Source organism: Hirundo rustica, chromosome 4 (assembly GCF_015227805.2).
Source record: "Hirundo rustica isolate bHirRus1 chromosome 4, bHirRus1.pri.v3, whole genome shotgun sequence".
Lineage (NCBI taxonomy): Eukaryota > Metazoa > Chordata > Aves > Passeriformes > Hirundinidae > Hirundo > Hirundo rustica.
In genome coordinates this window covers 35,773,764-35,840,579 of record NC_053453.1, presented here as the reverse complement: position 1 = coordinate 35,840,579, position 66,816 = coordinate 35,773,764, and the positions used below count along the sequence as shown (strand labels likewise).

Sequence of the window (66,816 nt, the reverse complement as noted above, 5' to 3'; positions counted from 1 at the left end):
TTCCCTTACTGTATTTTCAGCATTCAAACTTGTAATTGGTTGGCTGAGGCCCCTATTTTGGGGCTATCATGTTACTAACTGCCTTATTTCAGAGCTAATGTCAATACAACAAAAGACGCTTTATAACCCACCCTGACAGATGTTACAGACATGAGCAAAAACTAAGATCCTCCAAACATGACAGTTGCTCCAATACCAGAAAATCCAAGGTTTGGACAAAGGAAAATGTGAATTTTATGAGGTTGTTTTTGCCAAAGCCTGGGTGAAGGACAGCAGAGCAGAGCTTTCTTCCCCAAGGGGTAGAGCTGTTGCTCCAGAAGCTAGCCGCTCCCTTGCCAGTCCCAGGCAGAGACAGGCTCTGGTGCAGGATTTGTCACGTGCAGCCCTGGCTCCCCAGTTATGTGACCTTGGACCTGTTTGCAGCAGGGGGAAGCAGGGCTTCACTAGGCAGGAGAACTCTTCAGGAAACTTAACACCTTCCCAGCACCCCAGCAAGGCAAATTGCCAGGCAGAGAACAGCTTCAGCCTGCAGCCCCACGGCATGTCACCGGGCCCAGCGTCCCTTAGCAGCGGGATTTCTGTGCACGATTCCCTCTTCACCTCTTTGCATGCCTTCATAGCCCCAATGAAAACATCAAACCATCTGTCAGGGAAGTATTTCACTGGCAGAAGGCACACACTCTGTTGGGCTCTGTTTCTTGTATGCAGTTGTATCCTCTGTTGCTTGCTCACTGCTTTGCAGATACAAACAAAAATTTATCACAATCTGGTCATATAACTGCCCTTATAATATATGTCAAAATGCTTCTGAAAGCCATCACGGGTGAAAAATGTTTCTCGACTGATCTATACAGTACCTTATTTTTCTGAAAGCAGAATATGAAACTAGAGAGTAATTTGCACAATTCGTATTACTCTATGTATTTACCATATGTCAGCAGTTAGATAGGAGAACACAGTAATAGCAATTTTTTTGCCTGTATTGGTAAAGAGGAATTTAGCTTAGGTATTTAAGGCAAAAAGAAGTTCTTTCAAGCAAGGTCTGTCCTGGAATATATTTTTTTGTTTGTTTTAAAGAGGAGGTTACTAGTTAGAATTAGGAGTTGTGTTTAGCAAAGTTCTATGCAAATATTACATAAACAGATAGAAATATATTCCAGACTTCTAGTATCAGTAATACTGAAAGCACAGAATAGATGAAGGTTGTTTTGGTTTTTTGGTGAACAGGTTTCATGACAAAATATGAAAGAAAACTTTTTGATGACCTTAAGTCTCCCCACCTGAAATACTGGGTCCCATTTGTCTGGTTCGGAAATTTGGCATCAAAGGCACGAAAAGAGGGAAGAATTCGAGACAGTGTGGATCTGCAGACACTGATGAATGTAAGTAGAAAAAAGAAATCTACAAAAAACTAATCTGAAATTGCTTTTCACTTACATAATTTGTTTTATTTAGTATGCACAGATCTCCTGTGTTATCTAAATGACCTTACTCAGGATTTATCCCACTACCCTTTGTGTAGCAATGTACACTTAAACACACACACAGAGCAGTGTTCACTGAGATTCTTTTTAGTATGACTAAGAAGGTATTGAAAGAAGCAAAAAATTGATGAGTAAAAAATTATTGTAACTTCACTCTAAATTCATACTTGTTCCATTGCTAAAAATATGAGAAATGAGAATAATTTGGTGTTTTGAAGATTTTATTATCAACTTCAGAGAAGATAATATCCCTGAATATTTCATTAAGTGGTAAAATATACTTTTTACGATATATTATATTTTCTTTCATGTATCACTAGACTGTGAGTAAGATAGAAACAGAAGATGAATTGTGAAGAAATACAAAGTATACTAGGCACTCCAGCTTCATAAACCATGTCAACATTCAAATGGGGTGCTGGATACAGTTATAGTATCAATTTATATATCCTATACTTTCTTTTCTCCCTGTCCTTTTAGATGTGCAAAAGTAAACTACAAATTCAGATTTGTATCCCATGCAATTTTATTTTGTTGTGGTTTCTTGCTGGTTGTTTGTTTGTTTTTTTCTCCCCTTTTAGGAGATGAATAAGTACCGGTCTTGGTGTAGTCTTTTGTTTGGTTATGACTGGGTTGGAATTCCACTGGTCTATACTCAGGTACTCAGCTATTATCCTGTTGAAAATTCAAAGCATAATTTCCATAAAAGGGGAGTTGGTACCAAACATTCATAGTATAAAACATTCATAGTCCTGACCAGAGTGTCTGAGATATTGAGCACTGGTTCGCTCACGCAGGATCATGGAGGCCTGGCTAACTATTAAAGATATATTTAATGCAGAGCTGTTTTGAAAATCTTGCATAATTTGGAAGGGGAGGGGGGGGGAAGCACTGAAATGTTTTTCCGTTTCCTGAGTGTTCTTCCTGGCCATAATTATTCCTGTGGCCTCTGTATTTGAAATACTTCCTACAGACTTACAAATTATATTGCAAAAGGTATAAAAAGGCCTTTGGGTCTAGGTTGCCTTATGCATAAGATTGTATTAATTCATTATTTCAATGAAGTTCTGTTCTTTGCAGGTTGTTACTCTCGCAGTCTATACCTTTTTCTTTGCCTGCCTGATAGGGCGTCAATTTTTGGATACTGACCAAGGGTACCAGGGACATGACTTGGATATTTACATTCCTATCTTCACACTGCTGCAGTTCTTCTTCTACGCAGGATGGCTCAAGGTAAACTGGCTTTCTGGGCAGGCGATGGGGGACCCCCCTGAGAGGCTGGTCAAGGTGTCAGATCTGTGACACACCTGTAAAATAACCAATGAATACTAAAGTTCCACCAGAGGAGAATTCAGCCTGAAGTGTTCCGTGGTCATATAGAACTTATCATACAATACATTTTTAATTCCACCTGACAGACCATATGGTAAGAAAGGGTCATGAATCTGAAGGAGCCCATTTTAATAGCGCCAATACAGCCACAACTCCCCAAGGGAGTATTACTCCCACAGGGTCTCAGGACTTGAACTATAAAGTGACAGAAAAGAGATTAAAAAAACCTTTGTCCCACTGCATTCTGCAATGGGGAACTATGGCTGCAGACCTGGCATCAGCTGAAAGGGACTGATTGATACTTTCTTCTCATGATCAAAGCTGGTAGTATCTGCTGTTACCCTCATCAGACGCAGGCAATTAAAGGTCCCCAGTTCCACAGGGCTGTGAAAGAGTGACAGACAACATTGGCTAGAACTCTTCTGCATAAAAATGTTTGTCAAAAAGAAGAGCTATAGAGGAATTAGATGCTGCCCATCAGCCTGTTGATGACTGCTAGGCTAACGTATCACAGTCAATCTGATAGTTGAGTAATTAAGCCACATATCTCAAGGTGGTTCTTTCCTGTGCAACAGACTAACTGGAAAAAAGTTTCATTGGGGTCCATCTGCATTAGATTTCATTTTGTGTTTATTAATCATGGCTGGAAATATATAGACGTAACTTTTCTGCTGGAATACAAATGGAACAAAGTTGGACAGTTTTAGAGACACCTTCCCACAGCCAGCTCCAAAGGGCAGAGTAGAGAAGGCAGTACACCAAGCTGGCAGATGTAAGGAAAAGTAAAGTGCGTGCAGGACAAGCTCTTCTAGTGTCCTAGGAAATGAGGGGGGAAAGGATTTTGCCTCATATGGACCAGCCTGGATGGGAGCAGGAGAGAGAGGAAGGGAGGCTGGTATGGTGAAGGTATCAACTTCTCCTGGAAAAAAGTGAGGTTTTATTTCTAGGCAGTGTATTCCTGTTATATAGAGGGTTAAAAACAGTGATCTGTCCCTCTTGACCTCCTGCTGGTGCTCCTGAGGGGAAATGGGTTTTCCTTCTTCAGCACCCAAGGATGTTTATAGCATCTCTACCAGTCAGATTAAGAGCTCCCAGACAACTCCTGGCTGTGGCAGGTATGAGATGCCACTGTAACTGAAAAATCTTCGGCATAAGGAAGTGAAAGGAAGGAGATGAAGTTTTTAAAAGTTAATTTAATATCAGTAGTGTTTCCTCAGACTAGAGGTTCATCCAAACATTCAGTGCCCTGAGGTGGGATATTTTTTTTTGAGGGTTACAGCCAGTTTCCTGCTGAGTGTGTTGGACTTTGGCTGCCAGGCAGCAAAAACTGACTTCCAGTAACATGGCAATTCCTCAGAAATAATGTGCAAACTGAGCTCATTCCTTGGCCTCAAGCCTGGTCTGTTATACTTATAATACAGGGCCAAAGTTTCCCATTACATGAGACACTTCTAAATCCCCATTTTCATTACAGGGACAGATTAACTGTCCAAATACAGAGTTTAGTTGTCCAGCACTACATTCCTTTCTGGAGAATAAAGTAATGTCTCATTTGCCAGGACCAGGTCAGCCAAAATGAAAGCCACCACTACTGTCTGCTCTGTCCCAGTCTTCACTTTTTTAAGGTCATGTGTTTTTTAGGTTTTATGGTGGGTTTTTGAGTGGTGGTCCACTGGTTTACACAAAGCTGGTCCATGTCTTCCCTGGAGAGCCACAACACAGACTGTGTTTTAATACCATTTAATACCATATGAAGGAGTGTGAGCAGAGGTGATCCCTGTCTCCTTTCATTGCTCCCACCTTACAGGGGTTTTTGTAGTGTTAATCTACTCAGCAGTTCTTTTGTTGTGTGCCAATGCTGGCCTGGGAAGTGGTGGCCTTGGAGAGTCAGCAAGTGCTTTACCGAAAAATATCCAGAGAGCAACCACATTACAGCTATATTTATATATTTATATTTAGATCATAGCTGTCCATAGTGAGGTTAACGAACAGGACTGTTTAATCATACAATTGCTTTACCCATATCCACATTAAACCAAGGACTTGACTGCTGCTCCTGTGCATGGCCCTGGTGATCACAAGTCTTGGAAGGATTATCAAGAATGTGATCAGCTTCAAAACCAGGGCTTAAAAAGATAAACAGAAGGAGAAAAGAATGGAGGGGAGAGGATATTTAACATCAGTGTACCAAGAAACTAGAAAATATAGAAGCAGTCTGAATTTCCTAATTTTTTTTTTTTTTTAATTTTTCTATTTAATCTTTTTTTTTTTTTTTTTTTTTTTTTTCCCTACATCAGCAGCCATGTGCTTACCCTCCACACAATGTACTTTAGTGATCATGGGGGTGGGGGACAGTCTCTTGGGGTTTTTTCACTGGATATGGGGAGCCAGAGAGGGTTCCCTTTTCAGACAAGTTCCGAGAATAAGGTACCTCACCACAAATGTGTCTGAGCTCACTGTCTGATTGTGTCCTCCACAGGATGAGCTTCTGCCCTGCAATTTCAACCACTTCAGGTACAGAAACCCAAGCCAGCAGGCTGAATTAAAGAACAAATTCAGATTCTGTCTCTGGGATTGGGCTAGCATGATGCACAGAATTCACTTGAGTCAAGTTTTTTTGTAGGTTGCTTTCCCTCAAAAGCCTTGGAAGGTTGCCATTGGGGTTAATGCTGATAAAGAAGCAGGGGCAGAAGCCTGAGGTGGAGAGCTGAGTTCTGCTCCCTCCAGCAGACTTCAGCTGCAAGGCTTGGGAATACTGACCCCATGGGCTCGTGGACTATTGCAGACAACAGGGCAATACCAGGGCCTCCAGCTGATAAACCATTCATTTAAATGAGCCAAAGACAACAGTAAGGAAAGTTAATGGTTATTGGATGTGACAATTACCTTGGCCCAGACATGTCTCAGTTCCCAGTAGGCCAGCACTGACAGTGATGACTGACAGCACCAGCGAGGCACAGAGATATGAATCCATAGTGAAAGCAAGCTGTTCCTTCGCTAGGCTGGCAGAACCATCACGCAGGAGCTCAAGCTATGATTGCAAGTGACAGGTAGAGAAAGAGAGAAAAATCCAATCCTACTTTCTCTGCAGCAGTAGAATTGACATGGCATGCCAACCTCTCTTCACTATCTCGTTTTCTTTCCAGGTCGCTGAGCAACTCATTAATCCGTTTGGAGAAGATGATGATGATTTTGAAACTAACTGGTGCATCGATAGAAATTTACAGGTTGCTGTTGTTATTTCTTATTCCAGCTTTACTCTACCATAGGTCATCATTAAATCTAACACTATGTCCTATATTGAGGAATAAATCAGGGCAACAAGGCCAGCAAAACATATTCTTTCCCTGAAGGATTACCTGTGGCTGTGATGCACAGTTTGTTTTCACAAGCTAATTCATGTTGATTTTGGTATTTGGCATTTACAATGCCTGACTAAACATGCAATCAGCTGACCTTAAATTATAAGACTACTCTATGCTTAGAAAACTTGTAATGTAGGTCAGTCCTGCAAAATCCAAAAGTCATTCCCACATAGATAAGAACGTATTTTGCTAATCTAAATGTCTCGAGATTAAAATTTTGCATATGAACCTTCCTTTAAAAAGAAAGGCAGCAAAACTAGTAAAGAGACCAAGCAGAGCCCTGAATTAACAATCAGGGCCAGTACCATGATTCATATTCGGATGCTGTCACCCACGGCAGTATCTGTGGTCAGCACAGGAGCCAGTGTCCCCAGTCACAGGGGCTGTGGGATGACAAGGGTACAGGTTTATTCCAGTTACCCCTGATTCCCAAAGAGCCCTGGCTCTTGTGCTGTGCAGGAGCTCGGAGACATGAGGGTCCCACAGCACCTGCTGCTCCCCTTGCATAGAGACAAGCACAGGGCTGGCTGGGCTGCTGTTGGGCTCCACTTCAGCAAAGCAGAGCCCAGGAGTTAGGGGGAGCAAGGGCCAAATAAACCACCAAATTAAGCAAAGTAATCAGAGTAAGCCATGCAGGTATGTGCAAGAATGGGAAAGAACTTCACACTGACAAAGATGCTCTCTGGCTCAGCAGCACCATGTCGGGATACTAATGCTCCTGTGCCCTAGAGCTTGTTGTGTAAAATTTATCAGAAGGATGTTCACATAGTTGATTCGGAATGTCTTAAAGTGGCAATGAGACCTATCAGAGAGATTCTTGACCTCTAAACATTTTAAGGAGCACGTATGTAATACTTTACAGAGACTTTCCACAGCACATGATGGATCACATTTAACTCATTATACATGTGGGAAGGACTTCAATCTGGCACAAATATTTTTGCAGTACAGAAGATTCAAGTTATGATAAAATTTATGCTTTCATGAGTACAGGCAGATATAGGGGGTTTGTTTTACAATACTGAGTCTCTTCCTAATGCCCAGGCCATCATACACAGCTTATGTTAAAAGTTTTCTGAAAGAAATGTTTACCCAGGGGGTATAAAGTAAACTATTTAATATACTCCACTATGTTGAAAGTGACATGATTTATGCAAAAAAATTTTAAGGTTTCACTTCTGGCGGTGGATGAGATGCACATGAACTTGCCAAGGATGGAGAAAGATATTTACTGGAATGACACCTCTGCCCGGCCACCCTACACAAAAGCAGCTGCTGATTACTGTATTCCTTCATTTCTTGGATCAACTATTGAAATGGGGTGAGTGGCACAAAGGGTCCTTAATGCTATCAGGAAGATCACCACCCCAAGAGTCTGCATTGATTGGCAATCAGTGCAGGATGCAGGCTCTGACGATACTCGAAGCAGAGAAGATGGAAATGGAAAAAGAAATTAGGAGGGAGTGGACAGGCTGGTGTTGGTGAGAGGATGTCTCCAGTGGTCCACGTGTTCATCCAAGTTGTGCACACATATCTTAAATTGTATCATCAATAAATAGAGCATGTTTGCAGGGAGGGTTTGTTGATAGCCTCTGAACACATTTGTTGATAGTCTCTGAGCACAAGATGATACCTGAGGACAGTGACTGACTTTTCCTAATAATACTTGCTTTGCTACAGCTTCTTCATGCATCCCCAATTAGCAAAACAGCTATTCCTTTGTTCATTTAGTAGCAGACGACAGTTGAAATCAGTCCATATTTTTGTGAAGATCAACAAGAAATCATCTTTAATGTTATGACTTTTCATTGACAAATAATCTTGGTAGGGAAGTTGAAATGGTCAGATTTTGTGAAGGTACTAAGAGGATTTATTTGCAGAGATCAACAAAGAACAATGGTTGTGAAGAACAGAGGGGATGGGATTGCCCCCTGTTGTCAGGATCTATATGAGAAATCAGTGACAGGCCAGTTAGCTTAGAAGCTGTTAGTTTAAATACTTGTGACATGCTGTAATATAGACAGGCCAATAAATGTAAATACCCTAATGCCTGAAAAAATACCAGGCAAGTAGATGTTCTCATCTGAAAACCTTTTTTAAAACTTAACAGAAGCCGATTTTTAACTTTAGAAACCATCTCAAGATAGTTGCAATTTTCCCATCATTTTCCACCTTTATCAAAATAAAAATGTCTTCAACTTTTTTGCTTCATTTGACCTCAAAATTGTGGATTTCTCATTTTTGTTCCTCTTATTTTTTCATTTTTGCATGCATTCTACTACAAAGGACAATGATTTATATGAGTTCCTTTTATCACACACTGCCTTTTCAGAAGTTATTTCCTTCTGGAAAAAGCTATACAATGGCAAAAATAAAAAAGTAAAGAAGAAAGTTTAAAAAGCAAAGAAGAAAAATTCATAGAATATAGTTTATTTTAAGGTAATTTCTAGGGGGAAAAGGTGGCAAAGAAGAAACATCATTAAGCCTGCAAACAATTTTTTAATAAGAAGTACTTCACACAAAAAATTAAGGAAGGAGTGAATGAAAAGTAGCTCCCTGATAGCTCCTGTGGAATGCAAACAGCTCTGATGTGTTGACTTTTTATTAATTATCTTCTCATCTGAACAGCTTCTCTGCTCATATCTCTAAAAATAATGATAGTTACTACACAAACTTCAAAAACAAGCTCTAAAAAGTCTTCCAAGCCCAAAGCAAATATATAAAACTTGATCCCAAATCCAAAGTTTTCTCCAGTCACCTCAAGCTTACATCTGGAAGAGGTTGCCCAAAGAGGTGGTAGATGTCCAGTCCTATCAACATTCAAGGCCAGGTTGGATGGGGCAATGAGCAACCTGACCTAGTTGAAGGTGCCCTGCTCATCGCAGGGAGGTTGGATTAGACACCTCTGAAAGTCCCTTCCAACATAAACCATTCTATGATCTTCACAAATGCTGGATGAAGTTCCTCTGTCCCTCCAGGTTAGTGTTCCCTGCTTGTGCTCCTTGCCTCAGATTTGGCCCAAGCCCCTTTGACATTCTTGTCCTTAGGACAGGTAAATGGGCCAGTTTTTCTTGTCCAGACTGCACTGAGTCTGTGACATGTATGGAATCCACTAGCATATGCAGCAATAGTTTTTCTCATGAAGCACCAAGGCTGTGCAGGAGAAGAGTACCAGGTACAGGTGAGACCTTCAGACACACTGTCATGCCCCAGAAGTAAGTGGGATTTGGCCATCTGAGTAATTTCAACATTTTTTTAAAATTGTTGTCCTCTATTTCCAGCAGTTGCTTTTTCACTGCTGCTATTTTTGCCTGAAGGATTCACCTGAAAAAGTAACCACAGTGCTGAATAGGGTTCCTTTCTCCCCTTTCCCTCCCCCTGAGCACAAGCCTAACCATGTGGAGCTGCCTCAGAAGGCAGCAGCTCAAATATGAAATGGTGCCAGATGCCTGGTTGGATGCCCTCTCAACCCGGTCCTTCGGAGAAGAGACGTCTGGATGTGGAAAATTCTCTGTATGATCTGGCTGATTCAAAGGCACAGACACACTTTCCTGGCACCCTCACCCTTTACTTCTTTCTCTTTAGGGACACACTAGGGCCTTGGTCTTGGGTCTTATGTCTGAGACAGGGGGATAAATGTGCATAGAGATCCAATGCTTCCTCCATTGAAGTGACATCTGGCTTTATTTGGCAGGCTGGCTGATACCGAATTTCTTTATGGGGAAGAGTGGCCTTGGGAAGAGGAGAAACGCCAGAGACAGTATTCAGTTTTGAGACGAGTCAAGAGGTTTCTCAGCGTCCATGAGGGTCCTTCATACCCAACTCACCAGCGCTACAGTCGGCAGACGAGTGAGAACTCAGTGTTTTTCCCAGCAGATGAAAAGGGGCACATCAGACGGCTACAGGAAATGCACACAAGAGGGAGGCACTCTACCTCAAGCTTCAAGAAGAAATACGAAGGAGTTACCAGAAGTAACAGGCTTCATGGCAGCCGAGAGCTAGGACCCATAACAGAAACCTCAAGGAATGAGGTGACCAAGGAGTTTGGTGACAGTGACACCTCATCTGAGACAACCAGGCCAGTTCCTGAGGTCATCATTTCTGAAGCCCAAGAGATTGAACCTGATGTGCTGGACAAACCAGACCTGCCAACAGAGCGCTCTGCAAGCGTGCCAGAAGAGAAGCTCCAAAGGATCCTAGCTGAGGCAAATATGGCTCTTCTGAACCAACACTTTTTCCCCCCAGAAATGACTCCATACCTCTCAAGTTCAGAGGTGCATCAGTCACTTCCTAGTATGATAGGAGAGCCCAAACATGAGCCCCAGGTTAGTAACATAGCTGGTCTCATAACAGATCATGAGAGAAACCTTCAGCGATGGAGTTTACCAAGCTTCCATAGTCCCAGTACAGCATCAAATGCTGATGCTGCACCACCTTCAACAGATTCTGGGACAACTTCACAGCCAAGGACATTCAGTGATAGAGAAAGTGTTACTTCTGCTTCTGCTCCACAAACATTTGAGATGCAGGACTTATGGGAAAATCTGGACAGTAAAGAAACAGCCATAGTAGAATTTTCTAATGAGAGTGAAAGAAAACTTTGACCATTCTTCATCTGGGTTTGACTGAACTTCTTGTGTTCTCTTGAACGTGGTTCTCACACAAATTTGCTGAAAGTGCAGAAGGGCAGACTCCATATTCAGAGAATTCATGTACAAGATCCAACAGAGGATTTGGACACCTAAATAGGAGGCATTGTGGTGACATAGTTTAAGCCACTTGGTCACTGACTTGAAATCTGTTACCCTGTGGGAAATATATTTACAGGGAGAATTGAGAGCCTCCATATGTATATGGCAGTGAGGTGTGTAGACAACTAGAGGAAACACTAAGGTTATCAGAAGAGTGGGTATGGTTCTGTCCACTTTGGATATACATTGAACTCTGCTGCCTTTGTCTGCTCCATCAGCATAAGGTCCATGACATCCCTGTAAGATCTACCAGCAGCTTTGGTTTCTACTCAAGTGCCTCAAAGGCAAGATGTGGGCTCAATTCCTTACTCAGCCTGGAAAGATTCAGCCTACCATCTCCCACTGCCTGGAGGAACACTTGACAAAGCAGGCACCTCATTTGTGTAGGACAGTATTCTGCCCCACTCGTGATGAAGCTATGCCACTAAAGAGTAGAAAAATTAAAAGGATTAAATGTTATATTTAATTTTAAACAATGGAAGGTGCAAAACAGCTGATGAGCTGGGCATGGGATGTCTGAGCCCTGAAGCATATATGTGGCAAATCCAGTGACAGTTTATTGTAAAATGAAGCTCCCTGATGGCTTCCCTTGTGATGACAGGGCTGCAGCACTCTCTCAAGAGGTGATGGAGCTGCAGCTGCAACTGAGCTTAGGGCTCCACTCTTGTGGAGATCTGGATATCTTCAGCTGGAAGTGTACAGGCTGTAGTCATCCCAGGCAGACAACAAAATGGCCCATGACTTCTACGAAAACTGTTCTCCACTTCCTAAACCTCTCCCCCATTCCCATGCTGCCTGGATGTACCACACACATTCTTAATTAACCCAAACCTAAGTCAGCATTAGGTGGCTCCTGCTACTGCAGAGATGACCAAGCCACCTCCCTAAACCGGCTGATAGTGACCTGGCCTTTCAGCTGTCGCTCCTGCAAGAAGTCTCAAAGTAGGACAGGAAAGCAGCCATAGCTCCTTGGGTTTAGATCTCACCCATGTTAACAAAAGTGCAGTCTGGAGCATGCTGCCAGCATTCTCCCATCAGTGAGTATCCAAGTAGACAAGGGAGAGACAAGGTAGCTCAGGGACTGAGAGAACAGAGAGAGAGGGGAACTGAAAGTTATGGGTCTGCAACAACCAGCAAAAGCAGTATGGACTGCATGGATAGCAAGTCCTCCCGGCTTTCTTATTCAGAAGGTTGCACTTCAAAACACAAACCAGCCTCTCTGCCATGGTAATTGGTAACACCAGTGGCTCCTGAGAGAATTTAGAACTCCCTGAACCTGGGAAGGGAGTGAACAGACCTGCCTGCTCCTGCTCCTACAGCCAACAACTTAGTTGAGGAGCCCTTCTACCTGGTATCATGTACAGCAGGACTCTATCTCATCTGGGTAGGCTTTGAACAAAAGTCAACTGGTCTCCCCACTTCTTCCAGCTTTATTTCAGTCTGGAAATTGGCTCCTGTTGCTGTATATTAGGCACAGTCTGTGTTCAGGTCTGTGTTCGGGTTTGACCAACAAAATAAGAAACTCTGCGGAGTGAAATTATACAGAAATGAACAATGCCTTAGCCTAGCAGTCCAATTTTCTGAATGGCCCTTATGCAACTTCTGGAAGCATTCCCTTTTTCCTCCTGATTCCCTCTTTCTTGTAGCTGAAGCCACACTTTTCAATTTAGTTCAATGATTCTCAATCTAATTTCATCTGCAATTGTCAAGAAATTTGATTTACTAATGAGCTTAATTTACACAAATGGCTAATTTTAAGTATAAACAATATGTTTTAAGGACAGCCAGACAGCTCCAGTCACACAGCTAAAAACAAAGTAAAAGTAACTGCTGCTTTAGCACTTTTGTTAAAGCCAGGAGAGCAGTACAAATTTCTGGGGAGTTTGGCCATATGCTTCCCAGCTATGCATGTCCAGGAAGAGTTTTCAGCAGCTGTGAAGGAAGCCTGGCCCATTATCTACCTCTCTCCTCATAGCACATAAGCTTGAGGAACTGCGCTTCATGCTTGTCTTGGTTTGGAAGACAGATATCTGCTAGGGAGGGGCGGGGCCTCTCTGGGAATGGGGAATTCCAATCCCCTCCCTCCGAATTATTATAATTTAGAAAATTAAAGGAGCTTTTCAGGCAGAGGTATTGGGGAAGGAATAACAGTTCTTTACTAGTAAATATAGCAAGGCAAACAAACAACAACAACTACAGCATTAATAATAAACAGAACCAGGAACCTCGAGGGGCTTTGTTTCACAAGCCCGGTGCAGTCTGATCTCTTGGGACCCCGAGAGCACCAAGCTGGAGCGGTGGAAGCTCCCGGGCTGGTGGCTGGAGCAGCAGGATGTCCCGGCAGGCAGGGGGGTGTCCCGGCAGGCAGAGGGGTGTCCCGGCAGGCAGGGGGGTGTCCCGGCAGGCAGGGGGGTGTCCCGGCAGGCAGGGGGTGTCCCGGCAGGCAGGGGGGTGTCCCGGCAGGCAGAGGGGTGTCCCGGCAGGCAGAGGGGTGTCCCGGCAGGCAGGGGGGTGTCCCGGCAGGCAGAGGGGTGTCCCGGCAGGCAGAGGGGTGTCCCGGCAGGCAGGGGGGTGTCCCGGCAGGCAGGGGGTGTCCCGGCAGGCAGAGGGGTGTCCCGGCAGGCAGAGGGGTGTCCCGGCAGGCAGAGGGGTGTCCCGGAAGGCAGGGGGGTGTCCCGGCAGGCAGGGGGGTGTCCCGGCAGGCAGGGGGGTGCGGGGCTACAGCGGAGCACAAAGAGCAGTGATGGAGAAGCCGCGATGGCCGGCTCCAGCAGGGCGGGCGAAGGGGCTCAGAATTCCTGGGCACACGGGCAGATGATGGTAGAATTCCCAGGACCGGACTTTCTGTTGACAGCGGACTCCTCCCGCAGCAAGCAGCAGCCTGGCCGTCCCCTCCAATGCCCAGAGCAAGAAGAGCCCCCAGCTCCCCCAGCCCTGGCCTTTTCCTGCCCCAAAACTCGTGTGATCTTCCCCCTTCTGACTTTTGGCCACGTCTTTTGTGTGGGTCAAGCACCCTCTTATCAGTACTTAGTCTCTTAGCAACTTATGGGGAAAAATTCTATAGGGAAAAAAAAAAAAAAAAAAGGAACAAACCTAATCCCCAACAATGTTGTAAGGGAATTTAGGCCAGAAATTAGAGATGACTCTCAAAGCGTCCACCACAAACCTGAGCTGAGAGTCCAGTCCCACCATACCTCCTCCCTCTAATCCTTCACACAGTTTCCACCAGGGCTTAAGGTATTGGACCAAAGTGCTCTTTACCCCCAGCCCAGACATCAACTTGTTCCATCCCAGCCCTGCTAAGCATGAAAAGCCTTCCCAGCCTCTCATCATCCAGTTATGCTCATCTTCTTCTCAGTCTAGGATGCACGCTGCTGCTTTCCACCAGGACATGATACATCTAATCAGCAATGATTTTACTACCTCCCCCAGTCACTCTGCCAGCACTCCCTGGTCCTACAGCTGTGTCCATTGTTTGATGAAGACTAAGGGTGGCTACCCAGCAGCCATTCGGTAGGCAACAGCTTCAGTTAAGCCCCACAGAGGTGTCTATTACACATGTAGGTGCACGATAAATTAGGAATTACAGCTCTGAAGTCACGCAATGCAATCTGTAATACACAGCCAGCATTTCACACAGTGGACCAGCTCCAGATTAGCTACAGTATTCTGTTCCTTGCTTCTGAAGAAGCCAGTGCTAGGATGAGTTACCAGAAAAATTTAGTCTCCTCATTTAGTCTGTTATCTCACTTTGGCAAATATCAGTGTACTCTTATTTGTATTAAATTACCTTTTGGGATTATGGGCTCTCTTAGGCACTTCTCTCAGTAAACCATCTGCCTTAGCATGGTAAATGGAGTATTTTACCAAACCCAACAACCTACAATTCATGTTCACAGGTATAAGCAATGTTGAATTATTGCATGAATAAAGGCACTTTGAGAAACACCATTGTCCTGGTAGTACTGAACTCTCAAGAAGCACTTCTGGCAAGGGTTTGACCTATCATGCAAATCAGCTTGATGTCTACCAGGAACAGCAAGGCACTTACAGAAGCTGGCAAAGTTGGACAAGGATAGAAAAGGGCCAGGATAGACAAGTAGGTCAGAGCAGCAGTTTGCTCCCATCAGATGGTGTTAATATTCAGCAAGATCAGATATATCAGAACAAAGAGAGGGCTAGTTCCTGCGCATGCTGCCTGACTTTCCATCTGTTTCTAGGATGTGTTCACATTCTGTGCTGGAATTCATAGAGCCAGGATGTCAGTGCTGGGACTGACTGGCTGTGGGGACATGTCCCAACACCCTTAAAATCTTCTGTTGTAAATAACAGATCTCTGACTGCAACCTCATATTTGAGGAACATATACATATTTTATATATAATGAAAATGTACCAGAGTGTTAAGTATGCTGGATAGTAGAGAAAACAAAAATACTCTGCTGCTGCTAAATGAGGGACGGGGCTTTAGAGATGTTTGTTTGTCTTGGTTCATGACCAAACAAATTACATTTTCTAGACAAATAAGATAGCTCATGGTCAATCCATTCTTTAAGAGTGGCATGGACAAAGGGGATTCAAGGCCAGATTGGCCTGAAATACACGGTAATTTCACACAGCTCAGTCTTGTCTGCAGAAAGAGACAGCTGGCAGCAGAGTCTCCTTTGCTAGAGGTTGATAGCCCAGATGCCAAATGCATAACACAATGTGGCTGCAAATAGAGTCATGAAAACAGGCACCAGGGAGAAGGATAATTTCATACTGGAAGGCAAGATCAGTATTTCAGACATAACTACAGGAAAACTGTCCTGTTTTTGTAATACTTACTGAGTCTTACAACTGAAAACATAAAATAAAAGGGGCTGTTATTGTGATACCACCAAGGCCAGCAAAGGATATTGCCTTTGGTCTGTGCCAGGCACATCCAAACAGACAGCAGCAGTGAATGCCTGGGGGCCACCAACCTGTGTCCCAGCAATGCCACTTATGGGGCCAGTCTCCACCTCCCCATGGCTCTGCCCTGCTGGGGAGGTGCCCAGTGCACATGGCTGGGACTGCAGACATTTTTTGGCTTTAGGAAGATACAAGCAGCCCCAACATGCCAACACATGACTTTTTTTCCTCCAGGACAGAGAGCGACCTGAATTTTCAATTGTTGTTCCACCCTCAACTCCCCTTCCTCCCAGCACTCGAACCACTGTAAAGAAACATAAAGTGCAACTGAGACAGCACTAAGATCAAAGCAGATTTTGTTTGGTTAAGTTTTATTCATGTGTATGGGGACAGTATCAGTTTTAGCAATCCAAATAAATACTCCAATGGGCAGAATTTAGGTGAATCTTTTGACAAATCAGCGCAGCTACCTGTGGCTGTTTCATCTGAAACTCCTGCCACTGCTGACAAGAAGTGGCTGAGCAGGGGGAAGTAGATGTGTAGTGCTGGTGCATGGTCCCATAACTCATCTGAAGTGGTATCCCTCTGCACAGGCTGCAGTCTGGGTTTTCTAATGTGAATAGATGCTGCTCCAGCTGTTCACACTACTGAGGGGGAGAGAAGTCAGGTGCTAAAAGCAGCGTCTGACCTCAGGCACGGACATCAAATGCCAAGACCCAAAAAAGGAGAATTATCAAGGGATAATGAATCCCAGGGAAAAGCAGGTTTGAAAGCTGGAATAAGGAGCAGGAAATCGTGCAAGGAACAATAGTCAAAATTAGTGGCCACACAGGCATCAGTCAAATTCCCTTTTATATAAGCTGGTTGGAGCAAGCTAATTTAAAGAGAATTTCCATGGCACTCAGGAAACAATGTTGAACAAAACCCAAACCATGGAAAATAATGATGGAAGAAAAGCTGTAGGAAATGAGGTGGAAACTAGCACACAAGAAAAAAAAAAGGATAGTCAGACCAGGCAGGACTAGGATTAGTTTTCCCCACAAATAGCTGCTATCTTTTCAGCCTGGCATAAGTCAGCATTTTTATTCTTCCTGATCTTTTTGCAAATCTGAGTGCTGAGCTGCCGTGCTGCTTTATCCTGAGAGCTGTAGTGTCCATGAATTACTCAGGAAAAATTGTTTCTCTGTTGTAAACACATAGATATTTAACTAAACTATATCATCTGGGACAAGGATCACTGCAAAGTCCTTTGAACTTGGAGGGGGACAACAAAATGCACATGTGGGTCCCGAGTTTCAGTAAAAGCTGCTCTTCACACGTGTTGAAGATCATGACCTTAACTTAAGACAGAATAAATGCTATTAGGCTCAGTAGTAATCCTTCCTGTGAACAGCTTTTGCAAATCCCACTCTGTCATTCCCACGGTCAAAAATACAGTAAAATGCAGACATGAAGATGTCTCCTAAAATCCAGAGCGAGCCAGTGCGAGTGGGGATGTCGAGAGACTGAAAGCCGCTCATGCAGAAGGTTTGGTCATCAATAGACTCCTGGAAGGGAAAGCACATGTCCCTGCAGCAGCCTGCTCCATCCCCAGCTCAGGGAGTGAGGAACAGGGAGCGGGGAAGCAGCAGATACGCACCTTTATGATGTACTGCTCTGCTCTCAGCTTGTATTCGCGGTGTCCGATCGTGAAGCTTATGTGAGGCAAGCTTGACAATCTTCTGCAGTCTACAAGAAACTGGACACAGTGCTCTGACTGAGATGGGGTCGCTTTGTCTTTCTTTAAATATTGTTCTTTGAATTCAAGGATTTTGGAGTAGGTAACAGTGAGTTTACTACCGAGAAACAGCATCAGGCTGACTTACCGCCTAACACTGCCCTCAGCTTTCCCATACTCCAACAAACCAGCCCAGCAGCCCAGACCACTGCACCCTAGGGACCCAGGGCTGATGAAAATCCTTGCAAGTCCCAAAAGAAAGGAGGTGAAGGGGCTCTGATACCCTCCCTATGCAACTTAAAGGCTGAACTAAGTGTGTGAGCCCCAGTGAGCCTACATCAGCAAGGGCTGCTGAAGGAAAAGTTATCCAATGCTCTGGCCTTGACAGGGCAGAGAGAGTCACAGAGGGAGTACCCCATGGGTGCACTTCACCCCAGGTCCTCCCATAATACCATCACTTTAAGGAAAAAAATGCTCGTGAGGAATACAGCACTTTATGCTTATACTTTGCCCTGGAGTGGGATTTAAAGAGTAGAAGGCATGGTCATTAATGTCCATAAATAATATATTCAGTTACAGTAACAGAGAAGGTAATTTCCTGGCCTTTCTAGTTATTTCATGAAACAACTGGCGTGTGAAATGGCACTGCAGAGTGCTCCAAGTCCCAGAGGAATCTTTGTTGTAAACTCTAGTGTTTTAAGTCATTGTTTTACAGGCTTCCTAGAACGAAGAATCTGCTTTTTGCTGTTTTCCAATTTATTTTATGAAAACATAACCCTACATCTTGTGTACACTTACCAACTGTCATGAAATTAGAACAAAACAAAACAAAACAAACAAACAAACAAACAAAAACAAAACAAAACAAAACAAAACAAAACAAAAAAAAAATCCACAAACCATGGGATACAGAGGACGAGGGTACAAAAAGCCAGTAAAATTATTTGTAGGATACAAAAAGCGAGCTATAATTCTTTGACATAGCTATTACAGAATAGGGCATCCAGAACAAATCAATCCTTGCTGAAAAGAGATAAAGGTATAAAAGTTCTGGTAGAATCTGGGATGGATACACTCACTTATACTGGGATAAATTTGAGCCAATATGCACAGTCTGTCTATGATTGCTAAAAATCAGTCATAGAAAGTCTTATTTTCAGAATGCTTTTTTGCAAAATCTGAGATGCCGGATGAATGCTCTTAGGCCAGCACTGGTGTAAATGAACCTGCTCAACAATGACCTATTCTTTGTTTCTATTAGTCTAGTATCAGTACATTGGAAATACATATTTTATCTATGTTCATTAGCATGAACCATTATAAATCAAATTGCTATCAGAGTATACTTTTTGGCATGTATCTAAAAACTTGAACAGAGACAGAATCAAGATTAAAGGTTTGATTGATAAAGAATCAGGAGCCTCAGGAGTTACACTGCAAGTCCTCCTCTTATAAATGAAAGTGGATTAAGAGTCCACTATTGTCTTTTCTCTTTGTCCAGTGCACTGGGCACTTGCACCACTTTTAATTTTCTTCCAAGCGTAGTTTTGGGTCAGGATCAAGACAAATTAAGATTAGCTCAGTTAGTTAAAACATGGTGGTGCTAATAACACCATGGTTGTGGGTTTGATCCCTGTACAGGCCATTCACCTGAGAGTTGGACTTGATGATCCTTGTGGGTCCCTTCCAATTCATTTCACAGAATATTCTGTGAAATGCAAAGTTAAAAGCCACACACAGCAGCTTTCCTTGAGCACTGGAGCTGTGGCAACCTGCTGGTGACCTCTGGGAGCCAGCAAAGGGCCAGCAATAGGCACCGTAGAAAAAAACTGCTCTTTCCCTGGAGGCAGGGACAGGAAGTAGTGGTGAAGTGTCAGCAAGGGAGATGCAGGAGACAGCAGCAGGGAAGAAAGGAAAACCAGCAAAGGGTCAGAGGAGTAAGGTTCAGGAGGAAGAGTAAGAGCCAGCAAGCCTTGTCCTGTGCCCTGTGACTCATCTGCAAGGAGCTAGCATTGTGAGTGACACTGATGTGCATCTCTCCCAGGAGCTCTGGCAGGATACCAACTGCTCCACTGCAAGCTGACAGTGAGAAGTCCTGTCAGTGAAGCCACTGTGGGGCTGTCATTAAAATACCATTCCCTTTCCATCTGATGCTGACATAGCTGGCAATCAGCACCAAATCCCTCCTGGCTTGGGAGAGCCAATAGCTAGAGCTGAGGACATAAAAAATCCTCTGAGCTTCTGAAAGAAAATTATCTCTCATGCAGAGTACAGATCAATTCCTCAAACAGATGTCCCCATTATTTCCTTACGCACCAGCATAGAAGATGAAGTGAACATTTGGGAAGAGGGCTGGGACAAGGCATATAGGTCAAAAGCAGCTTGGCTCAGAGCTTAGTATTGTCCTGGAAACAAGGCTTTCACTGGCACCTGTCTAAGCAATCATTTCTGTTATTTTCCAGCTCTTTGCATCATATACCAGTTTCTCCTCCTCTCTAGCTGTTTTCTGGCTGTACAGATTTTTACCTCCCCAGTATTTGATGGACTTGCCCCAATATATTCCTGCAGCCGCCTGATTTGTGAAGAGGGGCCGGTGATAAGAGAAGTGCCTGAGTCAACGATGGCTTCGCAGCCATGGGAGCAAAATGCCACCCGGCCCTGGATCTTTATACTGCAATTGAAAAACAAAACAAACAATCAAACAAACAAAAAAATGTAGCTTTAACCAAATGGCATACACATCGTGACTGAAACACCATGTTATTGCTAGCTAAAGTACCAGAGTACTGACTGAAGTTAATCCCAGGCAACAAGAGACAGGAAATGGCCTCAAGTTGCACCAGGGTAGATTTAGATTGGATATTAGGAAAAATTTCTTCACGGAAAGTGTTGTAAAGCATTGGAACAAGCTGCCCAGGGAAGTGGTAGGATCACCATCCTTGGAAGTGTTCAAAAGATGTGTGAATGTGGCACTTGAGGACGTGGTTTAGTGACGTACTTGGTAGTGCTGCTGAATTGACATGTGCATTCAATGATCTTAAAGATGTTTTCCAGCTGTAATGATTCTAAAACTAGCTGCCAAGCTTTGCTAAAGACAAGAATGTCTGTGGACCCATTTTTCTTTCTCGAGACTCCTACAACTCTAATCATGTGCTTCCTGATGATGAATTTGTCCTCACCCCCAGGTATGTGTTATCATCAATTTAGGCAGTGTGCTAGAGGTGGGACAAAGGAACACTGGCTACTTTGACCAAAGTTAGCAGCACAGATGAAAGCAGGAATCAGAGCTGGATTCTATGCCTGGGCACCTTAATCTCTTAACTGAACATCAAGTCCATCAAGACTCATCTTGAATACTGGTGCATCATATTAAAACATACTAACACGCTCTATCAGAAAACAGTTACCCACGTCACAGCAGATTTAGAGAACTAACAAATCCCGATCCCATCCTGGTGAACTCCTCTTTGAGGGGCATGGGGGGTAAAACACTGCAGTTGAGTCCTCCTATACCTATGCCACCAGGTATTTCTGTCTCTGAGGTTTACCTAGGGAGGTGAATGCCACCAGGTTTTTCATACATAAATACATACTTGTTCATGTGTATTTGCCAGTAGCTTTTCTCAGTGACTGGGACCCAGTGGATTGAACCTTTGTAGAGAGAATGGTCTATTCCCCCCAGAATCAACTCACCACCATTCTCGGTGTCATCTCCTCTGAAAGCACAAAACAGTTTAACACAGACATGAGAGTGTGCCAGCAGGCACCAATGAATTTACATTTAAAAAGCAAAAGTCAAATCACAGCCCTTTCTAAATTCAGATATGGATGGCTGAAAGGGACTATTACTGAATTATCACTGTATATGTTCCAACTCAGGCCCTCCAAACAACCTCTGAGAAGACCTACTGTAGACACCAAGGTAGGCATCAGGAGCAGGCTGAACCACTTGCTACTCTCAGCTCAGAAGAAACACAAGAGGAGTAGGCGGAGTTGCAGATAGGTCCAGATTAGGGAACAGAATTTTCCTCAAATGTGGCTATTTGGGTGTAGCACAGCACTTCTCCTCATCTGCATGGGCCAGAGAGAAACTTCTGGCAACAGACATCGTGAGTCTGAGCTGGGAACTTTTATTTATAACCAGCTCCAACAGGAATAAACCTCTGTCAAAAAAGTCATGGTCCTCCCCATAACATTTGTTCTTTTCATGCCATAATCTTCAATGTCAAATTGGAAACAAAAACCAACACAAAGGATCAAAAAAAAAAAGGGGGAAATTTCTCTCTAGGGTTGAAGATTTATAAAGATGCACAGTTGTTTCTATTGACAATTAAAATAGATTTACTTCTTTTTTAGCAGTGTCATTTTAAGGACAGACCTTTTCAGATAGAAGGAGAAGATTGGCTCCTCTACCAGATGCTGGTTCATGATGCTGTCAAACACAGGCAGAGCATTGCCCACTGCTAAGGAGGGGTAGCCTAAGCCCAGTACACCATCAAAGTGGGCAAGAACAAAAGTCGTTCCTGGCTCAAAGACCGACTCGCCGAAGTCCTGTCCCTTGATGGAGATGTTACTTATCTGTTTGGTTAAAAAAAAAAAGGCAACAAACAACCAAGCAAAGAAAAACCACAAGTGAAAGTAATGACACCACCAATAACAAGAAATTAGCCATATTTCTGATCTACATCAGAGGATTAATTCAGTTTATAAAGCCTGGCTATCTTCGTATGACTTGCATCAACATAGCATGTGCCCATTTGGCAGGTGGGCAGCACTGATTCCTTAGAATGTCTTAATTATGTGGCTGCTTCTTCATAAGCCCAGAAGAGGATCCAAGAAGACAAGCAGAAAAATAAAATCTGAGGCATTTGTGTTGGTAGCCCAGTGCAGGAGCAGAACCCACACCTCTCAGCACTCAGCTTGGTGGGACCTCATCCTGCCCTTGCCTAAACCAGGCAAGGTTTTCCAAGGCAAGGCCAGTATCTGAACTGCCCTGAAAACAGCTGATGTGGAGGCTGACACCCATTTTAGGTGGACACTCACCTGCAGTGTGTCTTTGCCAGCAATGCCCAGAAGCTGTCCTGAGCCATACTGCAGGGAGAAGGCTTCCCCTCCATGCTCGTATGAATCTGACTTGAAGGACTTAAATTTCTGGTGCACCCCTATACAAAAACAAAAACAAAACACAAACAAACAAACAAAACAAAACAAAACAAAAAAACCACAAAAAACCCCCAAAAAACAAAAAAAAAAACAAAAAAAACAAAACAAAAAAAAAAGAAAAAAACCCACAAACCACCAACCAACCAACAACAACAACAAAGATCTCTACACTGAGGGGAGGTCCTGGCAATCCACCCACTCCCCAATGCAGAACGAGATGAGATGCAGGAGAGCCAGATTTTTGCTTCTCTCAAGAGAGTGTTGAAGAAGTACTGCGGGCACCTCAGTTCCTCTGCAGACACCCCAGTTTCTCTGTACCTGAGAGGTAATTTTGTATTTTGGAGAAAAATTAGAATGAGACTGGGCATTTCCACCTCTGTTGGTAGGTCTCCCAGATCTATTTTCATGCCTTTTACCCCATGGTGCAGAGGGACTCGGGGCTGCAGCCGGTGCCTGCCCTGGCTGCAGAGTGACATGAGGGACAGAGAAGCAAACTGGGGAGAGGAGAGCAGCCCTAATGGATGCTCCAAACCCTCCCTTTGCAGATCCCTGCTGCAGGCAAGCTTCTTGGGAAAGGAAAACTGGGCAAGATCTCTGGACCCAAGAGAAGCATCAGGGAGAACAACATTTCTTACTGCAGGCCTCGCTGATGCAATAAGCGGACGGGACCCAGAAGTTGGAGGAGCCGGTGTCAAACACCACGGTGAACCTCTGGGGCGGTGTCCCGACGCTCACAACGCCGTAGTACTGTGCCTGTGAGAGGAACAATCCGCTCAGCCCCGGGCAGCCTCCAGCCAGCTGTTCCTGAGGAAGGGGCCTGATCGGGAGCGCCACACAACTGCTCCCTTAGGGGCTTCCCCGCAATTCCATTTAAATGTAAATGCACACCACGAGAAGAGTTCTGGTTCCACGAGTGCCTTCAAGCAGCAGGTTTTACTCCAGCTAAATGAACAACAGTGTGGCACTTTTATAACCTTTTAAGCAAATATTCAATTGGGTTCCCCATGGAGTCAACAAACCCTCTTGCAGTGGCTTCAGAGGTGGCAAGGTCATCCTCAAGATGAAACTCTCACGTGACCACACAGACTTATAGGCTCTTCCTTACCGATGTCCAAAGGAAATTAGTGTTGCAAAGTCAGCACGACCTGCCTCTGCCAGCCTCAGAGGGCTCTGAGCAGTGGCACAAACACTGTCTTATGTGGCTGCCCTTTTTCCTTTGTAATTAGCGGCTATTAGAGCGAGTCAAAAAGTATCTTGTTGCACAAACCGTTCCTGATGTACTGGACAAAGTTCATCCAGCAGATGAAGAAACCACTGACCATCCCTGGATACCAATTGAGGCTGAGATAATCTGTGAACACATGAATGCTGGAGTGAAGTGCTTATCCACATCCCACATACAAGTGTCTAAGTGCTCCTATCTGGCCCTGGAAGAGCACTTCAGCATTAAGAGACCTATTTTTAGGAAGAGGCATTTCTGGAATTCAGCCACAGATAGAAAAGCAATAACTACTGCCAAACTTTTTTCAGCAATACAAGTATTTGAATATGTACCTTCAAGTGCATACTTGTTTATTAATACACTGACGTTTCTGGCCCCAGAATATACAGTCTGAATGAGATAATCTTGAAAAGGCCAGCAAGCGTGCCGTTTAAGAGAATATCCAACTATACAGTAGGATTCTATTTCTTCCTGCATTAAACAAACCTAAGGGATGTTCATTAAAACAAAAACAAAACAAACAAACAAACAAATATAGAACCAGAAAACCCATGTACGCACTGCAATAAAACCATTCCTGGTGCTACCTGAATATGCTGGGGAAGTGAGTTTTGCTTTGTTGAGATTTTCATGTATCCCTCTTTGAAGTAAGCTTTAAAGTGGGTTGAAATGTTTCAGGGTCCTTTGTTCTTCCTCACATACTTATTTCTTTATGGCCCTCAAGTGTCAGTAAGTTCTTGCTGAATGAATTTGGCCTTCCCTTTGATTACATTCCCTGTTCAGACAAAGGCTTCACAACATTTCTGCAGCTTAGCTTCCCTTGCGATAAGCATAGCAGAAAAACCAAATAAAACAGAAAACGAAGACCATCCAAATGGACAAAATTCTAAAACCAGGAAAGACAGTTTGCCAGATGGTAAACCTGCTGACTTGTCTGTCTCAGATCCAGTGAAATTAATATTTTTCCTTTTTCAGTTTACATAGTAAATCCTCCCAGGTCAGTCTCCAATATTTAATGCATATTAAACTCCAGAGATAAAAGCCGAAAATTAAAAACTCTACTTAAATCTCTGTCATCACTGATTTATGACTCCACCTGATCAAATAAATGAGATTTGGAGGATTTTTCTATAACACAGAAGCATCCAAGTGTCTGGTAAATAGAATATGACTAAATGAAGTAATCAGATTCTGCTAAGAAAAACCCTATCGTTCGCCAAGACTGATACAGGCAATCTTCCCATATTTCTTTGGGGACCCAACCAAGTCCAATACAGATCTATACAAAAATAAAACTTGTCACAGGACTACCACTACTACTCTGCATCAGCTTTCTACTCAGATCCTATCCTAGATCTAGACATGCTTTATTTTGCAGATTGCGACCTGGTTTTTAATGATCTAATATTTATAGCATAAATCAACAAGACATCACAAGCCCTATAATTTCATTGACAGACTAGATTTGAAACATGCTGGGAAGAAAAACCTGCCTTCAGTACAATGATGAGTCCTAATGATTGCATTATCAAAACTGTACTTACATTCATGTAGTCATACAGCCTTTCTGAAGCAGTTCCTACTGATAAAGCAATATCTGCAGGGAAACAATGCAGATACCTCCGGGCAAAAACATCAGGGTGGTGATTCCTCCAAAATTCCTCTAATTCTCCCTTTTCCTTCAGCTGTTTCTTGATAGATTTGAATTGAATCAAGGGGATTCTATGCAAATAAAATAAACACACAAAAAAACCCTCATTTTCCTTTCTAGAACTGTCATATACTCCATTTTGTTGGTTTTTTCTAAGTTTCTTTTTTGAGACCTCAAATAGCAACAAGCACAGATCACCCCATGAAGCCAGCTGAGATGCGTGCCAATGAAGCCAGACATGTTTTCTTACCGTTCCACAGCCACGATGAACGGGATGTAAACCACAGCCAACAGTATCGCCCTCATGGCTCCAAGCGGTTCAGAGTCTAATGACACCCCTTTGCTCAGAAGTCCCTTTTTTATGGCCTGTTGTCAGCTGAGGGCAGCTCGTCAGGTCAATCAATCGCAGGAGGTCAGTGCTTTGGCAGAAAACTGATTAATTTACTCTCAGAGTAACCGCTGGTTTGTGCAAATAGTGGTGCCCAGTGGAGCTAGTCAGACCAACAGACCAAACAGACATTTAACTAACAATCCTTAATGTCTTTTACATAAATATAATACATGGGATGAGCTTGGCTCCTGCTAGCATGAGAAAGAGGAAGCAGTCGAAGGACTTGCTGCTTTTCAAGCTTGCTTTAGTGAGATGTTGCTCAGAAGTATTCAATGCAGAGAAAGAGGACATAATATACAACCATTTCTGTTTTGCATGGAGACGTTTCACCAGGGCTGAACAGTTATTTGGTGGGCTTGTGTCAAGTCACCCTGGAACAGTTGAAGTTTAATTCCCTATTTATGAGAGAGCTCCAGTCTAAACATAAATGTGACTGCCACCCCATAAAATGGATCTTCAAAGTAAAAAACACAACACTACAATACTGCAACATACAGTAAAAAACAGCAAAAATTTTCCACCCATTTCAGCAAGACATTTGGAAGAGCTGTCTTGGATTTGTTATCCTGCAAGTTTCCTGAGGTTAGTGGCTCCCACCCCTGCCTGACACTTGGGTTCAAGTCAAGCCTGCGGAGAAATAACGGTGTCAAAAAGAGGCTGATTTGGCAGAGCACAACCCCCAACCCATCAGCTGCCCAGGAGGAAGCTGAGCGCTGAGTCTGCAGTTTACTTACAAGACTTTTTGAATCTTTCCTCTGCTCGAGAAAGAGCAGTAAGCAACCACATACTGCAGCCTAGCATATATTAAAGCTAACTTTGAATAATCAGCCATTTTTTTGTTCAAAAGGCTATGGTAGGATGCCAGGAAAAGAGCAAACACATTTTGTTACTCGCAACACATCATGTATTTAAAATAAACTGCTCACTGTGCAAAGGTGAACTGGAACTAAGTAATTCTCCTGAAAGAGAGCAGATGAGCAACAGCACAGAGAGGAGTGAATGTCAAAGGACATGGAGGAGGCAGGAGTTGTCATCTTCTGCTCCAGCAGCAAAGAAAAAACAGCAGAAAAACCTGAACATACAGCATTTGTGAGCCAAGAAGGGGTCTAAATGCCTGTCACAGAGTTTAAATAAATACAAAGCAAACAAAAATTTCTCCTTTAAGTCACTTCCCTTGCTATGTCAGACTGATTGAGGAGGGGCATGAGAGCCTTAAAATCAGTAAGTTTAGAGCTCTATTTATTAGCTCCCCTGGATCTTGAAATAGGCAGTTTGCTTTTTCCAACATACCTCCAAAATTGTAAGTGCTAATAAAACTCAGCAAAGGCTGAGCCTGGTGTCATCACACAGCTGTGGGCAGAGCTTTGGATCTGAAAAAGCACCAGCCTCTCATTATATCTTGTCTCAAAAAATAATAGAATCTCAAAAATGTATCTTTTATATTGATTTCTATTTTTTATTATAATTTTTTTCAGATATCTGAGTAATATTTCCCATTTCTCCTGGACTCAGAAGTTTTACACAAGTTATCAGCAAACGGTCACATTTTCTATCCCAGTCATCCCAGCCACCGAGCTGCAAGAAAGTGTGCTGGAAATGGGAATGGTGAGCAAAGATGTAGCCATTTGAGAAATTCTAGAAAGCAAAGGCATTTCTCAAGGAGCCCCCACCTGTCACCTGATGCACAGCAGAGCAGATGTCATGCCCTTGAGTAGGGCACTGTCGCTTTGACAAGAGCAAGACGGTGTCTGTGCTGAGTGCCTTTATCACTTGAACTTTTCCTCAAATGCTACAAATGCTTCTGGGAAGTCATTAATGTTCGTATTGGAGGGCACCACAGTAACTTTGAAGATATGAAGTGGCTTTCAAAACACTACCTGGGTCTACTGTGAGGACTGCCTTTGCCTTAGTGCCCCCACTGAGTGTCTGATTCTCAGAAAGAATGTGATTGTTCATTTTATTGCAAGTGTAGTCCTTTATTAATCTACACACAAAGGTTATTCTTTCCCAAATTCTTGGATCTCACACAATGTTCCAAGCAGACATTAATTTAGCTAACAGAGATACAAAATGCAGCAACAAAAGGTCATTGTGACCTTTTTTGATAAGCTGGAGTAATGATTAAACTGCAGAGGATCCCTAAGAAATAGTTAAAAGTTGCAACTTAAAAGTTCCATTAAGGAGAAATAATTCAAGTAGAAAAAAAAAATATATATATATCCATATCTGTATCTGCAGACATGAGGTACTTCACAAAGTTATTTGTCTACATATGGATTATTGAGAAATATATGCCTAAATTATATCATTAATATATTCTTAGCTATGCTCTTATGTTATGATTAGTAGGTGATCTGAAAAATTTTGTCTAAAATATGAGGCTTTGCTGTGGATGTATATGCATTATTATTTATGCCAAATACATCTGGTTTGCCACACCTGTAGCCTACAATGCCTTAAGGGGAGGGACCCTAGCCTTCAGAAGGCGCCACAATTGTTTAGAAATGAAAAACAAATACAACCACCTGCTGACACATTCCCCACAGTGGTCCTCTGACAGAGCACAGAGTATCAAAGCAGTAAAGAAGTGTCTAAAATGTCTTGCTCATGCAGTGCAAACTGGCTTCTTGCTTCTGGGATGCAATGCAGAGCACATCCCACCATCAGAGAGGGAACTTTCCGGCCCTCTATTCCACAGCATGACCACAGATGACTGTGACATTGTCTTTGTTCTCCAGGCTTGATACTTTGCCCAGCTACTCCATCCAAAACCTATTTTATGGCACTCAGGTCTCAGCACTCACTGTTCTCTGTCCAGCTGCAATACTGTTTCCCAGGTGTCCTCTCTATTGTTCTCCTCCATACATTTCATAGCATCACTGCTGCATGGCACAGTCACTCATCTTGTGGGGAAAAGGCTTGTAAAACATTCTATAGCCTATACCAAATTGACAGAGCTAAGAGCTGCTTTACATTTGAAAGCAAGTGACAGTAGGGAGCACTGTATAACTAGATTTGACCAGAAATCCAGAGGCCACCTTAAGTGGTGCCTTTTTCTCAATTTTCTGTTTGCTCTGCCTTTTGGGGTTTTTTTGTTTTTTGGCTCTCAGTAGTCATGGATTTTGGTAGAACAGCACCTAATACCCCCCAAACAAATGTAGATTGTTCAAAGAAAGTATTATGCCTAAACTACAGTAAGTATGGAAAATTAGAATGCAATGAGCTGTAGATATCAAAGCAAAGATCCAGGTACTGAAAAGGTTATTTTACCTTAAAACACTCTGCCAGCTTTCATAATCGAAGTTCATGGTAGAGCCATGGCCAACACACAGGCAGAACAATCACAGAATGGTTTGGGTTGGAAGGAATCTTAAAGATCATGTAGTTCCAAACACCCTGCCCTGGATAGGGACACATATGAGTCCCCAGGAAAGCTTGAAACAGTAGCAGCTCAACACGTCAAACTATGCAGAGGTTCTTACACACAGGAATGCTACTAGAAATTAGGACTGATAGCAAAATGGGTCTTGATGAGAGGAGAACAGTTTACACTGTCACATTTAAATAGCCGTAACTTTTCAAAACTGGACTTATTCTACTCATAGCAAGTGAGAATCTTGATGGAATTAAACCCATGGGAGTTTCTTGACAGGTTTTGGTACAGACATGGGAACTGCAGTAGCACAGTTGGAAGGCGGATGGAGAACAATCTTGGCAATTTGTGATAGCAGATTACACTGGGATTCAGACAAGGAGTAAAACATAATAAAATGAAAAAGGCCCTACAGACAAGAAGTAAAACATAATGAAAAAGGCCCTACACAGTCAAGAGTGCCAGAGGCTATAACAAATACCATTAAATTAGGAACATAAACAGTAGAACCGCTCAAGATAGTAGTTTGCCAAGGATTTGTGTTAAAGCTTTAAGATAAGTGCTGGGTGGCATGTTACATTCTGAAATCCAAGTATTTGGCACCTTTCAAAATACATCCCTGAAAGTGTCACTCGTCTTGAAAGTCAGTCAAGTCTTGACAGGTATTTTAAACAACAATTTGATTATATCTGACATTTCTGCTGCAAGTTTCATGAAAGTTAAACATCTGAGCTTAAAATTTTGGTCTGCTGTGGTGTTTACTTTCCCAAGCCCATCCTTGTTGCCTGCATTGGCTACACATACAGCATAGCTGCAGCAAGAGGTGAGAAGCTGGGGCATTGGAGTGACCCTACTTTTGTTAAGGGCAAAATCAGAGAACATTTACAGTGTGCAAGAAGGAATGTTTTCAGGGGGAGGGTGGGGGGGTGACCAAGTGGGAGTGTGGGTGAGGGAGGGAGACCTGGGCCCTGAGTCGCCCTGTATAATCCCCGTCACCAAACACTCATTCAGTTATCAGAAACATTTCAGAGCCCTTGAGATTAATGGCTGGTGCCATGTAAACAGAGCCTTATATTGGGAAGAATGAGTTACCAACAGGCCAGTGTGCAGCAGAAGACCAAGGCAGGCTCCCGTCCCTCGCAGTCCCAGCCATCCAAAACCAAAATCCCAAGATGGGCAACAGTCTGAAAACCATACTTGCTTTTGTGCCCTCTAACAAGTGCCAGAAGTACCTTCTAGAAGACCTAGAAGAAATGCCAGTGGATAAAATGGTCGATCTGAGTGGCAGACAGATGAGGCGGCTGCCTGTGCACATTTGCTCTTTTAGGGAACTGGTTAAGCTGTACCTGAGTGACAACAACCTGAACCATCTGCCCCCTGAGCTGGAGCAGCTGCAAAACCTGCAGATTTTGGCACTGGACTTCAACAACTTCAAAGCACTGCCCCTTGTTGTGTGCACACTGAAGCAGCTGTGCATCCTCTACCTGGGCAACAACAAGCTCTGCAGCCTGCCCCTCGAGCTCCGACTCCTGCAGAACCTCAAGACCCTCTGGATCGAGTCCAACTGCCTGCAGTACCTGCCCGAAGTGGTGTGCGAGCTCAGCCTGCTCAAGACCCTGCATGCCGGCTCCAACGCCCTGCGCACCCTCCCTCCCCAGCTGCAGTGTCTGCAGGAGCTGCGCACCATCTGGCTGTCAGGAAACCTGCTGTCCGAGTTCCCTCCCGTGCTCCTGGACATGCCCTTCCTGGAGGTGATCGACGTGGATCGCAATTCCATCCAGCTCTTCCCCAGCCTTGCTCACCTGCCCGGCCTGAAGCTGGTGATCTATGACCACAACCCCTGCAGGAATGCACCCAAAGTGGCCAAAGGGGTGCGCAGGGTGGGCAGATGGTCAGAGGAGACCCCCGAGCCCCGCAAGCGATCGGGGGCGGTGATAGAAATCACGCTCGACAAGAAACCACTGCTACCTCCTGCCGCCAAGTCCGAGCCAGAAGCCGAGCCCTGCTGAGGCTCAACTGCCCCTTTTGGCCAAGGTGGCAGCGCACTCCCACCGCTGCCCAACCTCTACCTCTCCCTTGCTTGCTGGTGTCCAGGGAGCACCACACCTCCTGGCAGACATCAGGAGAACGTGCACCAGCTTGGAGATAATGTGACAGCAAAATCCTTGTAGAGAGAGAGAGAGCACTGTCTTTGTGCAGCACCCGGCACTCTCTCTCAAATAGACTTCTTCCCTCTTCCGCTCCTCCCGGACCACACACAGTTAAGAGAGATGAACTCAGTCTAGATGTTTGCCATGGGTAGATTGCATGGAGCACATACGGACTTGCTGCTCCTCACCCATAGGCTCACTCTTCTCCCTTCCACCTGGCTGAGGCATCCCAGCTCAGCTGGAAGCCACTGTTCAAGGTGATCACAGCGGAGACCCACAGCTTTAAAGCAACCCACAGCACTGGTCTCAAATTACTTATCTGAAACACAACACCTTGAAGGTTTCGCTGTCCGCCGAGTGGGAAGTGGTAGCAGAGCCCCTGCTGCACTATGAAGGCAACAGCACATACGTACAGAGGGGTCTCCTCTTTCTTCCTGCAAAATTTGTGACAACTGTTTCGTTACCGCCAAGCATCATTCACGTGATGGTGAGGAAAGCTGTAGGCTTTGCTGCTGGGTTTTGTTACTGACAACACTGCCTTTAAGGGCAGCTGTACAGGACAAGTTTTCATGCAGGAGCAAAGAAGAAAATCAAAGCCTGACTAAAACGGAAAAACCACGAGCTGCAAAGGTAAACTTGCATGAATAAATTCCAGGGCTGTGAGCTTTCATTAAAGGCTTGCACATGAGGCAAACTTTACTCAACTGATTTCAGCTGGGTATTTCCCAAGCTTGCAACTTGGACCAGTTCAAATCCTCTTAGAAATGCACCTTTTTTTTAAGCTTTGAGTAACAGAAATCTGGTTTAAAGTGACATTTTAAACTTTAGACTCCATAGCATGGATTTATTAGGTGACAGCTTTTTTAACAAGGGTGGAGAGCCCTCAGTGGCATACTCTTCGAGTAGAACTGTCTCACCAGCGCAGCCTGCAGAAGCAGCAGCTGATTCCCAGAAAAGGCTTGATTCCATGCCAGTTTATGACTTCTTAATGTCCTCTACATGCTTGAAAAATTATCTGGAAATATATAGCCTCTGCTAGCAATCGTCTTATTAAATGAAGTACAAATTTGCATCTGGTTGGCATCATGTAGTGTGCTACTAGTCAAATTAAATAAAAGTATACTTAGCATCATGCAAAGTTAAAAATCCTTCTTTGGAATTAACAGCACATTATTTATCTAGTCTCGTTCCAAGAATGTCTTCCTACAAAAAGAAAAGCAGGACATGAGTTAGGGGGGATTTTTTTAATATCCAATGTCAATGTTTTATATCCCACAGAACTGAGCTGGTCCTGTATTTATATGAGGGGATGGGGAAGAGCGTGCTTTCACTGGCATGTCAATGGTTTGTGTTCCACTCAGCCCTCTCCACACAGTAGTGTCACTCCTGGAGAGCTGAAGAGTCTCTGTCAAGAGTTAAGGAGTGGATTCTGTAAGCAGATTCCCTTCATTTTAAGAAATCTAAGAGAGAAAAATCTTTGCACACATACTTGGTGTATCAGCTTAATCCTTCTGCTTTGGCACTTGCCCTGGTGTGTGCCAGGTGCTGTACTACACTTGCAAGAGCAAGAAAGGTCACAAGGCCCCGCGGGCACAGACAGGGCCCCTGCTTGTCTGTGCTTACAGTCAGCACAGATCTGCATGCGGACTGCTGCAGGCCTCACAGGCTTCCTCCAACCTAGGCACAAAGAAACCAGCCCAGGAAAGAAACATGCTGCCTTTGCAGCAACTACCAGAATAAGGAAAGTGAATATAAAGAGGATACAACAGAACTGAAAGAGGCAGGACAGAGAGGACAGAAAGTGATTGTTATGGACCCTGGCACATTTTCTGCTAAGTGTCCTCGATTATGACTGTTTGTAAAATCAGCCCAGTACTTTACAGATCAACATTCCAACTGTTTGGTTCAGAATGTTGCTCTCTCTCTCCCAAACTGCATGTTACTCTCAACTCCCCCCAGCAGAATGTAAAATTTGTGGTGTAAAATGTTTTAAGATCACTTAGTTGTCATTCTGGGCATTGAATGAGGTTCGTCTTCCACTCTCTCACTTCCATCATAAAACAACAACAACAACAACAACACAACAACAACCAAAAAAATGAGTAGTACTCCAGTATCACTAGAAAGATACCATCTAACTTCGAAGCCTTTTTCTAGGACCCTAATTCAAAACCTGCGCAGCCAGGACTGGAATGAGCCATTTATACTAACACAGCAGGTCAACATGAACCAGCAAGCCACGAGGGCTCGGTCACGCCCTGAAGCAGCCAAGGCCTGAGAATGTGCACCACAGCTGTCCTAATGGATCTGCCCTCCCTGGTTCTACAGAAAGAAACACAACTTTGGGGAATCTGAATTTTTTTTATTATTATTATTTTTATTTATGTGTATTTTAAGTGGAACCTGGATGGAACAGAAGGAGTAGGGTCGTGTAAAACCCCTGGTTTATACACCCCTGAAAATGAATTCTTCCCCACAACTCATACAAGCTCCAGTAAGTAAAAAACAACTGAAGACAGTGCCATTGATGGAGATCTGTTTGTCTCAAGCTTCTGTTCCCTAACCTCACAAAAACTAGACCATTAAAAAAAATTACTAGGTGAGATCTGGTCCACACATCCTCAGGTACTGAAGAAAATTTAACAGGGGCGATGGTCTGGTACACGTTTTCTGAGGAGAAAAAGAAAAATCAGAAAATTCCCACCACACTGTTGTCCACCTGGCCCTCCCCACCCACCCTTATTTTTAATCTTTAGTCAGTATTTTGTTTTCAGTGACAGCTTTATCTCACAGCACAAAAAACAGTACCACCTCAAAGCTAACACACCACCCGTGACCATACTAAAAAAATATCTTAGTGATTCAAAAGCAGTGAAAACTACCTGGTAGCAGGCACCCAGGGGCTAACCTGCCTATCAGTAGCAATTCTTCTCAAACCTTTTAACAAACACTTTCCTGTTTAAATGCAGATTTTATCTCAGAAGCAGCTGGACACTTCACTACAATTCTTGCCAGAAGAGAAAAGAAAGCAGGATCCCTTACACTTTGGTCTGCCACTTGTGCAGATGCTTATTGGTGACCTAAGACTAGCCAGGCATTACTCAGGCACAGCAACTGAAGTTTGCTGATGGCTCTAAAGGCCTGATGACACTGCTAATGGAATAAAATGATCTAACGTGAACATCAGCATGTCACATGTCAGGCTCTCTTTCAAGTAAAACATTTTTAGAACAAGACTTTTCTGCCCCCTTACTCTTTCACAGAAGAGGTTTACTCTACACCACTGTGACTGACCATGCAGATATTCTGATCATACCTTGGTGCTGCTTTAATGATGTCATCTACACGAAGAATCATTTCTGCTGCTTCAGCTGCGCTCAGCAAAACTTGTCTCTTGACCTGGAAACTTTCTGTTACTCCCAAAAGTGACATGTCCCCAATGACACCCTCTTTCATATCTGGAAGAAGAAATACATTAAGAGGGGGTTTTTTTGTTTTGTTTTTTGTAACTCAGCTTTTTTTTAAGAAAATTACAGGAAGCTGAGAGCATAGTAACTTACCTGCCCAAATAAACTATACTGACAGTTTCGGAAGTATTAAATAAAGTCTTCTATCTCAAGATTCCTGATTTAAGCCTAATGTTGCAATTACATACAAACAATTAATGAAAAAATACACTGTGATGAGGAGACAAGATCCCAAAGGACTCTCAGCACTATGTCCTTAGGTATATCAACTTCAGAGTCCTTCTCCACAACTCTGTGGTTGTTGTTTGGTTGGGGTTTTTATTTTAAGGTGGGGGGGGAAGGGCAAAGGGAAGAATGTTTGGTTCGTATGGGTTTTTTAGCTGGTTGCTGGTTTTAAAATAATGTTTTTCTTTTTAAGTTACCCAAAACTAGACTCAGTGTAACAAAAGTGGTTTTTAGAGGTGGAAACCATTCAGTTAAGAAACAAAGGTTTTCACTCCACTTTCAAAAGCCTAGTAGAACAGAAAAGGAATGTAGTGCTCTACACCCAAGTTCTGTGCAAAGCAATCAACATACTGAGTTTTCCCTGCTGAATATATGTGACAGACATACATGAACAACTTTAATGAGCCTAATGGACCCGCCAAATAGCAATTCAAACACAGAAGTAAATCCCCTTACCCAGTCCATAAGTAGTCTTCCCTTCACTATGAGCAGCTCTGAGCTGAGCAACCAAATCAGCACTGTCATAGCCAGCATTATCAGCTATTATTGTTGGGATCTAAGGGGATAAGCACAGGTTGTTTTTAACACAGGGACTGATTGTTAGTAAACATGAAACATACTTTGATGTTACTGGTTTACAACTGAATTTCAAGAAGATCCTTCAGAAACAAGGCAGATGATCTGTTACTATGAGAAGGAAAAAGTAAAAAATCCAAACTACCTTTCCAAGAATTTCAAGACCCTATTGTAAGAAAGTACCTAAAAGGACAGAAGCAGATTTCATTTTACACGGACAAAAGAAAAAAAAGACTCTTGCCTTTTATCATTTCAGACCACAACTGGAGAAATGTTTTCATTTAAAAAGCACAAGTCTGTTGGTAAGCATTAACTACCTGACCACTGTGTTCAATGTTTCCGTGACAGCAGTTCAAACTTGCATGTGCTGACTGAAGAGGTAATGCCAAGTGTTACTATGCTCTTGAATTTCATTTTCTTGGGAGAAAGGTTTTCCCTAATTTAAATTGCAGAAAGTATTTTTTTTCTCAAACTGACAGCCTGTTAGCACAACTTTATTAATGTTCCTTGTGACACTAAGATGCACACTTCCTACTAAGATGCAATCTCCAATGCAAGACTAGAAACTTGTAGATGGTACTAGAGTATGAATACACCCAAACAGCACTAGAGCATCAACGGAACACAAGGGTTGCTCTTTTCTCAACCACATCAACTACGTAGTATGAGATTTTTTATGTACTATTTCTGCAGCACTTTTAACTAGCACGTAAGGTGAGCCAAGAACCAATTAAAGGAGGGCTAGCATATGAACATTCACAATTCTGTAACAGGCAGAATTATTAAAACACTGATACTTTTTTCCTAAAACCATTTTCCCCCTTTGTTTATCCAAGATGTGTTGCAAAACTTCACTTTTTTACATTGGGCAACCAAAATTTTTAAAGTGAAACAAATATCTGAGGTCACATGTTAGTAAACTTCATGAAACTTTCTCTCTTAATCCAGCAATCTGAGTAAATAAACCTACCATTCGTAAAGCTTTAGCAAAGGACTCCATTGCAACAGACTCTTTGCCAGGTGTTCTGACAGCAAGTTCTGCAACAGCATTAGCCATCAGCATCTCTGAACAACCTATTCATTGAAGACACACAGATGTTACATATCTGACGTACAGTAATACAAAACATGTGACATGTACAAAGGATCTGATACTCACCTCCACCATAGACAGTTCTTGTGTCCTTCACTGTCTGGGCCAGGACACAGAGAGCATCATGCAAAGACCTCTCTGCTTCATCAAGAATCTGCTGTGTGGCTCCACGCAAAACTATGGTGCAAGCTTCACCTAGAAAGTGCAAATGTGAAAGGATTAAAAAGAGAAACCAGGACACAAAAATGGGCTATCACAAAGCATTTACAATAGTTTCACTAACACTGCGGTCAAGATTTGTATTACTTAATTTTGTGAGCAAAAGAAAGCATGATGACATTTCAAAGACAGAATGAAATTATGTACACAGTGCTATTGCTTTGGTTCCACAAAACCTTATTTAATTTAACAGAAAATTAATATTGCCTCAAAACTCCTTGAAAAATGAGAGATTGGCATTTACTAGAACAAGCTCTCAAGCTCTTTAAGTATGACATATTGCTACTGTTCTTGTCAACTAAATTTCCCAAAGAAACCTTGGTTCTCATCCTTAAAAACGATTATATGTTCATTTACATAACACTAAACATCCAGAGTTTCAACCATGAAACTGTGCAGGATTTTCACTGAAAAGCAGGCTTTAATAAAAACAGTTGCATAAATCATTACAGAGTTCCTATGCCTCTCTGGAAACTGAACAGCATTAGCAGAGGGTTAACACAAATGTTACAATACACCGTTAGTGATAAAACACTTACCCATTGCTACTCCAGAGAAATGAATGAGTTTATCTTCTCCAATCATGACTTCTTCAATAAGCTTGCAGCTTCCTAGTTTTACTAGCTCAGGGTGATCAAAGGTTGATGCAATTTCACCACCTACAAGTGTAAGATCATAAAGAAATCAGAGCTCACAAGGAAAGCATCCTTTCAGGCAAGGTCTAACCAAGGGGGGGGAGGGGGTGTGTGTGTATGTGAAAAAATAGTCTTCATAACTGCCCCAAAATAAATTTAAATTAACAATACTGATAAGCTAAGACTTTCTCATGTCGGCATGTGGAACCAGAAACCTTTAACCAATCCTGATAAATCCTTAAAATACCAATGTTTTGTTTCATATCACAAGGATTAAAATGCTTGTGAGCTGTGTCTGATAACAGAATAAACATTCATCTTTGTCAGCATTAAAATGTCAGTATGTTTCAAGTTTTCACAGTATTTACTGATTAAGTATTTATAAAATGCTAAATGAAGTCTCTTATGCTTTAAAACTTAAGCTTGTGACAGTATTCATTTTGCCTGCCTGATGACGGCTGAGAACCCGTGGCACCATTCTCCTGTTTCGGAAATCTCATTCCATGTTATAGCAGCAATACCATGCATGACCTGTAAACTGCCGTATCATTAAACAAAGCAAACATTACAAAGACCAAAATGTCTTAGAACGATGTTGTGTTCAATTTCTCGTTCTAGATCTTTCCTCTTTCCTCTTATTAGAAAACTCTTTACATAGTAATGCACGCTCAATTATCCCACAGTAGCTTGCAGCACTGCATAGCTGTAGCACTCCAAGGAAAACCAAGACTTGTAGCAGAGAGTCTGCATTTATTAAAAACTTGTCCTTTTTTCAGGACACTGTTCAGTGTGGTCTGATAGGGCCCATTTGCTCTGCATAGAAAATCTGCTTTGAATTCGTTCCGGAGTGTAAGCAATGTTCTTCTCAATCAAGCGTTTACACTCTCGATCAACTTATACACAACTGCTACTTCAGTTTTGCTAAGATAAACAGGTCAGTGTCTTCTCCTTTTTCCTGCAAAGCAAATTCATCCTCCTGATCACTTTCAAAATCAACTATGATGTCCCAGTTACCTATCTCTAACTTCAGCAATGAGAATTATCTGTAGCATTCCAGGTTTCATTTTCTTTAGTTACTAGAATCACATTTATGCTGACCATGACTCAAAATATCCAGGTTGTTCATGTCATTTGAGGTCCACCTCAAGTCAACAACTCTGGCCCACATTTTTAACAAAGGATGACTCTTTAGTCTTCTCTATCATTACAGTCAAACAGCCATTTAGAATCAAATGTTATCATCACAGAATCAAGAACTGTCATCTTTTCATTAGAAAACAAATATATCAAAATCTTATCAAGCAGGAACTTAATTGAAAATATTTTTAAAATATGAAAGAAAATTAATAACTAGCACTAACTTGCTAAATTATATCCCATGTTTTGCATTGTGATCCTTTATTCACAAATGCTGGAGAAAAAGAAGTATCTTTAAGTAAGTTTAATGTTTACTAATGATCAAACAAATAATGTGCCCCTCCAAGTTTCATACAAGATACTCAACACACCTGTGACAAGAGCCAGACGTTCTACACCAGCAAAGTCTGCATGTTCAATAGCCATGACACCAGCAGCTCCAAAGAGATGTTCAGGGTAGTTGTAGATCAGCTGTCTAAAATTCAAACACATCTCACCGTGACACATAGAACAAACCTTTGAAAAGAACACCATAACCAAAGACACCAGATTCTCAGTAGTATGGACACAGGACAGATTTCTGAAAGCTACTAAAGCCATCAATGTATGAGGCACCTGCCACACACAGAATGTTACACAACACAGACACAAACCCAGTGACACAAAAACATGCAAAGCTAAGAAAATTCAGACTACGATGCTTTTTGAAATACCCTTTCTCTGAAGAAACGCTATCACACTACGCACAGGCAGCCATATGCTTCAAGGTCTAAGTCCTTTGATCGTAAGTGCCTGTTGGGCACTTAACTGCCTATTCTAGCAGAGTGAACTAGAACACGGGAAGTAACGTAACACTCCCCTTTTCCCAAGAAATACCTGTTAATAAAGCAATTTATTCCATGTTTAAGAATACGATCCACTTTCTCCTTCATTTTTTCTTTTTCTGCCTGTTCTATTTCTGCCACTTTTGCTGTGGAGTCCACTCTAACACGGGAGCCAAAAATCTAAATCAAAGAAAGGAGAGCTCAGTCTCAAAATTCCATTTACAAAAACAGTTTCTAAACAGCAGTTCTGTCACATACCTTAATCTTGTCTGTATCCATACCAGTATTTGCAATAAGAATCTTTGCATTTTCAATTCTTTTTGGCTGATTTACACCAATCTTCTTGTCAAGTAAAAAGCCTGTAGTAACAGAAAGGTCTTGTAAAACATCAAATTAAAAAAGGAGAACAATTACTAGTTATTAAAAAATCCCCCATCTTTAGTATTCAATTTAATAATAATAATGTAGCAGTGTTTCCTATAACAAATTTACATAGACGCATAACCTTCGGCAGCTTTATTTCTCAAATGCATACACAGTCAACACTCAGACTTACCTTCATCTAAATAGGAATCAGCCAAACTTCCACCGAGTTTCTTAATGACATGGATAGCCTCCAAATTACCAGAACCTTTCAACCTAAGAACAGCTTCTACAGCTAGCTTGACAAAGTGATCCTTATGGTGAGTAAGTAATTTTGATGAAAGCGTTGTTCCCGCAATGTTCATCAAGTCTTCACGGAACTTCACTTCATCATTACTAAAATAAAGACAATTCAGTTAAAGTGGAAAGTCTGAAAGCTTTAACTACCACCAGCTTTCACCATGAGTCTTTGCCCACTTCTTCCACCCTTTATCTTTATGTACCATATTCTCTTTTGAGGAATGCTGTAGAGATTCCCTCCGCTGTCCCAGAATACAACCTTCTATTTGAAATACAAGTTTTGTTAGGAGAATTTTTGCATTCAGCTTTAGAAAGTTTGTGCTCATAAAGTGCTGGGCATGGGAAATAGTTATATTTAAAATGTTGAGTATGACATCTGAAGAAACAGCTCAGATCAGTTCCAGGGAGCAAATTACAGCTTGTATTGCATTTCTGCATATCATAAGCAATTCTGAATATCATAAAGCCTCTATAACTCATTTGAAAAAAAATAGTATTTTTTCCTAAACTGTTACAATTCATTAACTCAGCCTTCACACTGCTTTAATAAGAGTGAAGAATTTACCAGTGGACTGAAATTTGCATTGATGTTTTGATCTTGAGTAGTTTTTTATGAAGAGTTACAGCAAATGAACATTACTAACCCATGATCCACAGCTGCTTTCAAAAGTGCCTCTCTTGAAGCCTTTGTGGCTGCTCTCCAGCCTGCAATGATGGTCTGAGGATGAATCTTCCTCGCAATCAGTAATTCTGCCTCCTATTTAAATGAAAACAGTAATTATTCCCCCCCCAAAAAAGTACAGTTACACTAACTAGAAAAGACATGTTCATTTATGGATGCAAGTTGAAGTGTAGTTGACAAAAGCTTTCTTCATTTTTCTGAGGAACTTGGCAAGATTGTTCCTTACGATGCTCTTGATCCCAGTTCCTGGACCTGAGATGATCAGACTTTCTGACACAGCTCTGCAAGGAAGAATTACTCATTTCTCAAATCTCTTTCATAGTAATTTTAGGTTTAGAGTTTGGCAGTGTAAATTTTTCCTAAGTATAAAATCCATACAGAGTTTAAAGGAACAGTATGAATTCAGGTCTCGAGCAAAGAACAGAATTTAGCGGATTTTTTTTTCCTATGTAAACAGATTTCAGAGGACTGAGCCTCACAACTAAGCAGTACTGCAAGCTGCTCAGTGCAACAGCCAGGAAGTGAGCTGTGAGAGTTTATAAAAAATAATATAAGCAAAAGTAGTCTAAAATAACACCCAAGAAATGATAATGCAGTACTAAGGGTTGGTTTTTTCCCCCGATCAAGTGCAATAGCAACAGAGCAAGCTATTCCTTTCTATGCTTTGAGAGCCCCTTCACAAACACAGGATAACACACCTCCTACTGGTGGTATCACAGAAGTACATTGGCAAACAGTTGAAAAAACTTAATACATCACCCTCAGTAATTCAGCTGCCAACACTGTGACAGATGTAGTTCCATCACCAACTTCATCATCTTGAACCTTTGACATATCTGAAGAAGGAAAACACAGAATTAATGCTATTTTTCTCAAGCATTAAACTGGACAAGAAAAACAGATCTTACCCTGTGTAAAATGGGAACCCTAAAAAAAACGCCAGAAAAACAAGAGATGCAAATGAAATTCAGCATCCTTCAAATTCCTGCTCTTTATTTGTAACCTAGACACCAGCTGCAGTCTGGTGATGGTCAAGATGTCCTCTGTTCCCCATCCTAAAGATGGTTATCAAAAAGAAGTACAGCTGGAGAGAAGCTCTAAGATATAGACACAGAATCAGACTCTAACAACCATGTCTACTGCATGAACTGCTGATAAACTGGGATGCAGCAAACACAAAATCATTAGTAAACCTGACACCCAATAGTTCAGGCTCCTGCTTGTCACCAGTAGTGGACCACTGGCACAGTAAAACAGTTGTTCACAATGGTAAACTGTATGCAGAAGTACAGTGATTCCTGAGTGAGAGATTTAAATCTGGGAGAAACAGAGAAAACTTCCGTTGCTGCACAGATTTCTGTTCTGAATTTTTCCCACTGCAAAAAGGAGCACGCAGCTGTCTTTTGTCTCTTCTGACTCCTGGGACAAAGCAGGGTTGAGGGAAAAGAAAAAACCAGTTTTGAAGAGCAGCATACACCACAATTTTACTTTTCCAGAATGCCACAACTCTTGCAGTACCCCACTGTTCTTATTTCAGGATTTCTGTTCCCCCTCCCATCAATTTTTCATCGTATTTCAAGAATACTTTCCTAAGAACAAATAAAAACTCTGTAATAGAGTTACAAATTAAGAAATCAATCCTTTAAGAACTCACCAACCAAGACCTTGGCAGCTGGATTGTCAACTCCAATAGCTTTCAGGATGGTTGCACCATCATTGGTAACTGTCACAGAGCTGTCTCTCCCAGTACTTAAAAGAATCTTGTCCTACAAGATTCGAGATTTAGAATACTGCTTGAAAACACACTGTAACTATTAAAGCTAAAGTAACAGGCATGACTACTGAGAGCCTGCAGCCATCTTACCATGCCTTTAGGCCCCAGGGTGCTCTTGACTAGGTCACCAATGGCAATGGCACCAACAAAGGATGACTGCAATGAAAATAAACATACCTCAGGGAACAATTTATTTCTACTGTACTACAAGAGATATACACTATCACATAGCTTTCAACATTTAAACCAACTCTTCCACCTCTTTCAATGGAGGCTTAACTTAAGGCAAGTTTCTTAATTGCTAAATTTTGATAACCAGATGAAATATACTTAAATCTCCCAGAAACTGTAAATCTGTCTCAAAGCCACAAGAAATGCCACCCAATAAACACCAATCTTCTGAGCTCCAGTAGAGGTACACTGGTTTTGACAATGAAGAGTTTCTCTAATTTTCAGTATAAACAACACTCCTCCTACCTTCTGTTCACAAACATGCAACAAAAAAAGGCTGTGAGAGACAGAATTTCCATATCATGATACAGTAGAAGTATTTTTAGTAGTAGAAAAGACAAATTTTAATCACCTCAAGTACCACCAGTTCCTTAAAGAATTAAACTTACCAACCGAGCTGTTTCTGCCTTCTCTTCATCTGCACCTGCCTTGAAAATGTTCACAGGAGCAAGGGAAATGGATGCCTAAAACACAGTTAATGTAGGAATATTGTTCTAGCTTCAATAAAACTATGTGTTTTAAAAGCAAACCCCTGACACTAACCACTTAAACAACGTTTTTATTAATAAAATTACTTCCGTATCCCATTTTGTTGTGATAACAGGTATATTTAAGAAACAGCTAAGGCTATTAAAAATCCGTCTTGCAATCTCACAGTCTTGTGAAGGGATCACAAGACCGAGCGCAGCTGCTCGCAGGCCGCAGTGCACACAAGGCCCCACCAGCACAGCACATCCCTTCACGCTGTGCGTGCGCCGCTGCTCTGCCCAACTAGCGGGCCCGTCCACACAGCCCGACGGCAGGCACACCCAGCAGGAGCCAAAACAAGTCTATTTACTGACCATACTGAGGCTTTAGCATTTTGATACCTGAACTAAACTCGTGGGTTTGGGTTTTTTTTTTCTTTTTTTTGTTTTTTTTTTTTTCTTTTGGGTCCATAACAGTAACCAACATTCGCCTTTAAGGATACTGAACATTTACGAAGCACCCGAGGCCCTAAGCGAACAAGGATCATACACCCGCACACACGTATCAGGGCTCACAGAGGCGGGGGGGGGGGGTGTCACCGCGCCTGGGCCCCGCCCCGGCTCCAGAACCTTCGTGCCCCCCGCCGCCCGCGCCCCCCGGCACAGCGCGGGGAAAGGAAGGGCGCGGCCCGCGGGCCTCGCGCGCGCGCCCGCCCGCGTGGAGCGCGGCCCCGCCCGGCCCCGCCGCGCCCCTGGCCCTGCCCTGGGCCAAGCCGTCGCCGCCGCCCCGCCGCTCACCATGGTGCCGGTGCCGCCGGGACCCGCCGTCCGCTCCCTCCTTCAGCAGAGAACCAGCGCCGCGCCGCAGCACCACGAGCTCCTCCGGAACTGGCGTCGCTGTGGCCGTCGCTTCCGGCGGCGCGCGGCGTTCTGGGAGCCGCAGGCCGGCCTCGGGCCTTCAGCGGCTGCGCGGCGTCGCGGCTCCGCTGCGTTCTGTGGCGTGGAGACCCCTTAGGAAGACATTCCGCACGCTGGGTGGAGAGGCGCTGGAACGGGTTGCCCAGAGAAAGCGTGCGTGCCCCATCCCTGGCAGCGTGCCAGGCCAGGCTGGATGGGCTCTGAGCATCCTGGTCGAGTGGAAGGTGGTCCTGCCCATGGCAGGGGGTTGGGAACTAGATGATTGTTAAGGTCCCTTCCAACTCGAACTATTTCATGATTCTGCGGTTCTGGGAGGTCCTATTCCTGGAGGTCAATTCTCAGGTCAAAAGCATTTTTAGTTACTGCTTGTGGCCTTCAGTGCGCTTGACAGCCCATCCCAGATGGCTGCTCTTAGACCACGTCTGCAATTCACTACAGAAAAATTGGTAAATATTCCCCTGGCAGTTTTGCCAACCTGAGACAACACTTAAACCTAGCTTTGTCACTGCTTTTCCTCGACACAAAAAGCCTGGTCATGTAAAAAGAAAAAAAGACCAACATGTATTATTTTGTATGACTTATCCTCAAGAATTAATCCCAGCTGCTATTCCTCTTCTTGCTGCTAGATACTAAACTTTGGGGATATATGGAAAGTTGTTTGTTCTAGATTCAAACTGGCCAGAGACAGAAATCCAACCCAATGGAGACAGCAAAAACAAAACAAAAAACCCAACATGACTGAAACTGCCAACTCTCACCTGAATTGCTAATTCTGTTGATACCTAGTTAGTATTAGTTCTCAAGTACATTAGGCTTTTTGTCCTGTTTCCTTCAGTTAGATAGACTTCCCTCCACAACCCTGTTCAAAAAACTAGCCTACTAGTTTAATTTAAATATCTTTCATTTTCCTCACAGTTATGGAGAAAGCTTTTGGCTAGGGCAAATAATACAACTAGAACAATGTAAACAGCTTCCCTCATAATCACAGCATGCATAAAGATTTGCACTGAAGTAATAATTCATTTTAATTCACGTTTGCTGTTACTGTGGTGAGTTTGGAGAAAAAAGATTTTACAAGTGCCTCATACTTCTCCAAGTTATGGCCTTTGAAATATCCAATGCTCACAGAAAAACTACAGCAAATTAGTAAATTTGATTTGAGGGGATTTTGGCCATTGCTAAGCTATGATTTACAATGTGTAAAAGTAGTGACACCACAATAGGAAGAACACAGCAGCAGTGCTGGTTCTGGGCTCCTGTCCCTCTCAGCTGTGCAGTGCCATCACTTCTGCTGTGCCAAGGGCAATTTTTCAAGTTGCACTGTACATTAAGAAAAAAAATGCCTCATTTTTAAAATCTCACTTAAAAAAAAAATCTCACTTAAAAAAAAATCTCAATCTACGTGCATGACAAAGATGTGACAGAAAACCAGCAGAAATGAAACAAAATCTTGGAGATGAATTTACAGACTTCAGATCACCATGATCAGTTTTGGGAGTTTTTTTACTACTAAGTAACAAGTGGAATACGGAGGCAGGGAGGAGGGCAGAGAGAGGTACATGAAACAATGATTTATAGAAAAAGAAAAAAGATTATACAAACAAAACAATACAATGACAACTGCAATTTACTGAAGTAACCCACAGACAATTTTTAATGTAAAATCAATAGTTTATTGCCATGCTACTTTTTTTTTTTTTTTTTTTTTTTCTTTCCCAAATGAAGTTGGCACTGGTAAGGGGGAAAATGTACATAACACATTTTTAAAAAAATGCACATTTGGTAAGCTTTCTCAATAATGGCAGTTTAAAAGAAGTGAAATTATTTTTTTTAAGATTAATATGGAATGGCATAAAAATACACTCTTTCTGCATAGTATAAGAAATACGGAATGTTTGTAAAAACAAATTAATTGAACAGGGAAAATTACTTGAAATTTTATAAACAATTTGGCAATGGTACTCCCACTGTTTAGACTTTTTTATATAAAAGAAATAAAAATCTAGAAAGCTACCTTTATACAAAGTTCCTATATTTATGCCTTTAAGTAGGAAAAAACATTTCATAATGCAAATTAGGACATACAATAATCTTACAGTATGATACAATGTAATGACAAGAAAGGAACATACAACAAAAGATTTTGGCCTTTGTAGAAATGTCTATTTCTGCATTTAATAAATGCATTTGTGGCACACTGGTGACTACTGTATCACTACTACCAGTCAACTTTGACGCTAGTGGTGCACAGCTGGCCTGCGGTTTGGCTGGGACACAGACTGCTTTCCAGGAGACCAAAGGTGATGCTGCAATGAAGCAAGACGTGAAAAAGGCAATGTGCCTGCTGGTTGAGCCATCTGGACTGTGGGACACCGTAAAACACTCTTTCCTCTCATACTGGAACATTTCTTATACATTCAGTTATTAAGTACCAAAGTCTTACAAGTGAGAACATCTGTGTTTGCGATTTGGCAAAATTTCAAAATACAAAGTTAGTACCAAATATATAATATATTATATATAAAATGTGGGTGTATGATATACACACATATTCCAATGCAAAAAAACTGCATTATTATGGAGTTAAATTTGCTGACATCCATTCCTAAACAACATAACCATTAAAAAACAGGCGTAATCCTGATCTTTCACACATTTTAGAATCACTTCCTCTTTCATACACAATAGTTAAAGCAATATATATGCAAGTATGACTAAGAAATCAAAATTCCCATAATTATCTGAACTCTGACCACAACAAATAGGATTTGGTTTTCAGTACATGTAATTAAATACATTAATATTTTTACATCTTTTTAGACCATTCCTGAAGAACTTGACCAACCAGGTCCTCAGGTGTAGCAGAGCTGTTACGTCAGCAGAACTTGATCTTGTAGGAGCACATCCAGTGGCCCTTGAAGTCAACAGGAACCATTTGTTCGGCTTCAAAGGACACTGCATGCAGACTGAACAAGCTCTGGAAAGGGTCACACTGCTAACAAGGAAGATTTCCTGATGACATCAAAGCTCCTTGTCAGACTTCCTTTCCTACTGCCAAGGGGAAGGACCGGAGCAAAGGATACATGGACTCTGGGCTCTCTGGATCGCTTGGCAGGTACAGGGCCGTGTACACAGCACAGCCCCAGCACCGGGCATTGGCAGGGTGAGCTTCACGGCAGCTTTTATACTAAGGCTTCTCATGGAAAGCAGAGGAGCTGCTTCCCCCACACTCCTCACTTGGCAATTCAGTCACTACAGGTCTCAGATGGGAGCTCTGAGACCCCAAGGTCCAAGACCTCAGATAGGCTGGGACCCCAAGGCATTTAGTACTTTTATAGACACAGAGGAAGACGGTCCCTGTTCTGAAGGGCTTGAGTCTATTTTTTAATCATAGTTTTTACATAATCTCCTTTCTATATACACATATTTGCTACATAAAATAGAATTACACCAAAGTAATGGATATAGCGGAAAACATTGTCACAATATATGTATATTACCACACTAAATCATTACTAAAACTGCAAGAAAAATTTCAAAAATGCCCTTCATAATGTATAAAAATATAGAAATGTCTTAACACTTGTTTCATCAACCTTATTTCTCATATTCTATTTCTACCTGTACACCTACATACTTCCAAACAAAATACTGCGTTAATCTGGAGTAAACACTGTGTTAGGAAAACATCCTCCTAAGACATCTGACAGACTTAGTCACGTACCTTACAGCACAGCACAAGAAATAATGTATACATGGTCAGAGTTGCAGATGCTAAGTTGCTCTTTTTTTTTTTTTTTCTTCTGATTCACTTATCTTGTCCAAAAGAGGAAGTAATTCCTAAAGATTGTGAAAGAACCTCAACATGACTTCCTTTTTAATAATCTTCTGTAAGAAGGATATCAGCAAACCTGACTCCATCTTAACGCAGTTTTTTGTGGTGGAATGTCTTATGGATTTTTTTTTTTCTTGGAGTGTATATGAATTTAAAATAAAGATATAATAAATGAACTTAGGTCTATATTAAGTAAATACTGTCAAATATAAATGCCTGAATTGCTACCTCAAGGAAGAGATGAGAAAGATCATATCATTAAATTCCAAAAATACCTAACTCTATCACAATGAAGGACCAGACTCCTTTATGGGAAATAGGAGAATTTCAGATTTAAGTCCACTACTAGTTCCTACTCCATTAGTTTCATCTTATTTGCAGCCATTAAATAAATTAGTACAGTGCAGAAATGGAATTTCACCATTGATCTCACCTTACACGAAGCGAGGAATACTGCTTAGAAATAGATGTCCAAATCAGATACATCATTGCTTGCTCAAAAGAGTAACTGACATTAATAAGAATTTCCATTTTTACTTCACCGACAATGAATAAGAACAATCTGCTCCTTCCTGAATCTCTCTCATTGAGAAGTGGTTAAATATAAAATAAAAACAAGAACAGCCAGATTTTGAGCCAATACACAGTATTATAAAACCAGCAAAATCAACTGCTGGTCTGTCACCTATAAAAAGCAGCCCTGTTTTGACATTGGTTTGGACTTCGTACAGTTTACACATTTCTGTGATCCTTTTTACACCCAAGCCATAATCAAAGGTGCAAACACGCACAAATGTCCAAACATTGGGGAGGAGGAAGGACATTTTATCAATTCATGATATGAAATTTCTACTTCAACACTCGTATTTTCTGTAAAAGCTATGAAGACTTTAATAGGAGTAGTGTTCAGTGTACATCATCAGATTCAACCCCTATCAATGCAAAACATACTTAACAGGGGAAACAAAAGATGTTCTAATGAGTGTCAAGGTTTCCAGAATGGACTTTTTCAATATTGCTTTAGGAAGTCAGCAAAAAACACCACAAAATTAAAACAATTGGTCCTCCTTCTGACATAATTTTGAGGAAAAATCCTTATATAACAATGGAATAAATTCTCATTCCCTGTATTTCTAGCACAATCTTTATTATACACTTTTGGTCACATTTTGTGTTCTTTAACAACTTGGTTTCCTTGTTTAAAAGATACAGTAATAGATGTCTTTCCAAAATCATTGCACTAAAGGAATACCTACAGTTAAAGGTTTCCCCTTGTCAAATGTGTTTGAAGGGCAGCAACCAACTGCACATTATGGATGAAAAGTAGGATCGATGGAGATGCTACCATTTTTACAGGACCTAGTTTATGTAAACTTACATGCCACATTTACTAAAGAAAATGGTTACATATTTTTAGTTTCTCAGTCTATACACCTGTGGGCCCAAAATAAATATGATCTAGATACCATGGAGAGATTTCGTCTGAAAACTGATTCCTAGATTACAGACACTAAATCTAACATCACAGCCTTTAAAAGAGACTGAACTGAAAAAATATTTACCAAGTCTCAAAGGGTAAAGTGCATTGCAACTGCATCTACTTCAAGGGACAGAAAATAAGGAATGCTAAAGATGAGTACTGTGGGTGACAGGGATTACCCAGTATGTTGCAGCGTACAAAAAATGAGAAAGCATTATCCCACCTGTAAAACGTAACAGGTTAAAAAAGTAGTCCTGGAAAATATGTCATCAGACTTGCTAATATAATTAAGGCTACAGACAGTTGAAATTTCAGTATGTTCTCAATTCTGGGGACCAGAGCTAAGAAAACACTGTGAAACTTGCAACAATGTAAAAAATTGCTCAGACCATTCTTTTTATCTGAGACTATACAGAATAAATGCATAGCACAGTGCACTGGAACTAAGGATGGATATGGCTGGTTGTTGAAATTTCAGCAGGTCACTTAAGATCTACCCAAAGCCTCTGTTTCCCTATTTAGTAGTTAGGAATATTATTACTTCCCTGCCTTACAGGTGTGTTTAAAGGGTCCAGTTAATTAGTCCAAACTATACAGATGAGGACCATATATTTCTAAGCAGCTAGCTAGATCAAACAGGCTTGCCTCAAAACAGATGCTGAAGCATTAGTTCAGCTCACAAATTTAAGTGAGCTATATGCTAAGAACAAGAATCACACCAATATTATTAACCAAGTAAGTATTTTGCAATACATGGTAATTTCTCTTCAGTACACACCGGGAGGTCCATAAGGTGGGGCAATGGCAAAGATGTGAGGGAGTTACAGAATCATAGAATCAGTAGGCTTGGAAAAGACCTCTGAGATCATTGAAGCCAACCTATGACCAAACATCACCTTGTAAACCAGACCACGGCACCAACTGCCATGCCCAATCTTTCCTCGAACACCTCCAGGGACAGTGACTCCACCACCTCCCTGGGCAGCTCATTCCAATGCCTAATCAACCTTTCTGTGAAGAATTTCTTGCTAACATCTATGTGGCACAGCTTAACCCTATGTCCTCTTGTCCTGTCGCTGGCTGACTGGGAGAAGAGACCGACCTCCACCTGGGAACAACCTGTAAAATGCCTAGCTCTAGGTAGTCTTTACCTTCTTGAGTACCAGGGTCTCCTCACAAGTCAGTGAGTCTATCACAAAAGTATGCAGAGGCTGACCATGAAATAATTAATAAGGTTTTCTGAAAACAACCCCTCTTTTAAGTTCCTCATAATGGTCTCAATGACTCCCATCTTTTACTTCAGCAAATTATGTTCTTTGTCCATCTGGTATTTCAGTACCATACAGTAAAGAATAACGAAAGCCAGAGTGAAAAGGTGTCCTGATACCACCTAATGGTATGGCAAGAGACATATATTTCAGGTGCTACTACTGCTGCCACTACTAAATCCGAGAAGACCAAAGAAAAAAGTTGTAGGAACAGAAATACACACCAATTTAAAAGACAGAAAATAATTGTAGTTTGGTTTTTATAAAACTTCAGTTCAAATATTGCATGGAGACCCTTAATACTTTTTCAGATCTCCAAATGGCTTTTCTTGCATGTTTTTCCTCACAGTTCAAGGGTTATTTTACATCATACCAGTTTACACAAGTGTCAGTTCCTTTGCAATCACAAGCTCAAGAGCAATCTCTCCTGCTGCTAGTACCAAGGTGCACCTGCAATACTGCCAGAATTCTAAGATTATTCAGAGTATTAATAAACAAAATAGAAAAAAAAATCTTCTAAGGGTGCCTCTGGCATATCCAAAACCAGCATTCTACCTGGATGTACCTGTAACACTGAGCAGCCATCATTGTAATCAAATTCACCAACTGCAAAAGGAAAACAAGCATGCTCATAGATAATACTACCTTCAGATAATTTACTATGTATCTCTTTAAATTAAAGTACACTATCACCTATGGATGCACATTGCTAGAACGTACAACTTCCTATAAAGAACTATCAAGTCCAGTACCCTGCCTCCCGTGTAACCTGTGTTTGATGCTTTAGAGGAAGACAATAACTGCATAATAAACCTTTCCAGTTGTGCAATAATGCATACTGCTGGAGAGCTGGGATATTTCTGTCAGGCATAAAAAGTAGAACACTGGACGAAGACAACCATTTGACCTTCAAGAGTCTTGCTTTGTCAAATGCAGAGAGTAAGATAAATACATAGATGACCCTGAACAATTAAAGCTATGTACAAAATGTTGACTTTTAAAACAAGACATTATGGAACAAATAAAAAGGAAACACACAAATGCAAAGAAAAGAAGGCACACTGAACTAAGAAATTACAAGAGAGCCTTAATTCTTACAGCCCACCTGTGAATTCCTTCACAAAAAACACCAAAACTCTGATGAGATTAAAATTTTGTCAGATTTCAGAGGGAATTTTATGTCACTTGGAATTCTATTCCACCAGAAGGAACTTAAGGCTAGTTTTTGATGTGTTTATAGCTCTGATCAACAACTGTCAACGTGACCTCTCATCACACAAATTAAGAAAACTGTCAGGAATTAGAGGCCGCCTTGCCTACAGACAAAAAAGGTGTGGTGTTTATATTCCTTGAGATGAACCAATATATCTTGTGTATGTCAAACTGAGTGAATTAACGCATTACATACATTTCATTCTGGAGGAACCACTTCGATGGAATGAACGTCAGATAAGTATATTGAAAGATTAGGTTTACCTGCTAATAATGCACATATCAAGAGGCTTTAAAAAGTGTTATAAATGCCACTAATGAGTATAGGCACCAGACCAGAATATTTATAAATTCAAAACTGGCATGTCACTCAGACTCTAATCAATTAAAGAGGCACTGTGAAAGGTGGTGATGCTGCTATGCAGTAATTACTTCTACTGTAGAATGAAATAGTGTTACCTAAAATGAATACTTGCTCTACATTAATTCCCTTTAGTAAGACAAGTACACGAAGTATGCAGAAAAAGTTCTATTAGTCTATAAAAGGCGTTAGTGTTAAGAAATGCAAAGTACTCGCATCTTCAATTTTATAAACTTCACAAAAGGTGCAAATGATTCAATGCTCCCCAGGCTCACATAGGCAGGTCAGTACTGTTATGTCTAGTTTTCCTAGAAGTACCATCATCTCGGGGCAGTGCTTTTTGCAAGCTTGACATAGCAGCAGTTCTTTCAATGTCTATCACAGCATACAGCTCTGTGCGCCTGGTTGGAGTCTGCGGAAGTGGAGTGGTTGGGGTTTTTGGAGTCTGAGGGTTGTCAGAGTCACTACCACCTTCCAAGTCAACCTGTATATAGTTGAGCTGCCTGTGTTCTAAACTTGGACGCCTAATGTCAAAGTTAAAGACTGTTGGGGTACAGTCCCGACGTCGTGTAAATTCTATTTTATGAGCACTTGCTGGTACTGTTACATTCTCTGTATTAACATAGTTATGCATTAGATCTAGGTTATTGTGGTAGCCATTCAGAGACGGGGTCTTTGGTCCTAAACTGTCATCTTCATCTCTGCTCAGCTTGCGGGCTTCCCAAACAGGAGGCAAGGATGGCAAGTTCTCGTAGTTCAGCAGCGCAGTTCTCCTCTGAGCAGAGTTGTTAATGTTCTGGGTGTCTGAGGTACTGGTTGATGTCAAGCGACCTCTCCTGACCCCTGAGGCACTAGGGATTGATAACCTATTTATATTTTCATACACCAATTTATTACCAGATGGTGTCTCTCTACGTTCATCACTGTCATACCCAGTGTCCCATTCAGTGTTGTTTGTGCTGCTGCCACTAACTTGATCTCTCCCAAGCTGTTCCAGTTTCTCTTTTTCCATTAACTGCCTTTGAACAGGTGTTGGTCCTAAAACAAACTTCACTCCTTCAGGCTCCAGGAGAACCTGAGCATCTCTGTCATCAGTACACATCTGATCTTCTTTCACTTTAGTTGTTTCAGTGTTTGAAAGCTTTGATTCCAGTGGCACATGCACACTTGATCGATTTTTTCTTTCCTCTTGTACTCCAGTAGTGTTTACGTAAGTGTGCACCTAAAAGGGAAAGAAAAAAAAAAAAATTCAAATGATATTGTGCCTTCCCTCCCACCTCCGAATTTATTCTTAACTCCCCACTTTTCTAATCCAAATACCTGAAAAGAAAAACTTGTGACGGCAGGTGTTTAAGAGCAAAAGTCACGTCTCTTGCATTTTGCTGAACTGTAGTCAGTTTTAGGTTTTTTCCCTGAAATTTTGTCATTAGTTATGTTAATGTTCCTCTAACAGAAAAACAGAATTTATATCTTACACTGGTAATTATTTTTATTTGATGTTTTATCTCAGTTGTGCTCTAGTTCTAGAGCTTGGCTCTAATCAAGGCCACTGTGGGCTGTTCCAGCTTAGCTCATTACTTTACCTGGGCAGATCGCTGAGAGCTCTACTTTGTGGTCCATTACCAGTGACCAACAATTACTTTGGCTAAGTTTATGTTCATAGCTTCCACACTGCAAGGAAATCTACTGTCCATACAAAGGAGGGGAAAAAAAAAAAAAAAAAAAAAAAACCCACCAAAAAAACCCACCCACAACCAAAAAGAAAACCACAGAGAGACCTAAGAAAACCCTTGGTCTCTTGCCTTGTGTACTACTCCAGGAACAAAAAGAGGTTGGGTCTACAGGAAGAACTATCCATTCTTTCTTCAAGAGCCAACAGCCTCGTAAGAACAGGAACTCAAGTAGAAAAATGTACAATTCCATATGAAGTGGGGCACTCAGAATGAAAAATAAGCAGGAGTTGACACCGTATGTCACTAAGAGTGGCAAAAATACACTCCTAGGTTATATTCCTGCAATTTCCACAGTGGATCAATACAAGGCTGAATGGGAAAGACTAGATTCCTTCTCTAAATTTTAATTCTATATCTGGATATGCAAACAGCAAAAGTAGCATCTTACAGCAGCAGTCATATAGCTTTCCAGCCCCTCTGTCAAGCTCTGCAAGCTGAAGTGTCATTTACTAGCTCACTTGACTCCTCCACTGACTTTTTTAAACTCACTTACTATTCAATAACTCCAACAATAAGATCTGAGCTCTCCCGTGAGCGCAAAAATCCTTTCCCACAAGATAGTTCACAGCGCTCTGCTCCGGCTACCTTCTCTGGTTTCCAGCACTGTTTCTTGTCACAACTGAAAGTCTTCCTACACCGCATGACATTTTAAAACTTGACTATCATTTTCATCAGCAACCTGAATGACGAGATAGAATATACTATGACAGTTTTCAGTCTATCCAGACTGGTGGGGTTTCCACTGAGAGCGATCTCAGCAGCATGGAGAACCGACCTCATAGAAACATTACGAAGTTCAGCACCAGCAAATACAAAACCTGGTGCTGGTATGAAACAATACCAACAGTACAGGCTAGATAGCAACTGATTGAAAATAGCCCTGCAGCAAAACTTCAGGGGTCAGGTGGATGCTAAGTTGAATGTGAGTCAGTAGTCTGCTCTTGCAGAAATGAAAACCAAACATGCACTGGTTTGTGTCAGCAACAGCACAGCCAGTAAGTTAAGGAAAGCTGAGTTACTATTATCATCAATTCAGCTCTCACAAGACTGAACCTGAGCTGCAGAGTAAAAGACAGCACCATACTGAGGCAAGTCCAGTGGAGAGCCATGACTAGAGAGGAGCTGGAGCACATCACATACAAGGAAAAGCTGAGGACACCATCTTAGTTCCATTAAGGCATAGAACCACCTAACAGCTGTTTTCAACTACCTGAGAGTTAAAGCAGAGACAGAGCCAGACTGTTTTTCAGGATGTTCAGCAAAAGGCCAAAGGACAGCCAACACCAGATGTAACGGGCAAAAATCCAATAATATATTAAGAGAGATACTGGCTCAGATTCTGTGGAATCCTCGTGCCTATAGTATTCTAAACATGACCAGGACAAGGCTCTGTGCAGCTGTCTCTAACTTAAAATTTTGATCTAGAGGATTGGAGGTCCCTTCTAACCTAAATCATTCCATGTCTTCTATTTGGTAAATAGAAGACATATATAAAGAAGCTTTTTGACCAGGATCTCTCATTATAATGTACAATTACTCATGTTTAAAAATATTTACTAAAATTTTTGAAAATAGTATAACACAAACACATACCTTCTGTATCCTTATTTTGATATAAAATACTAATTCCTCAGCAAGACATTCTACAAAGTATCTATTTAAAAGATTCTATTCTATTTTAAAGAGGCAAGGCAAACACTTTTCTGAGGCAGTTAAAATACTGTAGGAATACATTACACCTTATACTGAAAAACGCAAGCGAAAGCCTACAGAACAATCATTGGAAAAATCTGAAGTAATGTAGAACCTAAGTTCTACGAAGGGAAAAAAACACCCACTTGCTCCTCTGCTACAAGTAAAGGATGTGTTGATTCTTCACCAACAGAGGGGAGGCGTGCGCTGCCGACAGAAGGGTGTCTGCTGGAAGGGTGTGACGAAGCATCTCCGAAAGATGGGTATCTGGGGTAGCCGTTGGGTAAACTTTGTGCATTGAACCCAGGAGCTGATTCAATTAGAAAACAACCAAAACCATTATTAAAATAGAACATTTTACTGTATATGAATAAGATACTTTATATCTAAAGTTTAATTTTCAAAAGAGAAAGTAAAATATGCAAAACAATATTAAATATTCACAAAGCTCAATTTTGCTTGGAGGAAGGAAATGGAAAACAGAACAGCATCCAGGTATTTACCGGAAGACATTTCTGAAGCAACCACTGAAACCCAGGTGTATTACACACCCAGTAAACTCCCTCCAACTTCTCTTTCCCCCATTAACATCTCTCCGTGACTCAGACTCCTTTACCTAACCTTCCATTTCTCTGAAATCATCAATAAACAGGAATTCCTAGTTCCAAATATCAAGCCATCTGCCTGAGATTTCAAAAATACCAGAAAATTTTAGGTAAAATTTAGGTAAATTTTAGGTAAAAATTAGGTAAATATTTCACTCACCCGTTCATCTACCCAGAGCAAATGAAGGATTCCAAACCAACTGCACATGTGATTTAAACAGTATTTTTTCCCCTAATCAAAAGTTTGAAACACTGCCCAACATTAACATTTCTCTGAAATGTTACAGGTAAAGCATGTTGATTCAGTATTTCAGTAAGTGTATTCATAAGTGTTCTTATGAAACAACTAAGTTCCCAAAACTTTTTTCTTGATGATAATGCTCAGCAAGTACCTCAAGAGAATGCATTACTGCTAATTAACCTCTTAGCTTTAAATTAGCCTTCCTTTTAATTACTTAAAGGTTAAATTGAAATCAAACGCTATTTTCAGCTAAGTACCACATTACATTCAGATACGTCATCTGACAGTAGAGCCATACTTACTGGTAGGTGTACGAGGAGTTCTTGGTACTTCCAACTCAGTTTGATGATTATTCCTTTCTACTACTGGTTCTTCTACCACATTTATGCTATTATTCTGCATTATCTCTTGTAACATGTTAAATAGCTCTTCTGCCCGGGCACACTTAAAAGCAAAGATTCCTATAAATAAACACACACATACAAAAAAAAAAAAAAAAAAATCAAGGAACATGCCTTACAATATATATAACTTTCAAGAAATAGAACTGGAATCCACATAATGAATACCTGTTAAAGAAGCAAAAGTGTTATGAATTTTTTATTGCACCAAACACAAAATTACTGTGACAACCTTTTAAGTGGTTATCTAATAGAAGAATAAGGTTCCCATGCACCAAGTTAAATTAGAACAGAAAATTGATTCAATTAGGAGCAAAACTAAGTTCTGAGTGCTAAATGAGGGGGGAAAAAAAGTAACAAGATTTTTTTTTCTATTTTTTTTGAAGCTGATAAAAAGGATACCTGTTAAATAAATACGTATTTAACTATGGTGGTGCTACAAAGTCCTATTTCCTAAATCAGATTTCTATTAAACTACCATAAAAATAAGATACCTGCACAACAGAAAAGGATTTAAACACTGGGTAAAAAAGTTTAGTTTCTTTAAGAAGACTAAAATGAAAATCTAGTAAGACAAACTGTGTGGAACAGACAGTAACAAACTAATTGCTTCAGGCTAAAGGATAGACACAGAACACAAAGTCAGCAGCAATACCATGTATTTTGCTTGTGTATTGTGCCACTTTGCCTTTGAACAGCAGGGAGTGTCCCAACTTACCCTCACCAGCAAAGTCGCAGCTTTGGATTACTCTTCCATTGAAAGCATGAAGTTAAAGTTGACATGCTTGTTAAACTTGGGTGCAGGTGCTCATTTTTTAAAGTGCGTATTAAAATCTTAAAACGCTCTACTAAAAACTACCTACCTATATAGCCACTTCTGTAAGTGCAGTTACGTGAATATGCTGGCAATTACTATCATCATATATTTATTTAGGAATGCAGAGCTGTGACAGATCAGAACCACCAGAAATGCTTCACATGGCAGAAGTTCACACAACCCCAGCTGGGAATACACCAAATGTGCTACAAGGAACGATGCTTAGCTATTAAAATACAGCGACTGCACTGAATAAGCTTCATGTTTGCAACACTGTAGCTGTAGAGCTTCTTCTACAGTATGTCCCCGACCCCTAATCCAGCCATGTACAATAGGCCATGTTTAATATTTTGTATATTTCTGAATATTCAGACTGGATGTTTAAATCTTAATGAACAAAACCCAGAATTTAAAAAAAAAATCTAGGTTCACAAATTTTAAAAATCTCCCATATGTTTCTGAGAAATTCAGCTGCCTTTAAGTACATTCATATTAAATACAATGTGATTTGTCACACAACATGGTGACATATCAATTTCTCCAGGTTTTATATCCTGAATTATCTGTTAGAAATGCTCCAAAGACATGTCTGCAAGGTTTTTAATACCTAGCACAAACTCAGTGTTTCACCATCATTGCTTCTCATAACTTATCAACAGAAATAACTTGACATTAAAGGAAAAACCGAAACAGAAATACTGACTAGTGTAAGAAATTGCTGGGCAGTACTCAGGGAATTCTCAAATGAAAAACTTCTTGTTCATCCCATAAAGTGAAGAGGAAGTTTTGCAACAGTGTCCACAAAAACCCACTGTAGGTCTCAGGAACAATGTTCCATTGCAAAAGGGCAGCAGAAAACATTTTCTGCCAGATTTATTTTTTCTCAATATTCACAGTATTTTAGTATTACATAAGGAAGACAAGAAGCAAAAGAGGGAGAAGAGGGTTGCTGCTTGTGCAGCCTGTTTAATCTTGTTTAAGAAAAAAAAAATTAGAAGTGGAGATGTCAATTAGACTTGGTGTAAGATTTTGCAGACGTGCTAACAGACTGTAAAGAACAACCTTCAAATTAGTATTTTCAATTAAGTATTATTAGTATCTGTTTTCAATTTTCAGAAGAAGCATTAAATTAAACCTGCAAAACCCATTCAAGTGATTATCTTTGAAACAAAGTTTATTACTTTAAGAATTATGAAAATTTAGTTTAGTATGGAGTATACTTCAATGTTTGAAAATATCTCCATTTCTCACTAGGAGATGAACTGAGAGTGCCTTTTAACTTCCATTTTAAAAAACTTGTCATCCATTACCTCTGCTTGGACAATGAATATCCGCTAGGTTTATTTATGATCCAGTTCTTCCATCTTTCTGACTTTTTAAAAGTGATATTAAAAAACAAAACCTAAAATTACTGATAATAACAGTGGTAAATGCCAAAACTCCAGAAGAACATTGGAACTTAATTTCACAACAATGAATGCATAGGAATTCCAACCACACACAGCTGTTTCACAGTAAGAAGATGCAAAACAAGGCAGAAAGCTCAACTGAAACAGCTGTTCCCTCGGGGACTGCTGCATGAAAGAGACACCTGAACGTTCTCAGAGGGAGCCAACCTTGGCCAAGGCAGGCATGGTCTGGGTACTGGAAAGGTAACCATCTTTTTCTGATGAAAGCCACTCAAGAAATAACTGAGCATAGCTGAAGTATACACACCTCAAGTCAAAATTTGAGATTTATGTCAGTGATATTAATGAAAGTCGTATTTGCTTTAAGAAGAGGATGAAACACATGTGTATTACTGAAGACAATAATAAGGTGGGGACATCCTGTTCTTATCCGGGTTCCAGGCCTTTAAAATAGTAAAAATAGAGAATTCTTTGAATTCTGAGGGGATTCCTCTGGTTTCAGATTCTACTGCCTCCCCCTGGAAGTCAAGTCAACCTCTGAGGCAGGAGAATTTCCCTGTCAAAACCACCTCCTAAGCTGATCAAAAGAATACTCAGATAGAAGCTTGTAATCTTCCAGACCTACAAATGCCAAAAACTATGTGCTACTCAAATCTTCATTCTACCATTCCCCATAAGGTATTTTTTTTCCAGAAACCACGTTAGCATACAGAACTATAGCATTTATAACTCTTGTCAAAGGACTGGAAAATATCTTCCAACATCAAATAAATTTCCAAAAAGCTTCAGATGCAGCATTTCCACATACCTTGTCCAGTTTGACACCTTCGACCACTTTCAAAAGAGAAAAGATTCGAGTCATAGCCATAGCGACGGAGACAGAGGTAGTGCCATTTTACAGAGTCCCTTTTACGGGTGTACAAAATTAGTTCTGTATCTGTAAGTTCCATTATGCCAGAACCCAGTTCATTACCATCATCATCCACATTAATAACCTATAATAAAGAAATTTAAAAGCATTAGATAATTACCCTTTGGAGAAACACCACTACTTTTAATAATCTTAATGCCTGACTGGTAGACTCCATCTGTATTAGTTACAATCCTTGAAGTGAAGGTTTACAAAAAAACAAAAAAAAAAGAACTCAAGAAACTAGTTTCTGTGCTACCCTAACCCAGAATTAAAACAAAACAAAACAAAACAAAAACAAACAAAAAAACCCACTTATTTAAAAACAATACAAATGAGGCTGCCTAACATTACTGTAAAATCTGATGAGAAATTTAAAGTAGAAGAGATTTGTAAGTTAAATATTTTTTTTAACCGACTTTATGTACATATTCTAGTATTCCCACATGGATAAGGCATACCTCAGATAATGGAATCTTTCAGAACCCCATTTCTAAAAAAAAAAAAAAAAAAATATTTGCTTTGTCATATAACCCCACTTACAGTTGGGAAAAGGAATGAGAAAGAGTAAGTGGGTCCAAGATAAAGCTTCCTTCACATACACGTATAGCCTTGCACTGTGCTGAATCAGCCCACAGTTTTAGATATTTTGCTGCCTTTTTAAAGTCAACAAGTAATTCAAATACCTTATTGCTTTCTTGTGTGAAAAGATGCACGTAAAGCTAAACTCTTTCTGCTTTTAAGCCAGTTTTGAGGTAACGTCCATCCTTTATAGAATTTGGACAATATATATTTCCCCTCTATTTTACCTCACAATGCTGCTTTTAATGGGATTCTTTCTTAATCAATAAAAAAACTACCAAAAAAAAATCCCTACAGAATTAATGATACTCCTTAAAGATACATTTTCAACTTGAAATCTAGTCAATTGAAAAGAATTAAGAATCTTTTCATCTGCCTGTGAGGCTTATGCCCATTTTCCTCATTTTGCAGATTACATTCTTTCATATGCCCCTCCCCCACCCCTCCAACCCCGCTGCTAAACAAACAATAGAAAAATTCTACAAGGAGACAAATAGGAACTAGTTACACAAAGTGATGCATAAAGAGCAACAAAACAGAAAAATATTTTATCCTGCAGCTTTCTTAACTGATAATATTAAACATTTCCAGAAATTCCCATGGCTTTAAAGCTCGTTTCATTGTCGCCCTCAGGCAACACATGAATCAGTTTTTCACTATGGAGCATTACATTCCTTTGTCAACTCACAGAGACAGTTTGGAGCACAGAAGCAAATCTGACTTGTGTGACCTATGCAAAGGTATGTTGACTTACAGTCACTGACTTCGGCTGCTTCACGCTTAGCATGTCAAGCACATGAACGAGTGCTCACAAGCTTACAAATTCCAGAGATATATGAGACAAAAGGGCACTTAGAAATAAAATTTCTCCACATAAAGGACAAAAGTTTTCAAAGTGTATAATCAATAGCAACCTGCAAGTAAAACCAGCAGTCCTAAAATTTTCTATTGATGACCCCACATTCAGGTTCGTAATCACATTTCCCCTAAAGCTGTTTATTCCCTTATGCTCAGGACTCCTTTCCTAACTTAACCGTCTATTAACTTCCATAGGCAACACCACTTACTTGGGCTCTACCAACTGAAATGGAGATGGATGAAAATCACAGCAGTTCTTCTCTTTCCTAAAGATCAAAACTGTCCTAAAAAGCCTACCATGTCTAGGGAATTCCTGTCACCGCTGACCTGACAAGAGGGGGTTTCTCAAAGGCACAAGAGAAATCTCCAGCCACAGACAACTGCAACTCTACAGTGTTTCAACTGTTCAGAAATTTGCACTCTATTTCCATTAACTTTTTTCAATCACAGACCTAGTCTGTATAAAAACAACAAAATAGTTCACAGCACATCATGCCAGCTGCATACCTTAAACTTGTTTCGTTGGTTATCTGGGACAGTTTCTTTATCTGGACAGCTACAACAGCTACCCATGACTTCTTTAGAAGACCATCTGATCTCTAAAGGGGAGAAAAAACCAAAAACAACCAACCATTTAGTTGAAGTAAAAATGAAGTAACATCAACAAACAACCCAATGCAAATTACTCTGACATACAATTCTTCATTATTAATCTTCCAATCACATGTAATAAAAAAAAATCAATGTAGATACTACAAATATGATGGCAATTTAGATTTGACAGTAAGCAGTGGCAACATCGAGCTGTTAAAGTCCTACCAATAACTCAACTTGAGGTTACTACCAAAGAGACTCATTTGATTGGTCACCTTTATTCCCATGGTAGCAGCTTGGGGGAAAACAAAACCCAACCACTTATTGTGTGAGATTTTCATCTCCTAAACCAGGCTTTTACACAAATAAGCACTCCCTGGCTCAGAAGCACCGCACTGGAGACACTCCTAGAAGCCCTGGGCTGTAACAAGTTACCAGGCACAGGCAACACAGAGAGCCCATATGGCAAACCTGAAAGGCTGCCCTGGCTTTGGCAGCTCCAGGGTGGAGGCATTTCAGGGCTGCATGCAGCCTTGTGCTGGCAGCCACGCAGTGAGGCTCTCTGCTTCCGATTTTGAATACTTCCTATATAGCAGTGTATATCAAACTATGTAATCAAAGACATGGGAAGGAAAAAACCCCACATTCAACAGAAATATTTTAAAACTTGGGTCTTTTTTATTTCTATTAAGTTCCATTTGGATAAAGTTGTGTTACAAATCCATTTTAAAACAGTAAAATACTCAAGTAACACTGAACAGCATGACTAAAGTAATGAAACAAAAAAAAAAAATATTGGTATTTTTGGTATTTTCATTTAAAGATTTCTGTGTGTATGGCAAAACTTTCACAAAACGGTATGATAAAATGTTCACAGAATGAAGTCTCACAACTTGCCGATTCACCCTCTACCACCATGAAAAAGGGGTTAAGTCTCATATTTCTTAAATACAAGGAAGTCTGACAAAAGAAAACCCATTTACATCATTATATTGGAGAAGAACTAAAATTTCCACTACCCAAATTAAAAATGGGGCAAAATCCCAGAAGAGAGCTATTAAGCCAACAAGAGATACGACATTAGAAATCAAGAAGAAAGAAGACACAATGGGCTGACAGGTTTTCCTGACTAGAGGGAAAAAAAATCCAATGCCATCTTAAGAAAACCATGACTTGGTTTCTAGACAGGCATTTGTATTAGCACACAGCAGTAGTATCCACGTAGCACTTTAGTCTGCTAAGGGATAAGGTGCAAAGAATACAATGAAAAGCAGTTAACTCTTCCACTTTTTTTGATCAGAAAAGTCACTCAAAAGAGATATTCCTACTCTAGAGACTATAAACCAGCCACCAAGAATCCCCTGCAGAGGTAACAACACTGCTCCACTTAATCCAGTCATAAAGAGGCAAAATTCCAGACACCTAATCAAAATAATGGATTTTTTAATGTCATTTCTGACCATAACATGAAAACATGCATTATATTGACAAAGATTTTCCCCCAGGTCAAAATGAAACTGGGGTTGCTTTTTTTGCTTCTACTGCTGCAGAGAGAAGCTATGCTACACAGAACAATTTTTTTTTTTTTTTGGTTGTGAAGTTTTGAAATCACTATAGTAGTAGTAGTTGTTCTTCTTCCTCTTCTATTTAGAAAGGGAGATAGAGGTAATAACACCTGTTCCTAGTTTCCTGCCCTGGCACTCCACAGTGCCTCACTACAGCAATGTTCAGATGTTGTTCTTGTCAGCCTACTGCCACTGTGCTATTTATCCTGAGAATCCCCTGCTATGAAGAACAACACGTGACAACAGCCTCAATGCAGATTAACAGTGAATATTCTGGTCCATATAATGTAGTTGCATATGCCTCTAGCAGCCTTCAGGCACAAATGCCTGCACTTAATAAAGCCCAGACTTAGACCTCCTCGAATATTTTGTTGTGTAAACAGAACTACATAGCTGCATGCTGTTAGTATCAGACTTTCTATGCATTCAGCATGAAATACCTGACCAAATCTGTTGAAGACAGGTGCCTGCTTCTTAAAAAAAAACTTGAAAAAAAACCCCAGAACTTAAAATGCAAAGTACTTTGGAGGAAAAAAAAAAATCACTAGAGTTAAAAGAAGAAAGCTGTAGTATATGAATATGTTTGAAGCACAGCCTCTGTATCTCAGGAACAACAAAGAAATTGTATGTAATCAATAATCATACAAGGTTGTTATTTTGTCTCAAGTATGTTCTAATATTAATATTTCAGAAAACCAAGAACTGAAATGCTGCTCTGAAGGAGAGATGTGAACCAAGGCTATGAGGAAGAAATTAAAAAGCTAAGAAACTGGCAAAATTAAAAATCACTCACCTAGATTTGGCCATTAATATTTCCAGCCTCTGCTGCAGCATTAGGGCTTCTGTCATACTCAAAGTGCCATGCTGTCTTGTCACAGAACTAATCATTGGACCTAGAACTAGAAGGGTAAATAAAAGTGTCAATTCTTTTTCTTGTTTTTAAGATGCCAGTTAGCAGACTAACAAAAATACATGCTTTTGTTTATAATTATTTTGTGAGTATTATGTCACGCAAAATCTTCATGATATTTTAGACAAGACTGATCTCTGAGTTGCCCTGGCATGTCAATGCCTCGGAAGAAAATAATCTGCCATTCCTTTCTGCAGGGTAACCTGTCACATTGGGGTCTCCATTAATTCTCCACTCACTGCTTCAGTGTGGAAATGACAGATGTGAAGCTCCCATTATCCTCAGTGCATACTAACCCACACCAAACCACACCACAGCAAACAAACAGAAGAACAAGCACAACTCACTCTATTTAACTCCCTCTTGCTTATCCTACTGAACATACACAAATGCTGACTTGTGTGGCCAACACATCACCTTTCTCCACTTTCCTCATGATTCCTCCTCCATGACATTAAGCATAAATTGCTTGCTTTTACTTCCCCACCCCCTGGATTAGTCTCACATTAGCTATCCACTCACATTTAACACTGAAAGCTAACTGCTGCTTCCATCACACTAACAGCTGGCAGTCTCTGTTCTCTGTAAAACTGCCAAACAAGCACTTCATGTTTCCTTTGATGCTACTTATTAAACTCAATAGATGGGCTAATTTCTCAGAATAACACTTTATTATTAGTCTTCCTTATCAGTCTTTCAGGATGTCTATGCAAACTTCTTTGAGACCACTACAGCTTTGGGTATAAATTTTTTTGCTGCAATTCTTTGTATTCATCAGCTGTCCCTTGTCTTGCCCCTGGAATAAAATCATCTTGGCAAACCAAAGCACCCTGCATTTTTGCATAATACCATGTGTAATGTAGTCCTAATTTCATCCCAGGTCCTAGGCATGATTGTACCAGTTGCAGAAGCCTCTTACTTGTAATGAGATTGTGCAAGAGATGACCAGAGATTCAACACCGGCAAATGAAAAATGACACTCCTAGCAAAGGAACTCTATCTGTTAGGAAAGATCAGCCACGTAGTCATATAATCCAACAGGAACTCTAGTTGGACAGCTATCATAAAGCAAACGATAAAAAGTGTTAAAGTGTTTGGAAACACTTGAAAGTGCCAAACCAAAAATACAATTCTATTGTATGAATCCATAGTGTACCCACAGATGTAGTAATGTGTGTCATGAGGCCTCCCTTGTAAAAAAAGACAGAGTAAAAGCAGAAATATGCTACCTACACGGCTCAGCCTGAAAAAAGGGAGCACACAAAGCAGAAAATTGTGTACAGAATTATAGGTGACTAAGAGAAGATAAATAAAGCATTTTTTTTTCTAAATGCAATCATTAGGGAACAGCAGTTGACATTATTAAAGAGGGATTCAAACACACAAATTCTTTTCTGCTCATGGTCTGTAGGTAAACGTCGTGATCTGCAATGTCTTCTGGGAACGAGTTCCAAAATTTTAAAGATTCAGAAAGTAATTGGACAAATGCAAGCTCCACAAAGAACTTTTAAACTCAAGGATGTCATATCTGGCTCAAAAAGTATCTAAGCTGCAAATACGTAAAAGGGTCTTAAGGAATGATCATAAAATATTCCTTCCTACTATTCCCTTCCCTATATATTTACTCTTGGCTGTCAGAATTTACTATTTACTATGAGAAACAGGATCCTGGACAAACTGATACTTCAAGCATGACCCAATAAAGCCATTCTAATTAACATATACGGATGACATCAACTCAGCAAAAATTTGCGTGCACTCTGCCATAAGACATTAAAAAAAGGAAATAATTAGCAACTTAACTTGAAACTAAAGCTTAGATTTCACAAAGGTTCCAAAAGGTAAACTTAATTAACGGCTTGACAGAGATGTATGTTTGCATACAGTTGTGTACCTATCCCTCTGCCAGCTCAAGCTTCGATTATGGGATGGCCCTACCCA

The 66,816-nt window shown here is 41.1% G+C and overlaps 5 protein-coding genes across 6 annotated transcripts in view; 2 read left to right on the top strand and 3 right to left on the bottom strand.

Moving 5' to 3' along the window:
- BEST3 (bestrophin 3) overlaps positions 1 to 10,795 on the top strand; it is a 21,322-nt gene extending 10,527 nt beyond the window's left edge. For both annotated transcript variants that reach the window (XM_040062714.2, XM_040062713.2), the window contains 6 exons: positions 1,228 to 1,382; positions 2,066 to 2,143; positions 2,565 to 2,717; positions 5,963 to 6,043; positions 7,351 to 7,502; positions 9,876 to 10,795. In XM_040062714.2, coding sequence (XP_039918648.1) covers positions 1,228 to 1,382; positions 2,066 to 2,143; positions 2,565 to 2,717; positions 5,963 to 6,043; positions 7,351 to 7,502; positions 9,876 to 10,785 — 1,529 coding nt within the window. In that variant the 3' untranslated portion in view covers positions 10,786 to 10,795. The remainder of the gene's footprint in view (positions 1 to 1,227; positions 1,383 to 2,065; positions 2,144 to 2,564; positions 2,718 to 5,962; positions 6,044 to 7,350; positions 7,503 to 9,875) is intronic.
- A 5,393-nt stretch (positions 10,796 to 16,188) lies between these two features.
- LOC120752038 (cathepsin E-like) lies at positions 16,189 to 26,022 on the bottom strand. The gene is made up of 9 exons (XM_040062665.1): positions 25,828 to 26,022; positions 25,471 to 25,648; positions 23,340 to 23,457; positions 22,585 to 22,703; positions 21,920 to 22,119; positions 21,135 to 21,257; positions 20,068 to 20,212; positions 17,464 to 17,562; positions 16,189 to 17,371 (listed from the first exon to the last, which is right to left on the bottom strand). Exons 1-9 carry the CDS (start codon positions 25,881 to 25,883, stop codon positions 17,192 to 17,194), a joined length of 1,218 nt encoding a protein of 405 aa, XP_039918599.1. The 5' UTR covers positions 25,884 to 26,022; the 3' UTR covers positions 16,189 to 17,191.
- Positions 26,023 to 30,493: 4,471 nt separating this feature from the next.
- Positions 30,494 to 31,396, top strand: LRRC10 (leucine rich repeat containing 10). Its single transcript, XM_040062664.2, has one exon. The coding sequence runs from the start codon at positions 30,514 to 30,516 to the stop codon at positions 31,348 to 31,350; it is 837 nt and encodes a 278-aa protein (XP_039918598.1). The 5' UTR covers positions 30,494 to 30,513; the 3' UTR covers positions 31,351 to 31,396.
- Positions 31,397 to 33,846: 2,450 nt separating this feature from the next.
- Positions 33,847 to 44,394, bottom strand: CCT2 (chaperonin containing TCP1 subunit 2). The gene is made up of 16 exons (XM_040062116.1): positions 44,283 to 44,394; positions 43,407 to 43,481; positions 42,877 to 42,942; positions 42,667 to 42,778; positions 41,772 to 41,848; positions 40,975 to 41,087; positions 40,224 to 40,426; positions 39,926 to 40,026; positions 39,720 to 39,847; positions 39,215 to 39,318; positions 37,611 to 37,730; positions 36,919 to 37,047; positions 36,730 to 36,833; positions 35,640 to 35,739; positions 34,808 to 34,949; positions 33,847 to 34,161 (listed from the first exon to the last, which is right to left on the bottom strand). Exons 1-16 carry the CDS (start codon positions 44,283 to 44,285, stop codon positions 34,131 to 34,133), a joined length of 1,608 nt encoding a protein of 535 aa, XP_039918050.1. The 5' UTR covers positions 44,286 to 44,394; the 3' UTR covers positions 33,847 to 34,130.
- Positions 44,395 to 46,134: 1,740 nt separating this feature from the next.
- Positions 46,135 to 64,864, bottom strand: FRS2 (fibroblast growth factor receptor substrate 2). The gene is made up of 6 exons (XM_040062730.2): positions 64,759 to 64,864; positions 62,314 to 62,405; positions 60,265 to 60,451; positions 57,132 to 57,290; positions 56,130 to 56,293; positions 46,135 to 53,780 (listed from the first exon to the last, which is right to left on the bottom strand). The coding sequence occupies exons 2-6, from the start codon at positions 62,377 to 62,379 to the stop codon at positions 52,830 to 52,832; spliced, it is 1,527 nt and encodes a 508-aa protein (XP_039918664.1). The 5' UTR covers positions 62,380 to 62,405; positions 64,759 to 64,864; the 3' UTR covers positions 46,135 to 52,829.
- Between the last annotated feature and the right edge of the window lie 1,952 nt (positions 64,865 to 66,816).

Coding starts and splice junctions, on each gene's coding strand:
- LOC120752038 (XM_040062665.1), bottom strand. CDS start 25,883: ATGAGGGCGATACTGTTGGCTGTGGTTTACATCCCGTTCATCGTGGCT. Junction 21,258..21,919: donor TTCTCCTTCTATCTGAAAAG/GTCTGTCCTTAA, acceptor TTGTGCTTTCAG/AGGAGATGACACCGAGAATG. Junction 17,372..17,463: donor CAGAGCAGTACATCATAAAG/GTGCGTATCTGC, acceptor TTTCCCTTCCAG/GAGTCTATTGATGACCAAAC.
- LRRC10 (XM_040062664.2), top strand. CDS start 30,514: ATGGGCAACAGTCTGAAAACCATACTTGCTTTTGTGCCCTCTAACAAG.
- CCT2 (XM_040062116.1), bottom strand. Junction 40,427..40,974: donor AAAGCAGCTGTGGATCATGG/GTTAGTAATGTT, acceptor TCTTTATTTTAG/TAATGATGAAGTGAAGTTCC. Junction 34,950..35,639: donor GAAGACTACTTATGGACTGG/GTAAGGGGATTT, acceptor TTCTTCTTCCAG/ATATGAAAGAGGGTGTCATT.
- FRS2 (XM_040062730.2), bottom strand. CDS start 62,379: ATGGGTAGCTGTTGTAGCTGTCCAGATAAAGAAACTGTCCCAGATAAC. Junction 60,452..62,313: donor ACCAACGAAACAAGTTTAAG/GTATGCAGCTGG, acceptor TCTTTATTATAG/GTTATTAATGTGGATGATGA. Junction 53,781..56,129: donor TACTTGTAGCAGAGGAGCAA/GTGGGTGTTTTT, acceptor TTTCCCTTTTAG/GTGCACACTTACGTAAACAC.